The sequence below is a fragment of the Vipera ursinii genome, assembly GCF_947247035.1.
Source record: "Vipera ursinii genome assembly, chromosome: 11".
Classification (NCBI taxonomy): Eukaryota; Metazoa; Chordata; class Lepidosauria; order Squamata; family Viperidae; genus Vipera; species Vipera ursinii.
In genome coordinates, this window is record NC_139524.1 from 4,959,511 (window position 1) to 5,031,599 (window position 72,089).

The following is a 72,089-nucleotide window of genomic DNA, read 5'->3' on the forward strand; positions in this document are numbered from 1 at the left end:
CCTATATGAGCTAGAGAGTGATAGATTTTAGAGTTTACGGTTGTTAGCATATGGTTGTTTATGATTCTTTTTTTTTTTTTTGTTTTTTATACCTTGTACTTAGCTCTGGGAAGTCGGGGAGGGGAGGGGGGAGGGGTAAGGAGGGAGGGATAGGGGAGGGGTAGGGGGGTTTGTTAAAGATAAAATGTATGATAAAACTTTTCAATTAAAAAAAAAAGCAGCAAGGGCCAAAGATCTTGATGAGAACCTTAGCTCTACAGTTGTCCTTGTCAATTTAAGATGCATGTTCCAAGACAAGAGTGACAGGCAACTTATGTCACAAAACCACTATATGAAATACGCATGAGTCACCATCCAAGATTACCAGCTCATACAGTAACAGATAAGCTTTGCCTTTGTTCGGTGGTTGTCTAATTCTGGCATGGTGGCATTTGAAGAGTCCCCTGTGGAGTTTTACACTCGATAGTATTATCACTCTTAGCAAAAGTTGAGATGCAAACAGTAATAAGACAAAACGAGCCAATTGTCCAATTTGCTAAAAGCACATCAGTATATTCAGAGAGGTTTTCCCTGTTGCAATGTATGGCTGTGAAAGTTGGACCATAAGAAAGGCTGAGCGCCAAAGAATTGAGGCCTTTGAACTATGGTGCTGGAGAAGACTCCTGCGAGTCCCTTGGACTGCAAGGCGATCAAACCGGTCAGTCCTAGAGGAGATCAACCCTGACTGCTCTTTAGAAGGCCAGATCCTGAAGTTGAAACTCAAATACTTTGGCCACCTAATGAGAAGGAAGGACTCACTGGAGAAGAGCCTCATGCTGGGGAAGATCGAGGGCAATAGAAGAAGGGGACGACAGAGAATGAGGTGGCTGGATGGAGACCCTGAAGCAGTAGGCGTGAGCTTAAATGGACTCCAGAAGATGGTAGAGGACAGGAAGGCCTGGAGGAACGTTGTCCATGGGGCCGCGATGGGTCGGACATGACTTCGCAACTAACAACAAATATTTAGAGAATTATACAAGTAGTACTTACAATTCATTTAGTGACTGTTTGAAGTTACAACGGCACTGAAAAAAGTAACATGCAGCCAGTTTTCACACTTACAACTGTTCCCTGTCGTCACGTGATCAAAATTCAAACGCTTGGCAGCTGACTCACATTTATGACGGTTGCAGTGTCCTGGGGTCACGGGATCCCCTTTTCAGACTGCCTGACAAGCAAATGAGCCTTGGTGGAGCAGTGGGCTAATGCCTCCTTAAGTAACACCAGCTGCCTGCCATTAGTGCAGGTTCGAGTCCCACCAGGCTCAAGGTTGACTCAGCCTTCCATCCTCCCGAGGTAGGTAAAATGAGGACCCAGATTGTTGGGGGCAATTAAGCTGACTTTGTAATAATGCCGCTTGGGGTGTGTGTGAAAGCCCTAACAAGCAGGCATATACATAGAATGAAGGCTATTGCTAAGCACATTGGTTTGTGCTTAAATTGTAAGCCGCCCTGAGTCTTCGGAGAAGGGCGCGATATAAATGGGATAAAAAAAAAACTCAATGGGGAAAGCCGGATCCACTTAACATGTTACTAACTTAACAGCTGTTAAGTGAATCACTTAACAACTGTGGGAAGGAAAATCATAAAATGGGGCAAAATTCATAATTTGGATTTTAGGTAGTCCTCGACTTACAACAGTTTGTTTAATGACAGTTTAAAGTTACAATGGGCTCGGAAAAACCGACTTACGACCCGGACTCACACTTAAGACTCTTGTACCACCCTCATGATCGTGTGACTGCAATCTGGACGCGTTGGCAACTGGCTCAGTTTTATGACCATTTGCATCATACTGCTGTACTGAGCACAATTTGTTACCTTTGGGAGTTTTTTGGCAATTTCCAGAAAAAAAAAGAAAATAAACGTTGGGGAAGTTGGATTCCTTTAACCACATGGGTGATTTGCTTAATAACTGGTTGAAAAAACTGTAGTAAAATCAGGTCCAACTCGACCTATGGCTGCAATGACCTAAAATGGAATTCCAGTACCAACTGCGGTTATAAGTCAAGAATTACCTTTACACGGTCTTGTAGCTGAATCCAATCACTTACAGATTCAAGCCCACTCAATTACTTCCCAACGGATCCAAACTAAGAAGAAAGTAAGATTTGAAAGTTATATCCGGGACGGTTTTTGGCATTAAAAAGGAGAAAGAGACACATTCTTTTTCAATGTTTAATGCTCAACAGAAAAAAAAGTGCAACGTTAAACCATCACCAACATTACAACTCTGATTATTCCTGGGCAACATAGACTATCAAAATCCCAACTGACATTACTCACTAGTTTAAATATCTACTACAATCTTTATGATCACTTACTACGACCAACTTCAGCCTACAATTGTGCATAGCTCATATTGTCACTCCCATGTTTTCTTCTTCAGTTCACTTACACAACTACAACATCAAGCTTACTAGAATTAGAACCGATGGAGCAAGTTAATTACAAGCAACTCCACTTTACTGCTTTCAATTAACTTAAATCCTGGCATTTTTATTAGTTTCAGATTCTGCACTTTAATGAGAAGGCACATTTTCATAGGAAAACCTCTATTGAAGTTTTGCTTCCAAATTAGGTTTGCAGCATTATGAAGTGGAAGGTTCTTCCAACCTTTGGAAAAAAATAATTAAGGAAGCCTATATTTGAATTAAATAAAATATTTCCCTTTAAAATTCCACAGTTTTTGACTGCAAAAAAAAAGATTTAAATAAGATCGACCATTGCTGAGGTAATGGTAATATTTTTCGTGATCAAAGCACACTTTTCAATGAAACAGTTTTGCCCTACATGCATATTTAGATAAAGGTAATTAATAAACTTTCATCGCTTTTGCTCTTGTGGACAAAAACTCTAGCATCAACCCAAACCTGATTCAGTTGTTGATATACAATAACAAATAGTGAAATTAGCTTAAATTATAAGTGCAAATCCTTTCATTTGTGCCACAATGTAAGCATCGGTTGAAAAAGTCTACTGAAAGAATCTGTCAAATTAGCTCTGAAAAGACCCCTAAATTTAAATTTAAAATCTTGATGTTGCTGCCAACAGATAGCCAACAGATTGTCTAAGATAGCACCTAAAGTAAAAAAGAGAGAACAAAAAAAATGACCCCAAATGTGTACGTACTAAGCTATAAAGGTAAAGGTAAAGGTTCCCCCGCACACGCGTGCTAGTCGTTTCCGACTCTAGGGGCCGGTGCTCATCTCCGTTTCAAAGCCGAAGAGCCAGCGCTTGTCCGAGGACGTCTCCGTGGTCATGTGGCCGGCATGACTAGACGCCAAAGGCGCACGGAACGCTGTTACCTTCCCACTGTAGCGGTCCCTATTTTTCTACTTGCATTTTTACTTGCTTTCAAACTGCTAGGTTGGCAGAAGCTGGGACGAGTAACAGGTGCTCACTCTGTTACGCGGCACTCGGGATTCGACCCGCCAAACTGCCGACCTTCTGATCGACAAGCTCAGCGTCCTAACCCACTGAGCCACCACATCCCTACTAAGCTATATAAATATTCAAAAATAATTACTATGACTTGCAGAAATTGTGTCTGTCATATCATGAAGGCAAGACCGTGGCTGATAAGCTGTGTGATCAATTTCTCAAACTGGCAACTTTAAGATGGATGGGCTTCAATCCCAGAATCCCCCAGCCAGCCATGTATAGAGTATTGTGCTCTGCTTGGCTGGTTGGGGAATTCTGGAAGTTGAAGTCCACCCATCTTAATAGCAATAGCAATAGCACTTAGACTGATATACCGCTTCACAGTGCTTTACAACCCTCTCTAAGCGGTTTACAGATTCAGCATATTCCCCCCAACAATCTAGGTCCTCATTTTACCGACCACGGAAGAATGGAAGGCTGAGTCAACCTTGAGCCGGTCAGGATCGAACTGCTGGCTGTGGGCAGAGTCAGCTTGCAATGCTGCATTCTAACCACTGCACCACCATGGCAAAAGAATAGAAATAATAGAAATAGAAATAGGCCTTAGACTTATATACTGCTTCATAATGCTTCACAGCCCTAAGTGGTTTAGAGTCAACATATTCCCCCCCCCCCAACAATCTGTGTCCTCATTTTACTGACCTCGGAAGGATGAAAGGCTGTGTCAACTTTGCGCCGGTCAGGATCAAACTGCTGGCAGTGGGCATTCAGCCTGCAATGCTGCATTCTCACCACTGTGCCACCCAGCTCAGTAAAGTTGCCAGGGTTGATAAACACTGAGCTACAGTAGAGAGACAACATTGGGTGTCTCTACTCTTCCTCCTCAAGATTCTTTTACTTTAAACCCAAGTTGAATTATATCTAAAGTAGAGCACAAGTATTAATACAGGTAGCCTTCGATTTAAGCAGTTCATTTGGTGACTGTTTAAATTTATGACGGCACTGAAACACTTAAAAACTGTGGCAAGGAAGGTCGTAAAATGAGACAAAATTCACTTAACAAATGTCTCACTTAGCAATAGAACTTTTGGGCTCAAGTGAGATCGTAAATTGACGACTACCTGTATATAGTAACTTTATTTTGTCTATGCTGTGGTATTATCTGCAGCAAGATTATTTTGATCCTCAGCTTGTGGGTTTCCCAAAGGCACTGGGTTGGTCGCTATTAAAATAAATATCATGGGTGATGGACAGTTCTAAATTTAGATTCAAAGCTGTAGTGGTGTTGGCTTTTCTCCACACTGAACAAATTGTAAGTCGCATAACTGAAATGAATTCCAAGTCCTACATAGCTTATGCTAGGAACGTATCTGGGTATCATCTGCATCTGATTACCTTTGATATATGGGGAAAATTGCTGTTAGAAAATAAAAGGTAAAGATTCCCCCGCATGTGTGCTAGTCGTTTCCGACTCTAGGGGCCGGTGCTCATCTCCGTTTCATAGCCGAAGAGCCAGCGCTTGTCCGAGGACGTCTCCGTGGTCATGTGGCCGGCATGACTAGACGCCAAAGGCGCACAGAACGCTGTTACCTTCCCACCGTAGTGGTCCCTATTTTTCTATTTGCATTTTTACGTGCTTTCGAACTGCTAGGTTGGCAGAAGCTGGGATGAGTAACAGGCGCTAATGCAGTTTCTCTCTTCATATTTATTAGCCAGCATCAAAGACTGCTACTTTAATGAAAGCAAATTAATTTACTTTACTTGAACAATATCCAAACCTCCAGCACCTTTATTTTAAAAAAGGAGCTTAGGATCCTTGGATCCAATACTTAGCAGTCCATGTTCAAGGTGATTTGCACTCTTCTTTGTGACCCAGCCAATACCAAAGAAATGAAGCCGTGCAAGGATTGTGCTCCGTGTAGATCATTTGAAACAGAATAGGGACTTGCTCTGGCAGCTTTAATTAAAGCACAACAGGTTAATTGAGCAACTGAAGATTTTCCCATGCTCCTTAACTCATCAAATATGGAAATGCATAAACGTGAGAATCTAAATCCTTACAAACTGGCATTATTAGTAAAATATCCTCATTGCATCCTTCACTTTGCAACAAGAGTGTAGAGTGTGAGAATGTGTGTTTGTCTCTATGTGTGTGTTTGTGTGTGCGAGTGTGTGTTTGTGTGTGTGTGAGAGAGAGGAGGGGGAGAGGGAGAGCACAAACAGCAATGAACGTAAAAGGCCAATGATCTGACATGATATAAAACGAGTCTCTTTTGTTCCTGTTTGGTCACTTACTTTTGAAAAAGGTAGCTGAGTAAGAGTTTAGAATGAGATTTATCTGGGAAATCAGGGACACGTGTTTGCTAACAGAGTACACAGCTTAGACATGTTGTCTATAAACTGCAATCATTACAAGCCTGTCTTTATTCCTTAGATTGTTAATACAGGCAGTCCTTGACTTAGCAACCATTCGTTCAATGACAGTTTTGGAATTACAGCAGCACTGAAAAAACGGGATTTAACACTTAGGACGGTTGTATGACCCTGTGATCTCGGGATCACAATTTGCGCTCTTCCCAGCCAGCTTCCAACAAGCAAAATCAATGGAAGAAGCTAGATTCACTTAATATCAAACCACAGTGGAAACGGTTGTAAAAATGTTGTCCATAATGCTTCACTTAACCACCACTCCACTTAATGGAGAATTTTCTAGTCCTAATTGTGGTTGTAAGCCAAGGATGATCTGTATGTTTATTCTGGGCAATCCAGGTGAGTTAGTATGATATTGATTGAAATGATCAGGCTTTTGTCATATTTTTTTTTTAAAAAAATGGCTACGCTTCTTAAATTGGGCAAAAATGGTATTTTCCTACATTCACTGAAATCCTTTTTCAAATAGAAACAAGGAAACTCCCAAAAGAAATCTCTTTGAGAGTCCACAGCATCCGTAAAATGAAATCTAACATAATTTAAGCAAAGAATACTGCTAAAATATTATTGTATCAGAAAATTTACGTTCCAAGTCCTCAGTTCCTTGTTAAGGGCAAAAGGAAGAGAAATCCCAAGGCTTAAAACTCAACGATGCAGCAATGAAGCTTCTAGGCTTTAAAAAAAATCTTGGAAATTTTACTGTTTAAAACCAGGGTCCCTCCTCCTCCTCCTCCTCCCCCCCCTCGTTTTCATTCAAGTAGAGGAGAGCAATTTTCTTTTCATCCGAAACCACTGATCGTTGGTCAACTATTCTTTGCAGTTGCACCGTTTGATCAAACATGGACTCCTCTAACTTCTGTTCACCTTCTGGGTCTTTCCAAGCCTCTTCCATGCTGCCTTCAAGCTGGCCGTTGCCTGCCTCTTTCCTACTTGATGCAACTATGGTAGCTTGTGGTTCTCTCCCAGCCATTTTGCTTATGTCCATGTGGAAGGTAAACGATGCTTCTTTCTGTCCTAGTTTGACTTGTCCAACAGATCTACTGTTTTCTGATGGGCCATCTGTGGGGGGAAACTCCATACCGCTGAAGGCTTGAGCATCCAGGCCATGGAGCCCTTGCCCAATCTGAATGTGATGTGTTGATCTGTTGGTCTCTGCAGGACTTATTTTTCCCCAGGTGTCTTCTTTGGAAGAAAGAGCTCCTGGAGATTGCAAAACAAAATCTTGGGACATGATGTCATGGCTCTGGACTTCTTTCTGCCCTAATTTAACATGATGTACTGACCCTTCAGAAGAGAACATCTGCCCCAATTCACTAACCTTCTGGTGCTGTTCAGAAATGGGCTCTGTAAAAACAACTTGTTCACTTACAAATTCCTTCGGACTTAATTTAATATGTCTGATTGTAGTGTTAACATCCAGCACCTTCTCCTCACCAAGCTTGACTGAAGCATCATCTGATGTCTTGGTGAAGGAACCTTGATAAATGTTTTGGTCAGATGTTGGTGTGTCCTTCTGTCCTAATGTAATCTTTTTTACTGTTTCTTCAGACAGATCATAGTCTCCAGTGGGAAAAGGCACTCCGTATATTTTTCGTTCAATATGTATTTCTTTGGGATCTATTTGAATGTGTCTGATCGATGTGCTGATTGCTGTGGGATCTTCCATCTTGGAAAAGATATCCCTGCTATTATCTGATGTCAAGTCTGAAGCTGATCCCTCAAAAGTGACCTCTTCAACAATTTGTTTTGAATCCAATGTGATATGCTTGGAGGAGCTAATATCGCTTGAAACCTGGGTCTGAGTAGAATTTTCAGGATAACTCACTTCTTCAGATGTATAAATAGGACTTCTGTAAATTATTGTTTCTCTGGTTTCCATTGTTTCAGGACTCAGCTTCACTGACTTCATGAATTGACCTGCATCTGCTGGTACTCCTGTTGTAAAGTCCGTTGTTCCAAACTCTAATGTTTCAGAAATAGGACCTTCATAAAAAACATGTTCAGTCTTGCGAATTTCAGTTGGACCAATTACAACATGCCTGATGCGTCTGTTGATATCAAATGACTCCTTAGAAGGATAGGCGTCTTCTCTCTTACTGGTATCTTCTGTGGTCCAAAGTGTGGAGGAAACATCTGCTTGATGTTTTTCATCCTGCCAGGTTTCTGGTTCTTGTATGTATCGATCAAAGCCACCTTCCTTTGGTGACTGTTTGGGAAATTTTATCTGCTTGGTCACAGCTTCATCAAGCAATTCTGTACTCAACTGATCAGAGTCTATTGTCTGGGATAAATTAACTTCGGCAACAATAGTAAATAAACCCTCTTTTTCGGGATGCTCTACTTTTTTAATATCTACTTCCAAGGTACTAGAATCAGCTTTGTCCTCTTTTGTGAGTTCACCGAGTTCTTGTTTTACGAGTTCTGGAAGAGTTGCTTCCAATTTTCCTAGTGCCTCTTTCAACTGATATTTAGGGTCCTTTGCCTGTTGAGAAAATACCTCCTTTATTGACTCCTGAAATTCATGTGGGATTTTAATCTCTTTCTTAATAACTACAGATTCAGTATGGGCCACCTCTTCTTTTGGGGATTCTGCCTTTGAAATAAAGGGCCCGACATCTGCGCCAATTACTTGATAAATCAATTCTGGTGAAGCCATGCTTTCCTTTATGTTGGTTTGAGACCCTTCCAGAAATTCATCTTGCCAAGCATATTTGACAATTGATTCTTCTTCAAAATGGATTTGGCCATAGGTGGAACTTTCTCCTTCCACATATCCAAATGGGTATTCATCTGGAGTGGAAACAAAATACTTTTCTTCATCCACTACCTCATCCCCCTCAGATACTTCTTCCACATGAGGCACAATCTCATCAGTTGGTTTTTCCTTAAGGTCTCCAGTGACACTTGTGGTCGCTTTCTTTTTATCACTATAATAGGGATGTTCTCTCAAATTGAGTGATGCATCTTCTGCTTCTTCTACTTCGAATGGTGTTGAAAACTCCACCTTTTCATCAACTATAGTTGCAGGCTCTTCAATTATTTTAACTTTAATAGTCCTCTTGGCCTTGTCTTCCATTCCTTTCATCCCAGCATTAATTATACCTTCTATGACATTTTCATCTAAACTTCCTTTAGCATCATCCAATACTTTTTTAATATCTTTCTCTAAGAAACTTCCCAATTCAGACTTAGACATGTCAAGTCCATCTCTTTGAACTGTGGACTCTATGCTGATCTTGGTTTTCACTTTTCCATCTTCAGAAATGTCTTTCTTTTCAAAGGAAGTTATTTTAGCTTCAGGAGGAAGTCCTTCCTCTGAAGACTTTTGTACAAAACCTTTAAGGATGTCAGAAACAATGTTCTCTGCCATACTCTCAGTGAGCGAAGTATCTATTTTAGAATTCTCTTCTTTGCTTACATTACCTTGAGTCATTTCATTGCCGAGTTTAAATTCAGTTCCACTTTTTGATTTTTCTGGAGAAGTTTTGAGGTCTTGTAGTGTGTTGTGATTCTTCTTTAGGATTTTGCCATCAGTATGTCCTGAATGAACAGGGATTTCAAGAGGTTCTTGGCTTCTGGAGGAGATGCTCACAATTTTCTCCCTTCCAAATGTTGCTGTGATTTCTGGATTCTTTCTTTCTTCTGCCTCCACCTGTTCCTCCCATCTTCTAGAAGGCCTCTTATCTTTCATTAATTTCTCTTCTGTTGCCTTATCTTTAAAGATACCGTGTTCCACTGTATCCTCTTTGTTAGCCAGACTTTCCTCAATTTCAACTTTCTTTTGAACCTTTTTTTCTAACCCATTCAATTTCTCGCCATTCTTCGCGGCAGAACCTGTTGCTTCTTGGGTCACCTTCTCCTTCTGCTCAACTCCTTCTACCAAAAGGTCTTTTTCCTCTTTTCCTGGTTTGCCCTCTTGGATTAGTTTATTGATCTGACCCAAAATCCCTTCCCTCGTCTCATACTGACTTCCTTTAGAAGAAGAGGTTGAGCTGGGAGACAGAGGCGAAGAGACAAACACTGTTGCCCTGATGCCTTCAGAACTCATTGGCCTCTTCATTTGCTTCTGAAGGATGGTAGACTCTTTTAAAGCAGACGCCATACTTCCCATTTCGGGGGTCTTCCTTTCGGGCGCCGGTGGTCTTGGCTGACCGTCTCCTTCTCTGCTCATCCGATAAGGCGACATAAAGCTTTGCCTTTCTCTCTGTCCTATCAGGCTTCTTTCGTGAGTCACGTACCTTTTGTCGGCAGTCGAAGGGTGCTGTCCCAACCCGAAGAGTTCCTTTGGTAGCCCTTTTTTCTCAGGGAAAACGGTTTGCTTTGCAGCACTTCCTGTCCTGGATGAAGAAACCACCGAACGGCTAATATTTGTTTGTGGGAATTTATATCTTAGGTCAACATTTGGAATTGTGGGAAGAGCTCTCTTCCCTTTGTCCTGTTGATAAGAGGAGTATCGGTTGCTGTATTCGTAACGCAGTTTTCGGTCATCTGCCAGGAGAGAAATGAAAATGGCTGTTAATACCATGTAATCAATTCATTAATTTTCACAATTAATATTTATTTATATTTATTAAGTTCATAAAAGGTAAAAGGTAACGGTTCCCCTGCACATGCATGCTAGTCATTTCCGACTCTAGGGGCCGGTGCTCATCTCCGTTTCAAAGCCGAAGAGCCAGCGCTTGTCCGAGGACGTCTCCGTGGTCATGTGGCCGGCATGACTAGACGCCAAAGGCGCACAGAACGCTGTTACCTTCCCACCATAGTGGTCCCTATTTTTCTACTTGCATTTTTACGTGCTTTCGAACTGCTAGGTTGGCAGAAGCTGGGATGAGTAACAGGCGCTCACTCTGCTACGCGGCACTCGGGATTCGACCCGCCAAACTGCCGACCTTCTGATCGACAAGCTCAGCGTCCTAACCCACTGAGCCACTGTGTCCCTTCTATTAACTTCATATCCCACTTTTATTATTTTTACGAATAACTCAAGGCAGCAAACATATCCAACACCTCTTCCTCCTCCTATTTTCCCCACAACAGCCCTGTGAGGTGAGTTGGGCAGAGAGAGAGTTACTGGCTCAAATTCCACAGCTGGCTAAAGCGGAACTAGAATTCTCAGTCTCCTGGTGATTGGCCCAAATCACCCAACCAACTTTCATGGCTAAGGCGGAACTAGATTTCTCAGTCTCCTGTGAGTAGCTGAAAGTCACTCAGCTAGCTTTCATGGCTAAGGCAGAAGTAGGACTCACAGTCTCCTGGTGACTGACCCAAATAATCCAGGCAGTTTTCATGTCTCAAGAGGAACTAGAACTCACAGTCTTCTGATAATTGGTCTAAAGCCACTCAGCTGACTTTCCTAGCTAAGGCAGGAGTTGAACTCTCAGTCTCCAGCATTCTAGGCTGGTGCTCTAACCATTAGTCAACGCTGCAATAGACTTTTGACTTAACTCTTATCATAGTCCTAACCTATGAAAAATAAAACCAGTTTGCTACCAATTCTATTCATTTTTGCATTTCTTTGCAAAACAAGGGATGACAATTTGGACTATATGGTTTTATAACTGGTTCAGTTATTATATTCTTTATTATGATACATTGCCAGACTAAATGAGATTTGTCCTGACAAACAAGCAAATTATTATTATTATTTTATTGATCAAATCTATATGCCGCCCACCTCACTCTGAAAAGCGACAAATGATATGTCTTTGCACAAAATGAAATGCAAACCCATGGGACATATTCAGTGTGTAATTATTACAAGAAATTTACAAGGAAGCCATAATATTCTTTTCTACAAAATAAAGTTCATGCATGTTTTTAATTTCTTTCAATCAGCTTTCAATCAGCACAACTATACTTGCGCTACATTTTATGTTGCCCAAATATAACAATAACTTTTATCAATTGCTACGATCTTTTCTTATTTTGCAGGATGGATCCTACAATTCTTAGTACAGTTAGTCCTTGGTTTATGGCCATAATTGGGATCAGAATTTCCATTAATAAGCAAGGTGGTTAAATAAGCTGGACTTGATTTTTTTTTTGCCACCGTGGTTAAGGAAATCACTGCAGTTGTTACGTGAACCACATGGTTGCTAAGAAAATCCAGCTTCCCCATTGACTTTGCATGTCTGGAGCAGCTGATTTTACAACCTGGGGCAAAACTCACTTAACCACTGTCTTGCTTAACAGCGGAAAAGTTGGGCTTAGTTGTGGCCGTAAGATGAGGACTACTTGTATACGGTGTATCTAATTATGCAGGTTCCATATAGTTTGGAGCAAAACAGGAATGGATGTTGATCCATCCCTTCTGCTTTTAAATGCATTTATACATTTTCATATTTCGTACCTTGGGGTAATTTTCTTCCATGTTCTTCATTCCACATGAGAATCCATTGACTACTCTCTCCTTCAAGCAAAGCTCTGCCGTACAGAAAAACAAAAGTGAATTAATACCAAATTAAAATGTGTATGTCCAGTGTAGTATTTCTCAATCAGAAATAGGAACATGACCCAAGCAACTATCCTGGCAGTGTCTATGAAGATTCTCAGCCATCCAGGTCATGGTTGTCCCAAAGGTGCTTTTTCAACTGGACTTTCTTGTTTTCCTTTGAAGATGTTTCGCTTCTCCTCCAAGAAGCTTCTTCAGCTCAGTTCCAAGAAGGCTCCACACCAATTTATTTATTTATTTATTTTTATTTTTATTCCATTTATATCCCGCCCTTCTCCAAAGACTCAGGGCGGCTTACAAGCTTAGCAGTAGCCTTCATTCTATGTATATGCCTGCTTGTTAGGGCTTTCACACACACACCCCAAGCGGCATTATTACAAAGTCAGCTTAATTGCCCCCAACAATCTGGGTCCTCATTTTACCTACCTGGGAAGGATGGAAGGCTGAGTCAACCTTGAGCCTGGTGGGATGCGAACCTGCACTAATTGCAGGCAGCTGGTGTTACTTAAGGAGGCATTAGCCCACTGCTCCACCAAGGCTCTTGCACCACTCAGGTGACCTTGAGGACACAGGTGAACCTCCAAGTGGCCTCAACCACTCTCAGAAAAGAAGGCAAATGACCAGCTGTCTGAAAGGAGTATAAATCCTCCCATTCCCCACCATCCAGTCAGAGCTGAAGAAGCTTCTTGGATGAGTAGCGAAACGTCTTCAAAGAAAACCAAGAAAGTCCAGTTGCCTCTTGAAAAAGCATCTTTGGGACATCCTGGCAGCATTTCTCAACCTTGACCATTTTAATTCTGGGAGCTGAAGTCCACCCATCTTAAAGTGCCTGAGTTTTGGTAGCACTGATCCAGTGCAACATCCACTTTCTTTAATTTTCGCAGTAATGTTTATGAAAGCAAGAATGCTGAGAGCTCATATTTCTCTTCATATTTCTACACTTTCTATCTAACATAAAAAATATTCATCTCTTTTCCCTTTGGGAAATTAATTTTTCTGCCTGTCCCATGGACAAAATCAGCCTTGATTAACTTTAACCAAGGTCTCTAAGTAACTTTGGCTAATCACATTTTTAAACTGATTTAAATCAAGAACATTCAAGTTAAATCTTTCACACTAGAGCCTTTGCAGATATTACATGTCTACCTACTGACTGAATTAACATGGCATGTAGCTGAAATTCAGTCTTCTATGTTCGATTTTTTTTAACAGAATTGAAAAGATAGGAGAATTTTGCATACCGGGAAAATATCATTGAAAAAAAAGATTGAATACTGAATGCAAATTAAGCTTCATGTCATTATTGCAAACGCAGGTAGTCTTTGACTTAAGACAATTATTGAGACCAGAATTTCCAATAATAAGAAGGTGGTTAAGTAAGTTTTGCCTCTTTTTACGACCATTTTTGCGTAAAGGAAATCGTCGTAAAGGACAAGAAATAATTGATGGAAACTAATCAAGGAGAGAAGCAACCGAGAACTTGGAAGAAATCTCCTGAGATCTAGAACAATTAACCAGTGGAACAACCTGCCTCCAGAAGTGGTGAATGCTCCAACACTGCAAGTTTTTAAGAAGAGACTCGACAGCCATTTGTCTGAAATGGTATAGGGTCTCCTGCCTGAGCAGGGGGTTGGACTAGAAGACCTCCAAGGTCCCTTCCAACTCTGTTATTCTATTCTATTCTATTCTATTCTATTCTATTCTCTGCAATTTTTAAGTGACTCACACAGCTGTTAAAAGAATCCAGCTTCCCCTATTGACTTACTGGAAACCAGCATGGAAGAATGCAAATGGTAATCACATGACCCTGGGACATTGCAATTGTCATAAATACATCCAAAGCTTCATCACTTGACTGTAGGGAATCATAAGTGTGAGCACTGGTCATAAGTCACTTTTTCAGTGCCGTTGGGACTTCAATCGGTTGCTAAACAAAGGAGGACTACGGTATAGGAATTGATACATGAATTCTATGGAAGGCTTCCTGTTGAATATACTGCATCTTCAAAATAGGTGTAAGAGATGACCAGGCTGAGCCGGAGGGAGGGGTCAAATGCATCATCAGTCATGAGTCCCTGCGTGCCCACAAGAGATCTAAGTCCTGCCCATCTTCAATGCCCTTCTTATCTCCCGCTCATTTCCCTTGACCATTAGTTGGTCAGATTCTTGTAGAGAGCTTAAGCTTGCAATAAATCTTTATACCCATTTGAACTGCCTGGACCTCCTGATTTCCCTGGCGCTTGGCAGTAGGATTGGAAAAAGTCATCGGATGTTTCCAGCAATAATCGGTAATATTAAATGAGAAATTTCAATAGATCTAATTCACCCTAAGGCAGCTGCCCGTATTGTTAGGATATCTTTTTTCAGTATCATTGCTAACTGACAATTGGCTCATACTCTAAAAACAGAATTTTTTAAAAAATGTATCCTTTGAATTTTTAAAATTATATTATGGATAGATATAAAAAGATGTTTAAGGTACAATAAATCAACCTGCCAAACTGACTGCTAGTAAAAAAATCTCTCCCGTAAGAAATACTAAAGTTAGAACTATAGCAATATGGACATTCTCCTGCAGCTGCTAGTAAATGCTGGGCTCATAAAGGCAACAAGTATAATGTTTTAAACTGTGTAATCTCTCAAAACAACATTTTCAGCTTCCCTGCCAAATGTTTTGAGCAGATAATGCAGGATGGCTATCTACGTGCGCTCTATAAGGAGTTCATTTGGAAGCGCTTGATAGCTAAGATTCCTGGAAAGCAATAAGAAATTTAAGTCAGTTGCCTTTAAAAACCCACCATATTGAAACACCGAGGAAGTCTTGTTCTATTCGTTCTGAGTTATAAAACAATAATGCAGCCAGGGAATTTCATAGCTTGGTAATCAGTGTAAACATTGCTACGTGAATTGAAATGTCCCATAAGTAAAATACAGGGGAAGTAAATAAATGAATGGATATAATTCTGTGTTGAAGACTGGGATTAATTTTATTTGTCCTCTGCAAATATATATACGTGTATTATGGTGTACTTATTTTTTAAAGAGTTGTATCTTAACTTTTTAAAGAAATTATTTATTTAGAAGCATTGGGATCATGGAAAGTAGCTGTTTATTCTGTTTCAGTCAGTCTGCATCTGATATGAGAAGTGAGTCAAGGACTGTGACAAACTGTACTACCAGGCTTATAAAAATATTTGAAATGGTTTGCTTAGGAAGATGTAGAATGTGGAGCAGATGTGATCTCTGTTGCTCTAGAACCAGCGAATGAAAATTGCAGGGAAGCAGCATTGGATTAAACGTTAGGAGCAAATTCTCAGTATTAAAAAAAAGGCCAATAATGAAACAACGTCCTGAACAATAAATCTTAACTCTCTGGACATGATTCTGTATGTACAAAGTTACTTACAACAGAAGCTTGCAAACTTGACAGGACCAAGTAGGTTGATTTACTATAGACAAGACAGAAGTTGCATACGCACTGATCTACCAAAGTTAAAACACAGAAATGAATTTATATGATTGTTTCCTGCAGGGTTTAAATTCTAGGCCTTTTCCTCCTGGCTTTCTAGTTAAGACATAATTTCTGTTCTTTTCACAAGTTTGAGAAAATTACCCGTGTAGACATAACCTTGGGAAAAACTACCTATGTAATGTAGACGTAACCATTTTATCCGCCCTGGGAATCATTAAGTCTTGCCTTGGACCAGCTCATATTTGAGATGTGATGGATTTCTCTCTCACTGGAGAGAAATTTTACAGAATTTACAGAATAACTGAGTTGAAAGGTCTTCTACTCTAGTCCAACCCCCCCCCCACTCAGGCAGGAAACCCTATACCATTTCAGACAAATGGCTGTCCAGTCTCTTCTTAAAAACTTCCAGTGTTGGAGCATTCACCACTTCTGGAGGCAGGTGGTTCCACTGGTTAACTGTTCTGACTGTCAGGAAGTTTCTCCTTAGTTCTGGGTTGCTTCTCTCCTTGGTTAGTTTCCATTCGTTCCTTCTTGTCCTGCCTTCGGGAGCTTTGGAGAATAGGTTGAGCCCGCCTCTTGTTTCTTTGAACAAAAATTGGGCAGATATCCGTGCCAAGATACTTTATTTCTGTGAATTCAGCAGGGTTAACAAGTAAAATGAAAGTTTTAACAAAGTGATTCTGAAACTCCATTTCTCCTTATCTTTGTGCTTTTCTTCACAAACTACAAGTGGGAGCCCTTACGATATTTCCAAATAACCTACAAGGTTTGGAATAAGCTCATTTAAGAGTCTGTGTTTCTGTTTTTTTCATTCACATCTTGATATTATTTTTTCCCATCTGGGAGGATAAAGAGAAAACTTACATTTTTTTTTCTTTCTCCTTGGTGGAGCAGTGGGCTGATGCCTCCTTAAGTAACACCAGCTGCCTGCAATTAGTGCAGGTTCGCATCCCACCAGGCTCAAGGTTGACTCAGCCTTCCATCCTTCCCAGGTAGGTAAAATGAGGACCCAGATTGTTGGGGGCAATAAGCTGACTTTGTAATAATGCCGCTTGGGGTGTGTGTGAAAGCCCTAATAAGCAGGCATATACATAGAATGAAGGCTACTGCTAAGCTTGTAAGCCGCCCTGAGTCTTCGGAGAAGGGCGGGATATAAATGGAATTAAAATAAATAAATAAATAAAACTGCAGCATATTCCCATTTCTCCGTGTAAGAAGAATTACCCTCCAGAAAAATAAATCTGAAGGTCTTCTCTAACCCCTCCCTAACTGAAGTCCCTGAAAACCTTCACTTGTGAAGACAGAAAGTAGGAATGCAGGAAGTTTTAACTAATGACTGTTGGCTACTGATAATACAACAGTTTGCACGGTTTCCAGAGCAACACAGAAGTCACTAAAAATAAATCCCAAGCTGAGCATTCCCTGTATCTGGCAAAAGAGAGCCAAGCATACATATCTTTAAAAACGAGATGTCACAGTATGACTGCTAGGAACAAGCCATGCATTAACATGAAATAGTGTAAATAAAAACCATTTGACACACACAGAAAGGACAAAGGGAACAGCAAGGGCTGATTGCTTCCGATCTGTCTTTGGTCCAATTTATGAAATGAACGGTTTTGAGGTTCGTAATCTTGGAGAAAAGCACACAGGAAATCAGCAACGGCTTGAGATGGCTTGATTCTGAACCGTAATCTAATTTTGTGGGTTGTATAAGACAGAGCCCAAGGAACAGCAACAAGATGATAATGAGTCTGGAGGCAAAACCGTAAGATACAACAGTCGTGGGAACTAGGCATGTGTAGCTTAATGAAGAGAAGGGCTAGGGTTGACTTGATAGCAATCTTCCAATATTTGAGGGCCTGTCATAAAGAAGAGGGGGACAATTTATTCTCCAAAAAATCGGAAGGCAAGACAAGAAGTTAACGGACAGAAGCTTATCAAAGAGAGATTCAACCTAAAACTAAGGAAATTTTTTTCTGATAGTGAGAACAATTAATCAGTGGAACAGAAGTCGCCTCCAGAAATTGTGGGTGCTCCATCACTGGAGGTTTTCAAGAAGAGACTGGACAGCCATTTGTCCAGAAAGCTCAAGCAGGGGATTGGATTAGAAGACCTCCAAGGTCCCTTCCAATCCTATTATTCTATGTTCTAAGTGCCAAATTAATCAAAAGCCCTGTAAAGAGACCATTCGTTGAGAATGACCCTCTTCTACACAATAACACAAATCATCAGCAGGATGAATACCTCAAAGAAAAGTTGAAGAACTTGATCTCAGCACATGTGGTCCTCAACTTACAGCCTTTGGTTTAATGACCACTGGAAGGTACAGGGGCACTGAAAAAGTGGCTTAGGACCATTTTTCACACTTAGCGACCGATGCACCATCCCCATGGTCACATGATCCAAATTCAGATGCTTGGCCACTGGCATGTATCTATGACGGTTTGTGTGTCTTGGGGCCATGGGATCCCCTTTTCCAACCTTCTGATGAGCAAAGTCAACGGGGAAGCTAAATCCACTTAACAACCATGTTACTAGCTTAACAACTGCAGCGGTTCGCTCAACAGCTGTGGCAAGAAATGGGGCAAAACTCACTTAACAAATGTCTCGCTTAGCAACAAAATTTGGGGCTCAATTGTAGTGTCTTGAAGTGTCCTTTAGCCTCTTGTTCTTTTTTTCTTCACCAATGAGGTTTGGCTGTTTAGTTCAACTCATTTTGGAATAGAATAGAATAGAATAGAATAGAATAGAATAGAATAGAATAGAATAGAATAGAATAGAATAGAATAGAATAGAATAGAATAGAATAGAATAGAATAAATATTGGAGGAATAGAATAGAATAGAATAGAATAGAATAGAATAGAATAGAATAGAATAGAATAGAATAGAATAGAATAGAATAGAATAGAATAGAATAGAATAGAATAGAATATTGGAGGAATAGAATAGAATAGAATAGAATAGAATAGAATAGAATAGAATAGAATAGAATAGAATAGAATAGAATAGAATAGAATAGAATAGAATAGAATAGAATAGAATATTGGAGGAATGGAATGGAATGGAATGGGATAGGATAGAATAGAATAGAATAGAATAGAATAGAATAGAATAGAATAGAATAGAATAGAATAGAATAGAATAGAGAATAGAATAGAATAGAATAGAATAGAATAGAATAGAATAGAATAGAATAGAATAGAATAGAATAGAATAGAATAGAATAGAATAGAATAGAATAGAATCTGGAAGGGACCTTGGAGGTCTTGTAGTCCAGCCCCTTGCTCAAGCAGGAGAACATAGACCAGCTCTGATAAGTGACTATCTAGCCTCATCTTAAAAATCTCCAGTGATGGAAAGCCCACGATTTCTGGAGGCCAGTTGTTCCCCTGGTTAATTGTCATCACTGTCAGGAAGTTTCTCCTTAATTCCAGGTTGTTTCTCTCTTTGTCTCAACTGCCTCTTATGTGCTTTGAAAATGAGTTTTACCACTACTGACAGGCAAAAAGGGAAGAAGAACTAAATTCTAAGATCCACTTGTTTTGTTCCCTGTGATGCAATCTGTAATGCTGAAATTTATCCTTCTGGAAAAGTGAAAGTAATCCAGAGCTGCATTCAGGTTCTTTCAGAAGGATTAATTGTATTATGAAGTCACTGGGAAACACCCAGTAGAGGAATTCATTCAATTCAAAGTTATGATTCGAACAAGAAGAAGCATTAGAACTCTTACCCAAAGGAAACATGGAAACATTTTATTGGCTGCTTCAAAGGGAGCAGAGATTCTTTTACGGTGCCTTTTTTATACTTGAATGTTTGCAGAAATTATGCTAGATGTAGCACATAGCAAAAGTAAATCTGGCATCTTAACATGATAAAGTAGGTTTCAGAATTTTTTTTCTTTCATTAGTCATGCTAAAAAATAACCCCTTCAGTTGGGTCAAATTTGATTGGCAAATCAACTTTAACTAGAAATATCATAATGTCAAAATATCATATAATATAAAATATCAAAATATCATACATGGGGCTGGCCTTGAAAAGTATCCAGACGTTTCAACAGGTTCAAAATGCAGCAGCCTGCATGGTTTTGTGCAGGCCCAGATGCGCAGCGCACATGGGTCATCTCTCCTGTAGGGAGCTGCATTGGCTGCAAATTTGCACCCGGGTCCAATTCAAGATGCTGGTTGTCACCTTCCAAGCCCTACATGGCCTGAGATGAGGTTATTTGAAGGACCATCTTTTCCTGGTCACATCTATCTGACCCACCAGAGTGGGGAGGCAGGAAAAGTTATGGGTCCCGCCCCATCTAGCGCAGGGGTCTTCACACTTGGCCGATTTAAGACTTGTGGACTTCAATTCCCAGAATTCCTCAGCCAGCCATGCTGAGGAACCATGAAGCCATGCTTTGGCTAATGGTTCTGGGGACCCCAGAAAGGGACGGAGCCCATCAAAGGGCTCATTTGATTATTCAGTGGGTGGAGCTGGGTTTATTGCTTTTTATTTGGTTTTATATTGAGTTTTTATCTTTGTAAGCCCCCCAGAGTTACTGAGTTGGGTGACCGCAGACATTTTCTTACATAAATAAACCCTGAATTAATGTACAGACAGCATGAAATTCTGTTTTCCAGACTTTGATCACCAAATGATATGTAGCACAACTAAAGTTTCGAGATAACTGAGGCTTTGGGAGGGCCTAACTTGGGTCTATATGTTCTCCAGAAAAGACCAAACCAACCCTTTCAACATCTTTACCACCATTAATATATCTAAAGATACACATGGCCAAATACTTCTCAATCTTCACCCCTGACCGAAACTAAATTTCCCCATCCAAATTACCACAGTCCCAGAATTACTTAGATTAGCATTCGTATTGTCGCCTGCACCTCAGGAGTCTTTTTCTAAATTGCTTTCCAGCTTATTCTTAATGATAAGACATTTCGTTACTCATCAAGGGTTTTTATCTTCCCTTCAAATTCTGCAGAAATTTCATTCCAGCAGGAATCTCAAAAACGTTTTCTGGAATTTGGCCTAGCCCTAGTGCAGGGGTAGGCAACCTCGGCTCTTTTATGACTCATGGACTTCAACTCCCAGAATTCCTGAGCCAGCTGCTCAGGAATTCTGGGAGTTGAAGTCCATGAGTCATAAAAGAGCCGAGGTTGCCTACCCCTGCCCTACTGTAATATGAGGATAAGGCTTCTCTTGTGTCTTCCTGCAGGATAAAATATATATTTTACCTGTAAGTTGCAATTTCAAGGCTGAGGGCGGCTTTCACTTGCAGGAGTTCATGGTAATCCTTCAGGAATTCTGCAATGGACAAGGTTAAGTAGTTCTTCTCATCTTCAAGGGCTTCAATTATCATCTAGACCAAAACACAGAAATAATCACGATGGTTGGCTGGTTCAGGTAGTCCTCAGGTTACAACCACAATTGAGCCCCAAATTTATGTTGCTAAATGAAACATTTGTTAAGTGAGTTCTGCCCCCATTTTACGACCTATAGTTAAGTGGATCATTGCAGTTGTTAATTTAGTATCACGCTTCTTAAGCGAATCTAGCTTCCTCATTGACTTTGCTTGTCAGAAGGCGGCAAAAGGGGATCATGTGACTCCGAGACACTGCGACCGTCGTAAGTACGAGCCAGTCGGCAAGCGTCTGAATTTTGATCACGTGACCAAGGGGATGCTGCAACAGACGTCAGTGCGATAAACGGTCATCAGTCATTGGTTTCGTTGCCATTGTAACTTCGAACGGTCACCAAACAAATGATTGTAAATCGAGATACGTTCACGGGATCAAAAGCCCACCTTTACCCGGGCTTGGCTTGCAGGGGGGGGGGCTTTCCACACTGGAGCTTTAAGCTGCTTGACCCCTGTGCATAAGCTACCTGGAAACAATTCTTTATAAAGATTTGCAGATTTCAATACTTCCTTCCACCATGATAGCCAGCTAGTCAGTTGTTTGATCACAAACTGTAATCAGTTGATCCCACCAGGTTCTTTACATCAGGGCTTTTCAACCTTTTCACCCATTGTACCACTTTTAGGATATGGCAACATCCGAGGACCACCAGTTGCCTAGCAAGGTGTCAAAAACTGGATGACCAAAAAAAAAAAGGAAAAAAGTGATGAAGCACAGGTAGTCCTCGACTTACAACAGTTCGCTTAGTGACTGTTTGAAGTTACAATGGCCTTGAAAAAAGTGCCCCCCAAGCCACAGCAGAGCAAGACACCTGCCTGCCCGCCCGGCGGCGCTCTTTCTCCTGTCCGAGGTTTTCATTGTTGTGAGCATTTCTGTTGAGGATGGGCAGCGGGGGTGGGGCGGGAGATGTTTGGTTTTTATTCCCCCCCCCCTCTGCTGGGTGGTTGCAGCAGGTTTTGGTCACTTCCCATGACCCTGGGACACTGTGACCGTCATAAATATGAATCAGTTGCCAAGCATCTGAATGTTAATCACAAGACCCTGGAGATGCTGCAACATTCCAGCTAATTGGCGTTTCCTCTGGGCTCAGAAGCGCCAGGATCAGTGCCGAGCTCCAGCTGGAGCCTGACGCTGATCCTGGTGCTTCCGCTGAACCCTGTCAGCACTGAAGAAGTGCCGATCCTGGCGCTTCTGCTGAGCCCTGACAGCCCTGCAGCTCCAGCCGTCTCTCGCTCAGGCTTGTGTGGTGCTGCCACTGGTTTAGCTCATTCCCCTCCCCCGCTACTTTTCTAGGATGGTCGCGTACCACCTGCCAGGTGCCAATGTACCACAGGTGGTACCCATACCACTGGTTGAAAAGCCCTGCTTTACATCTCCCACCCATTCCCCAAAAGTGAATATCATCTATCTATCTATCTATCTATCTATCTATCTATCTATCTATCTATCTATCTATCTATCCATTCCTCCCTCCCTCCCTCCCTCCCTCCCTCCCTCTTTCTCTAACAGCTGCCTCTTAAGTGCCACAGATAATACCGGATGCTGAATAGAATTCTGTCAATTTCCTAATCCTTTTCAATTTAAACCATTTGATTCCACCACCCCATGTTTGTTCAGCTAGTCCTGGGGTGGGCCAGGCCGACTCAGGAATTCTGGGAGTTGAAGTCCACAGCGTGGAAAGAGGGCTTAGATACACACCCCTGAGCTAGTCAGTTTCCCTGGCATGATTCGGTTACTGGTGTTGGTGTTTTTTTAATTCCACATTATTTCAACTTGGAAGAATGCTCAAACAGGGTGGGTGGGTGGGTGGGTGGTGGGTGGGAGGAGGAGCAGATTACTAAATTACGGAAGCCCTGGCAAAATCCTGCCGTCGGGCTGGCTCCCTCCTCTGCAGGGCTCTACCTGGCGGATGGCTGGTGAAGTGAAAAGCCAAGTCAGGGAAGGAAAAGTCATCGTGTTGCCTGCAACAACTGGCACGCTCGTAAATCAACACCGTTCAGTAGTGACTTGGAAAGTCACCACAGAGGGCAGGGCAGGAAGCGGCAGGAGGGCTGGCTAACATCTTGCCAACCTTTTGCTGACAAGAGAAGGGCACCTAGTGCTTTAACTCAAGAGTAGGGCAAGTGTTTTGGCTCCATTACGACTGTTGAAAAGGCTGGGACAGCTCAGCCAGGCAAATACCGAGGGGACAGATAATGCAAGTCTTAAAATATCTCCCGGCAGTGAGAGAAAGACAGACAGGATTGCAACCATCTGCAACCTGCCAGGGCACCTACAGAAAAGGCATTCCGACAATCCAAACCAATATAATTCTGCCTCTTCCCATCGCAGCTGGGTTCTCAGACTCGGCCGTTCCTTTTGCTCATTGTCCTTGTTTAGCAAGCGCCTCATTGAGTGACCATTCCTAGTTCTGACAGCGATGAAAAGGTGGCTTTACGACTAATCTTTGTATTTTGCAACCTTTGCAGACTTGGAAAGTTGAAGTCAGATGGTAAGCACAGTTGCGGTTTCACTTAGTGACTGCTTCTCTTAAATGACCGAGTTCCCAGTACCAAAACTGCGGTCGCTAAATGACGATGATCTGTGTTAGTACTTAGAAATGGGAGTGAAAGTATTGTTCGCTTTTTAAAGTTCTTTAAGTTCATTTACGTTCGAGAACTCATTAAGTTCATAGTTTCTTAGAATATACAGTAATAGGGTTGGAAGGGACCTTGGAGGTCCTCTAGTCCAGGGGTGTCAAACTGCCAGCCCGCAGGCCAGACGTGTCACGACAAAACCGCGCCCACCCCATTGCCGGCAATGGGGAAAAAGCTGCGATACGTTGCGCGACGTCACGAGTTTGACATGTCTGCTCTAGTCCAACTCTAGACCTGTAACATTTCAGACCGATGGCTGTCCAGTCTCTTCTTAAGAACCTCCAATGATGGAGCACCCACAACTTCTGAAGGCAGAAGTTGTTCCCCTGTTTCCTCAGGAAATCTTTCTCCTTAGTTCTAGCTTTCATCTCTCTTTAATCCACCTGTTACTTTTTGTCCTGCCTTCAGGTGCTTTGGAGAATAGGCAGTTATCACGTCCCTCCTTCTCTTCATTAAACTCAACATACCCAATTCCTGCAAATTGTTCTTCCTATGTTTTAGCCTCCAGTCCCCTAATCATCTTCGTTGCTCTTCTCTGCACTCTTTCCAGAATCTGAACACCTTTTTTTTAATCAGTTTTGCGACCAAAACTGGATGCAATATTCCAAGTGTGGTCTTACCAAGGCCTTATAAAGGGGTACTAACGCTTTTCGTGCTCTTGATGCTATCCCTCTTTTGATGCAGCCTAGGACTGCATTGGCTTTTTAGGCAGCTGCAGCACACTGCTTGGCTTCATTCTTCATTAATGGGAACAAACTGTTTTCCACTGGAAATTGAGATAAAGAGCTGCATTAATTAACTTTCACCTAAGCCTTATTAAAAACGGCAGCCACAGGAGAGAAAAGGCCCTAATCGCTATAGTAAGAATATCATAAAGGTTGTTTTGCAGCAGTTTCATCCTTCCTTAAAAGGTGAAGAAAAAGTTCAGAGCAAGTTGCCTCCTATTACAAAATCATAGAGGCCATTCAAGGTGACTGATGGCCTGGAATTCAAAATAAAGCAAAGATGTTCTTATTGTAATTCATTTCCAAACTGTGCTGCCAAAAAAGCATGAGGATGGCCATTAGCTTAATGGTAGTAAAACAGGAGAGCCAAATTTCAGCAGATGAATTTATGGCTTTTCAGCAGAATCCAGAGGCATACTGTATAACCCTGAATGCCAAAGGTTTGGGAACGGCAAGAAAGATCCCTCTTACTTTTCTGCTCTCCTCCTCTGGGGGTTTGTCAGAGGCACTTAGTGGCACAGCAAAATGTAAATAAATGGAACTTTGATGCACCTCATGAGACTTTCCATACGCACAATTGTGTTATCTCAAATGCAACAAGAGATCAAAATGTATTCAACTGATTGCAACTGAGGACATGCAGACGTCAGGATCAGTGACCCTTCCAGCTACCACATATAGACCCTGTTGGATATAGTGGTGAAGGTGAAAGCTGGTTGGATGACTTTGGGCTAATCACCAGGAGATGGAGAGTTCTAGTCCTACCATAAGCATGAAAGCCAGCTGGGTGACTTTGGGCCAATCACTAGGAGATGGAAAGTTCTAGTCCCGCCTCAGGCATGAAAGCCGGTTGGATGATTTGGGGCCAATTACCAGGAGATGGTGAGTTCTAGTCCTACCATAGGCATGAAAGCCGGCTGGGTGACTTTGGGACAATCACCAGGAGATGGAGAGTTCTAGTCCTACCATAAGCATGAAAGCCAGCTGGGTGACTTTGGGCCAATCACCAGGAGATGGTGAGTTCTAGTCCCACCTCAGGCATGAAAACCGGGTGGGTGATTTGGGGCCCATCACCAGGCGATGGTGAATTCTAGTCCCACCTCAGGCATGAAAGCAAGCTGGGTGACTTTGGGCCAATCACCAGGAGATGGAAAGTTCTAGTCCTGCCTCAGGCATGAAAGCCGGTTGGATGATTTGGGGCCAATCACCAGGTGATGGTGAATTCCAGTACTACCTTAGGCATGAAAGCCAGTTGGGTGATTTGGGGCCAATCACCAGGCGATGGTGAATTCTAGTCCTACCATAGGCATGAAAGCTGGCTGGGTGGCTTTGGGCCAATCCCTCTCTCTCAGCCTAGGGTGCTTGTGGAAAAATAGAACTTGTCCCCTTGAGTTGGACAAAATAAAGCTGAGGTACAAATCTTTAAGAGAGCAGCTAGCAAAGAGTAATAAATATTGCAGGATCCAAGCTGGGTCAAGAGCAGAGGTCTCGTCTTCCAAGCTTTTGGACTGGTACAGAAGCCCATCTTCAAGTAACTTCTCTCTAGCCTAGCCCACCCAGGTTGGATCCTGCAATATTATCCTGGGACACATAGATTCGCCTTCATTCGTGTAATAAATATGCTGCTTATCCAGGCCACCCCAGAGATATATTTATTACACTTTCCCAGCTGCTTTTTCACTCAATGGCAGAGGTGTCATGACACCTGTCTCTTCACACCGAGTCCAACAGGCTTTCTGTGTAAAAAAAAAAAAATAGCTGGTTGCCATTCCATCTGAGCATTTTATAGTCTTTCACTGGAGCCAAAATCTCTGCAGAATAATCATGGCAAGCTGCCCTTGGTGAAATTCAAACCTGGCCAAGCTATTTTCAACAGGGGAGGGTAGAAAGAGTGATATGTCTTAATTTCTCTCTTCCAGAGAGAACATTTTGTCCTGGGCGTGGACAGGGGAAGCCAAAATGTGAGCCATCCAATCATTTTGGTTTGTTTCGTGGGGATAAAATGGAATAACTTTCCAGGCTGAATTTAATTCCTTACCCAAAAAGTGAATCCTCATTGCAGTTTACATTTTAAGGGCTGACAAGAACATGTTTTAAAATCTGTCCAGAAACTTTCACCTACAGGGGTAGGCAACCTTGGCTCTTTTATGACTCGTGGACTTCAACTCCCAGAATTCCTGAGCCAGCATGGCTCTGCTTGGAAACCTCTCCCTTTCCCCTCAGCATGGCTGGCTCAGGAATTCTGGGAGTTGAAGTCCACGAGTCATAAAAGAGCCAAGGTTGCCTACCCCTGGTCAAGCGGTAGGGGGTCAAGGGGCAGCATGGGCCTGGGTCTCTTGGGGGTGGAGTGTTTAATGGATGGACAACTGGCAGAAAAGATCTTACTGGTGAAACTGTGTTGGCCTTCTTCCCATTTCAGCAAACCTATACTGAGTACAGATAGAACCATTTGTTTAGCGACCGTTCGGAGTTACAACAGCACTGACAAAATTGAATCACGGTAAGTTTTCACATTTACGGTCACTGCACCCTCCCCATAGTCACATGACCAGTTGGCAACTGACTCATGTTTATGACAGTTGCTGTGTCTCGGGGTCATGTGATCCCCTTTGGTGACTTTCTGACCGGGAAATTCAATGGGGAAGCTGGATTCACTTAAGAACCGTGTTGCTAACTTAACGACTGCAACGATTCACTTAACAAATCTGGCAAGAAAGGTTGGAAAATGGAGCCAAACTCACTTAACAACTGTCTCACTTAGCAACAGAAACGTTGGGCTCAATTGTAGCCATAAGTCGAGGACTGCCTGTACTGACAAAGGCCACACCTATGAGGAAGCACGTCAAAGCATAAACTCTCTCTTGCTTTATTGAGGGCCTTGGTTAAACTATTGGTGGGGAAAACGGCTTTGAGGGCAAATTACTCCATCTGCCGGTTCTCTTGAGCTGAAATGTGGGAATAATATTGACCTGTCTGGTCAGGTGATTGTAAATGTTCCTGGGATTATATATATGCGATGGCACGAAAGCATAAGAGGAAAACTAAATTAATCAGTGGAATTGTTTGCCTCCAGAAGTTGTGAACCTTCAGCCACTGGAGGTTTTCAAGGATAGATTGGACAGCTGTTTGTCTGGAATGGTGTTGGGTCCCCTGCCTTAAGCAGAGGGCTGGACTAGAAGACCTCCGAGATCCCTTCCCAGTATGTTATTCTCTTATTCTGCCTAGTACCGCTAGTTCAGATCGCTTTGGGTCTGGCAAAGGAAAGCAAAACGGGCAAGTCCGCAAAAGGAAGGCGAGTCATCTTTTCCTACCGATGTTTTTAAAAAAGAAAAACTTGGAACAGGCCAAGGGACTTTTTCGGACGACCCAACCAGCTTCAGCCCCCGCATCTGGGCACGCCCGGCCTCCCTCGCTGGCCCTGCCCGACGGCCTCACCTGGTACTCGGCCAGCTCAGCGCCGTGGCGCTCCTGCTGCGCCAGCCGCTCCTCTTCCAGCCGCTGGCCCAGCGCGCAAAGCTCCCGGCAGCGTCGCCACAGCTCCTCGAGCCGGCGGTGGCTCTCCTGGCTCTGGGCGCGCAGCTTGCGCAGCTCCTGGTGGCCGAGGCGGCCCTCCAGCTCCTGCAACGCCCGCAGCTCGGCCTCGTAGCGCTCCAGGCTCTGCGCGCAGCTCCAGCGCAGCTCCAGCGCGTAGTCGGCTTCCAGCCGCCGCCCATCCAGGCGCCCAGCCCGGAGGACGCGCGGGCCAGGCAGCAGCGCGGCCGGGCGCTGCTTGCGCGCTTCCCGCAGCCGCTCGCGTTCGCCCAGCAGCTGCTCCAGCAGCGCTTCCAGGGCGGCGCAGTCGGCCCGCAATCCCGCCAGCCGCTGCTGCTGCCGGGCCAGCTCGGGCTCCAGGCGGCGGCGGCGGCGCAGCTCCCCGGCTTGCGCGCTCAGCCTCTCCAAGCGCTCCCGCTCTTGGCGCAGCGCTTCCCGCTCCAAGTCGGCTTCGCCTTTAGCCCGGCTCAGCTCGGCCACCACCCGGCGCAGCTCGGCCACCTCCTGCTCCGTCTCCTGCCAGCGGCAGGCGCGCCCTTCCCGGCCGCGCAAGGCGACCAGCTCCTGCGCCAAGAGCCGGTTCTCCTGCTCCAAGTCCCGCACCCGCCGCACGTAGAGCTCCAGGCGGGCGTTGAGCTCCCGCAGCTCGCTCTGCTCGTCCCATTCGTCCCGCTGCATGGCCGCCGGTCGACTTCCCTTCTCCCAGCCCGGTCCGAGGGTCTCCTCCGAGGCGCACCGACGGCTCTTGCTTGGCACCCCGGCAGCTGCTCGGGCGTTTTGGAAACGGGACGGGACGGAGGGTGGGGAGAGAGACGGGCAGAGGCGGCGGCCAAGCAGCGGCCTCTGCTGGCGGTTTTCGCTCCTGGGGAGGCCTCTAAGCGGGACCCACCCAAAGTCTCCTTCCTTCCAGAATTTGGCGTGGGCGGGGGGGGGGGAGAGAAGAGACTGGACAGTCACTTGTCTGAAATGTGATAGGATCAGAATAGAGCTGGAAGGGACCTTGGAGGTCTTCTAGTCCAACCCCCTGCTCAGACAAGTGGCTCTCCAGTCTCTTCTTATTTATTTATTTATTATTTATTTATTAATTTTATTTGTATACCGCCCTTCTCCCGAAGGACTCAGGGCGGTGAACAGGGCAGTACATATTAAAAAAAACAAAATACAAAAATTAAAAAGATTAAACAAAATGCCCACAAATAAGTTAAAACACATTAAAAAGTAAGTTAAAACTATTACATTAATAAAACCCAACCCCATCTTAAAAGCCTCCAGTGATGAAGCACCCACCGCGGCTGAAGGCTGGCTGTTCCACTGGTTGATTGTCCTCACTGTCAGGAAGTTTCTCCTTAATTCCAGGTTGCTTCTCTCTCTGGTCAGTTTCCATCCTTTGCTTCTCGTCCTGCCTTCAGGTGCTTTGGAGAATAAGTTGAACCCCCTCTTCTTTGCGGCAGCCCCTCAAATACTGGAACACTGCTCTCATGCCCCCACCCCCGGTCCTTTTTTTCCCTCTAGACTAGCCAAACCCAGATCCTGCAGTCGACTCACCCTGGCCAACTTGCCACAGGACAACTGACCACAGGACAACTCAATGTGGGATCTTCTGCTTGAGGAGGGGGCTGGACTAGAAGACCTCCAAGGTCCCTTCCAGTTCTCTTCTGATTCTGATTCTATACTACCTTCTGTGCCCAGCTACAAAAAAAGAATGGCCAAAAATTTCTGAACCGAAAGGCAGGAAACCCACATTTGGACAAGACGTTGGATGGAGTTTCCCCTCCTTAATAGTTTCTTTGTGAATGTATTTCAGTATTATGTGTCCTATTAATTTTATCTGTATAACGTATGGGTAATCCTCAACAACCGTTCCTTTACTGACAGTTCAAAGTTACAGGCACTGGAAAAAGTGACAGAGTCAATAGAGAAACCAGATTCACTTAACAACCGTGTTCACTAACTTTACAACTGCTGTGATTCACTTAACAACTGTGGCAAGAAAGGTCATAAAATGGGACAAATTCACTTGACAACAGTGAGAACTTAGTAACACAAATCTTGGGCTCAGTTGTGGTCATAAGTCAAGGACTACATGTAAACCTGGCTGTGATATTTTTTTTCTTCATTTCCCTCCCCCCAATAATTTCATTAAAATTATATTACACAGATAAAAGAAACAGAAGTACATAATACAGAAATACATCAAAGAGGAAAAAGGTTAAATTAAAAAGTGCAGAAAAAAGGGGCAGAAAAAGAAGCTTCTTCCTTCATCCCCAGCAAGTATAATCAACATTAACAAATTATCACCACTTCATCCTTTAAAACAAACAAAAAAACACCTTCATTTGGCATCCAATTCCTTTTGTAAATCCATTATTCCCATCCTTTTCTTGTAGAATATATTTTTTAAAAAATCCATCTGTAAGTCAGTTTCGCTTTTATTCAATGTGGTTTGTTCCTATTCAATTCCATTACAGAATTAAATGATTGCAAAACTTCCTGGGCACTCCCAGTACACATTTATTTTGAAACTAACCATCTGATGCCCTCTGGCGTTCAATCTTCAAAGTCATTTTATCAGTCTCCAAGTATTAACAAGGGGATTTTTCCCAGGTGAAAGGGTCCTTTCCAATTAACTTCAAAGTCTTACATTAAGACCAGCTGAGCCAATATTCCATTTACAGTAATCAACTGTGATCACCCTTTTGCTATATATTCCAGGGGGGAAAAACTTACAAAGCTGGAAACTTGTAATTTTCTGTCTTAACAGACTAAAGAAGATCCCATTTAGTAAACCAGACTTATGGTTCTGAGGGCTTCCAATCTTTAACAAGTAGCTAAAAAAACCAACCAAACAGTGATTAAAAATATGAGTTCAGTCTTGAGTCTGTAAAAGACTACTTTAATAGTGTTGAGCTTGGTGATATCCTGCAACTCCCAACTGGTTGTAAGAAACCACAAAAACCTTAGTTTTTGCTATCTACTCACACAAAAAAGCTGCTGTCCAGAGTACATATGAGTAATCTTAAATTCTCTCCTAGATCCAGAGAAAAACTTCAGCAATCTGGATCCAGCATGCAGCTGATCCACACAGTTATACAGATAATCCACAACTTACAAGTATTTGTTTAGGGACTGTTTGAAATGACAATGGCACTTGAAAAAGTGATTTGCACTTAGGACTGTTGCAGCATCCCGGGGTCATGTGATTAAAATTTGGGTGCTTGGCAGCTGGCTTATGTTTATAACCGCTGCAGAATGTGATTGCTATGTATATGACCTTCCCAGCTGACTTGCAACAAGCAAACTCAATGGAGGAAGCCAGATTTACTTAATGACTCTGTGACTCACTTAACAACTGCGGTGATTCACTTAACAGAAAGCATCCATAATAATAAGGCCAGAGAGTTAAGTTGCCTTCTTCTGTTGTGATTAAAACCAACATTCAAGACAAAATAGGTACTGAGCATAAGTACCTATCAACAATCTAAGATATGCAGATGATACCACTCTAATGGCAGAAAGTGAAGAGGAACTGAAGAGTCTCTTGTTGCGAGTGAAGAAGGAGAGTGCAAAAGCTGGGCTGAAACTAAACATTGAGAAAACCAAGATCATGGCATCCGGCCCTCTCAATTTCTGGCAAATAGATGGGGAAGAAATGGAGGTAGTGACAGATTTTATTTTCCTGGGCTCCACGATCACCGCAGACGGGGACTGCAGCCAAGAAATTAAAAGACGCTTGCTCCTGGGGAGGAAAGCCATGGCAAATCTAGACAGCACGGTAAAAAGCAGAGACAGCACCCGGTCAACAAAAGTGCGTATAGTCAAGGCTATGGTCTTCCCAGTTGCAATGTATGGCTGTGAAAGTTGGACCATAAGAAAGGCTGAGTGCCAAAGAATGGAGGCCTTTGAACTCTGGTGCTGGAGAAGACTCCTGCGAGTCCCTCGGACTGCAAGGCGATCAAACCGGTCGGTCCTAGAGGAGATCAACCCTGACTGCTCTTTAGAAGGCCAGATCCTGAAGTTGAAACTCAAATCCTTTGGCCACCTGATGAGAAGGAAGGACTCACTGGAGAAGAGCCTAATGCTGGGAAAGGTTGAGGGCAAGAGAAGAAGGGGACGACAGAGAATGAGGTGGCTGGATGGAGTCACTGAAGCAGTAGGCGTGAGCTTAAATGGACTCCAGAGGATGGTAGAGGACAGGAAGGCCTGGAGGAACGTTGTCCATGGGGTCGCGATGGGTCAGACACGACTTTGCAACTAACAACAACATAAGCATAATATTTAGAGTGTCTATGGCTCAGTGGGTTAGGACGCTGAGCTTGTCGATCAGAAGGTCGGCAGTTTGGCGGGTCAAATCCCGAGTGCCGCGTAGCAGAGTGAGCGCCTGTTACTCGTCCCAGCTTCTGCCAACCTAGCAGTTCGAAAGCACATAAAAATGCAAGTAGAAAAATAGGGACCGCTACGGTGGGAAGGTAACAGCGTTCCGTGCGCCTTTGGCGTCTAGTCATGCCGGCCACATGACCACGGAGACGTCCTCGGACAAGCGCTGGCTCTTCGGCTTTGAAACGGAGATGAGCACCGGCCCCTAGAGTTGGAAACGACTAGCACGCATGTGCGGGGGAACCTTTACCTTTACCTATGATTCTAACGTGCTTGCAATTCCTGCCTCTGCCTCTAGATGGTGCATTTTATTCATTTTATTCAACAACAACAGACGATTGTTCTTATTACATAACAATCTGGAAGAATAAGTGACACAAGTCTGGGAGAAAAATAATAGTAAAGGATGAGCAAAAATGATTTCTGAATATCTTATATTTTGTAGCAATGGAAAATTTCACACTTAGATTTGTATTTTGAAAGGAGGTTGTATGCACCTATAGAATATATGCAGAGTGTGACCCACATAAAAAGTTGGTGGAACTTTGATTGCACTATCACAGCTGCAATGAAACTTGATTCCCCCCTATCTTGTAGACCTCCTTAGATCTATTAATCCATTAGACAGGATAAAAAGGATATAGAATCATAGGACTGGAAGGGACCTCAGAGGTCTTCTAATGCTCATGACAGGAGACTTTATACCATCCTGGTCAAATGGTTGTACACTCTATTTTTGGCAACCTCCAGTGATAGAGCACCCACAACTTCTGGAAGCAAATTATTCCATTGATAATTGTTCCTATTGTTAGGAAATTTCTCTTTATTTCTAGCTTGGATCTCCCTTTATCAATCTTCTATCAATTACATACATACGTGTGTGTGTGTGTGTGTGTGTATTGTGTATGTGTATATAGACCACGCATTGCTCCTGGAAGCAGCAGGAGGAACACTCCGGCCTGATGATGACGGATGGGATTTCGTCGAAACGTCGCCACAACTTTCTGAAGATGAAAGGAACGCGGGAAGAAACCCGAGACTCTAGATCTACATATATATATATATATATATATATATATATATATATATATATATATATATATATATATATATATATATATATATATAATTTTTATAAAATAACATTCTTTAGTATTCAGCAAACAGCATGTTGTCGGGATTCATGTGTTTAAAAAACAATCAGTAATAATTAGTTTCTATATTTTCATAATATGTTAACAACATATTTCTTACACCTTCACTTCACCCAATAGTCTTCTTCTTACTAATACATATTTAATGTTACATAATACATATCACATTCCTTTCTCTCTAACTCGTTTTTCTAGCCATTGATAGAAATTGTCCCATGTTCTAAAGTATAAAGAATCTTCTATCTCTTTTATCTTCAGTGTCAATCTGTCCATTTCCGCACAATCTAAGATTTTCTTAATTAATTCTTCCTCCATTGGTAGGTTTTCATTTTTCCAATATTGAGCAAATACTATTCTTGCTGCACTTAATACATGTAAAATTAAGTATATAGTTTCCTACTATTATACCTAACGAAAACAATTCTGGCTTAAATTAATTTCTCTTTACTTCTAGCTTGTATCTCTTTATCAATCTTCTATCAATTACTTCTTGCCATATCATAAAAGCATAACAATCATTTAAATAATCAGAAAAGCAAATACCTAACCTACTAAACTAATCAGCTTAGTATGTTAGATAATTAATTAGAGAATTATCTGCAAAGCTGTTATTCTCCTCAAATACTGCAGTATTCAAATGTTTAAATGTTAAATATTTAAAGGTACAATTGGCTAAATGCTGCAGTGGCAGCTGAGTGTTCCTTGAGATTTACTTTTTGCTCAGGGTTTGCAAAAAAACAAAAAGGACAATTTTCAGGATAAAACTATTGCAGCATTTAAAGAGGGAAGTTTTTAAGTCTCAGGGGCTGAAGATCCTACATAGGCAGCCTGTTAGGTAAACTTTAAAATATTCTTTCTTTGTAGAGTGCAGATTTAAACCATTTGGCGGTTTTGCCATGTGGAATGTTTCAGGCAAGTGTGTAAAATTTCACATTCCTGTATAGGGTTCACTACAGAAAGGGCATCCGGAGGCTATTAGTCTTTTATGTGAGCTTCTTAAGGTATTGTGAAAACTTTTATGGAGCTTTCAAGTTTGTTTTTTTCTCCATTCTCAGCACAGACTCCAAAATCTGGAGAACTGTAAAGATCAGGAATATTAATTTTCATCTGCAGAACCGCATGTGGAGAATGTCAGTGTTTGGTGGCAGGGTGGATTCAAATTTCAAGTTTGAAACTTGAAACAAAAGTTTGAAATTTGAAACAAAGTGAAGGACCAGGGGAGACATGATAGCAGTCTTCCAATATTTAAGGGGGGTCTCACAGACAGGAGGGGGTCAACCTATTTTCCAAAGCACCTGAAGGCCAGACAAGGAATAACGGATGGAAACGGATCAAGGAGAGATTCAACCTAGAAATAAGGAGAAATTTTCTGACAGTGAGAACAATCAACCAGTGGAACAGAAGTTGCCTTCAGAAGTTCTGGGAGCTTCATCACAGGAAGCTTTCAAGAAGAGACTGGACTGCCGTCTGCCAGAAATGGTGTAGAGTCTCTTGATTAGGTGGGGTTTGGACTAGATGACCTCCAAGGTCCCATCCAACTCTGTTTTTCTATTCTATTCTATTCTATTCTATTCTATTCTATTCTATTCTATTCTATTCTATTCTATTCTATTCTATTCTATTCTTCTATTCCATTCTTCTATTCTATTCTATTCTATTCTATTCTATTCTATTCTATTCTATTCTATTCTATTCTATTCTCTATTTTCAGAACTGTAGAGGTAGTTCTCAAGCAGGAGACTCTGTACAATTTGAAACTGATGGCTGTCCAGTCTCTTCTTAAAAGCCTCCAGAACGTCTGGAGGCAAGCCGTTCCACTGGTTGATTGTCCTCACTCCTCAGCATTAGGAAGTTTCTCCTTAATTCCAGGTTGTTTCTCTCCTTGATTAGTTTCCATCCATTATTTCATGTCCTGCCCTCTGGTGCCGAATCTTAATTCTGAATCTAAGTCTTAGATCTCAACTTTAGCAACTTTAAAATGGGTAGACTTCAATTTTCAGAATTCCCCAGCTGGAAGTTCTGGGAGTTGAAATCGATACATTCCTGAAATCTTAAGGTTGGTAAGGTTGAGAAATGCTGTCTTGGATCGTGCAGATTTTTTTTTATTTTTTTTTTTTTGCAGACAGCCCCTGGCAGATCTGTCAGGAATTCTAGAGACAGCATGTGTATCTCAATCACATCATTTTAATACAACCTGTTCCCACTTAAAAAAAAGAGAGAGAGAAGCCTTAATATACATATTTTAATCAGTGGTGCCATGTAGACCAGACTCTCTGGAACAAGTCCAGAGCCAAAAGCTTAAGGGTGCCCCAACTCCAGCCTCGTGCTTTTTAAAGAATGCAAAAGTCATCAACCCCAATGCTCTCCCCTTCTGTTCCTCCCCTCCTCCTCCTCCTCCTCCTCCTCCTCCCCTGCAAATTCTTTGGAGAAGGTAAAAAGTGAAATTAGAACAGCCTTGTTATGCAGCGTACCCAAAGGTAAAGAAAAAAAAAGTGAGAATGTTGTTGAGTGGTAATGGGAGAAGGAGGAGAGACAAGAAGAACCAGCAGGAGACCTTGGTGAAAGATGTGAGAATATCCAAGTGCCCGTATGTGGAATACTGGAGGACAACTAGCTGAGGATCGTGCCAACTCTGGTAGCACCACTACAGCATAGATCATAGAATAGGGTTGGCAGGGACCTTGGATGTCTTCAACATTCTACTCATTCCGGACAAATTGCTGTCCAGTCTCTTCTTGAAAACCTCCAGTGATGGAGCATCCACAACTTCTGGAAGCAAGCCGTTCCACTGGTTAATTGTTCTCACGGTCAAGAAAGTTCTCCTTGTTTTTAGGTTGGATCTCTCTTTGACAATCTTTGATACCCTTCCATCTCAGGTGCTTTGGAGCGTTAAGTCGACCCCCCTCTAGTTTGTGACAACCCCTCAAGTACTGGAAGAGTGCTATGGTATCACCCCTAGTCCTTCTCTACCTAGTTCCCTCAATCGTTCATCATGCTACTTTTCATATGTATTTAAATGCATTCCCTGGTATATTTAGACGGCCAACAATTGCATCACCATTCTAAGAAAAGGCACAAAACCTGTTTGATGGCTAAGCTGCAATCAGAAAATGAGCTCCAGGTGTCCAAGTGAAAACACTTAGGATTGTGGAAGGATCCATCTCCCTGGCCAACCTAAGGGATTTGCCAGGAGAAAGTCCTTAGGGAAAGAATTCCCTGAAGCTAAAATATTTAAATACCACTAGAGGGAAGTCTACCCTTGAATTATCTTAGGGCTTGAGGCAAAAAGTCACCCATGACTGAAATTCTTTCCCAAACCAACAGGCGCTTGTTTGCATTTTTTAATTTCAGTTGATTCCAAAGCCTGAGAACTTACATCTGTACTGGGAGAACTCCTTCTGAAAACAAACAAAGGAGGATAATTATTGCAAGGGCAAAGTGATTCAAACGGGCCCTCCTTTTCAAAAGATTGCAGGGGGGGGAGGCGGCTCTGCATAGAAAGAATGCCAAGAAATGGACAGGAGTTTTGACACCTTAAAAATGACTCTCTCTATAAGAATTTCATTTGAAAGCAGAGTAAACATGGGAAATTTTGTGTTGTATCTTTCCCCCTCCTTTTAATAAATACTGTACTACTAGAACTGTTTCGCTTGTCTGTGTGTAGCCTTTAAATGGACAAGACAGTGCATGGTAGGGCAATCCTTTTTCAACCAAGATTCCTCAAATGGGCTAACCTATAGAATGCCTCCAAATTTTTAAAAAATATTTATGACATATCATATCATATCATATCATATATCATATCATATATCATATCATATCATATCGCATTTTATGAGGCAGATGCATCTCTGGATATCTCCCTTAATTTTGATGAGCTTTTCCCAAAGAAGGCAGTGCATTAGAAGCTCTACTATTGATGAAGGCATTGGGGAATATGATAAAGAAATATTTCTGAAATGATAGCCCAATGGGTCACAGGTTATCTAGGAGTCTTGGTTTGGAGATTAGCTATTTTTAGATCAGAGGGGGGAAAAGAGAGAAGTCTGGCACACTTTCACCTTCCCCAAACAGAGGTGTTAAATTGTAAGTCCAAGAACTTTTGAAGACCATGCTGCTTGGAAATTCTGGAGCTGCAGCTGAAACACATCTGGACAATACCAGATTGATAAGGTTGGTCTATAGCAGGGATAGGCAACCTTGGCTCTTTTACGACTCATGGACTTCAACTCCCAGAATTCCTGAGCCAGCCATGCTGAGGGAAAAGGGAGAGGTTTCCAAACTGAGCCATGCTGGCTCAGGAATTCTGGGAGTTGAAGTCCACGAGTCATAAAAGAGCCAAGGTTGCCTGCCCCTGGTCTATAGCACGGGTATCAAACTCAATCGCGTCATGTGATGTATCATGACGTTTTTTGCCTTTGTGGCGCTGGGGTGGGTGTGGCCTGTGCATGACACACCCAGCCCGCAGTTTGACACCCCTGGTCTATAGGGAGCAGTTGCCATGGCAAATGCAATCCCATATTTTGTTTTTATCAATCTCATTTTAATTCCATGCTAGGGGACTTGTATTAATTGCTGCTGATGTTAACCTTCTTATTCGTGTACATCATATTTAGTCCTGGCCCTGAAATTGACTTGGAAAGGCTACTGTTTGTTAAGATGCAAAACCATCTTTATAATTTGAGGGGGAAAAACATTTATTTTTAAATTCAGGACAATTTGGGATAATTTAAGTCTGAGCTGTTCAAAGAGACTGATTCACAGACTGATTTGGGGTTGCTACTCAAAAAATGTCAATATCTTGAGTAAAAACCAATGTCACAGTTACTGGTATTTTCCTCCCCCAGTGGGAAGTTGGCTCAGGTTAATTAGGTTTGAATGTAGTATAGTAGTCACGTCTTCTAGAATACAAAATATAGAATAACCAAATCCAGTAAGAGTTGGAAGGTATCTTGGAGGTCTACTAGTCCAGCCCCCTGCTCAAGCAGGAGACTCTATACCATTTCAGACAAGTAGCTGTCCAGTCTCTTCTTAAAAGCCTCCAGTGATGGAGTGCCCACAACTTCTGGTGGCAACCTGTTCCACTGGTTGATTGTCTTCATTGTTAGGAAGATTTCCCTTAATTCCAGGTTGGATCTTCCATCTGTTACTTCTTGTCCTGCCCTCTGATGCTTTGGATAATAGGTCAACTCCCTCTTCTCTGAGACAGACCTTCAGATATTGGAAGACTATCGTGTTACCCTTGGCCCTTCTCTTTCTTAGACTTGAGATGGTCTCTCAACTTTTCGTCTAGCTTGGCCTCCAAACTCCTTATCATATTTGTTGCTCTTCTCTGACCACAATCCTATCCCATCAGAGAGAAAATTAGCCCAAAATTACAATCTCCAGGGAACCTAGGTAATAATAGATGCCTGGAGGTTTGCAGGCGGAAAATGGTTTTTAAGCAGTAATTAAAATGACCAAGAGAACAATATGACAATTGAAAGAAGGGAAAAGGACACCTCTGCAGAAACGCCTCTGCCTCAGAAAGCTGGGGCTTGCATCAACAGTCTTAGCAGTGACTTTAGACAGTGGACAGATTCCTCAAGAGAGGAAACCCTTCCAGGCTTCAAAAGAAATGACCAGCAGTTCAACCTCTGCTCAGAAAGGAATGGTTAATCCTGTCATTCAGTTCCTGCATTTCATCCTGGTTCAAATGTAGCAGGCACAGTCTGTACTAACTGAGGTTTGGAAAGATCCTTGTAAACAACCCCACCGAAGTCATTGTGATAAAACCGTCAGTTAAAATAATGCCTATCCGACTGCGGCTAGTCTAGGAACGGACTTGATTTGTGACCTAGCTGATGATAGATTAAAAACAGTTCCATGCACGGGAACTTTCTCTGCATCCAGGGCAAAGCTGGCTTGAGGATCACCCCCATTTTAACTTTTCGAAGGAAGCCTATCTCCATATAGAATACAATCGCATCGTATCTGAATCTCAGGTCTGCACTATCACCCAGAGATCTGAATGATAAAAAGAGACTGGACAGCCATTTGTCTGAAATGGTCTAGGGCAGGGGTAGGCAAGCTTGGCTTGTTTATGACTCGTGGACTTCAGCTCCCAGAATTCCTGAGCCAGCCACGCTGAGGGGAAAGGTAGAGGTTTCCAAGCTGAGCCATGCTGGCTCAGGAATTCTGGGAGTTGAAGTCCACAAGTGATAAACGACCCAAGGTGGCCTACCCCTGGTATAGGGTCTTCTGCTTGAGCAGGAAGATCTCCAAGGTCCCTTGCAACTCACTTAAAGGTAGTCCTCGACTTATAGCAGTTCATTTAGTGACCACTCAAAGTTACAACGGCATGAAAAAAGTGACCTATGACCATTTTTGACACTTACAACTGTTGCAGCATCCCCAGGGTCATGTGATCAAGATTCAGAGGCTTGGCAATTGACTCGTATTTATGACAGTTGCAATGTCCCAAGGTCATGTGAACTTCTGAAGGGCAAAGTCAATGGGGAAGCCAGATTCACTTAACAACCGTGTTACTAACTTGACAGCTGCAATGATTCGCTTAACCACTGTGGCAAGAAAGGTCAGAAAATGGAGCAAAATTCACTTAATGACTGTCTTGCTTAGCAACAGACATTTTGGGCTCAGTCATGGTCATATCTCGAGGATTACCTGTATTCTGTTCTGTCCTGAGCTGCTACTGATGTCCTCTCTTAAAAGACAGGCTGCACCCTTGATCGGAACGCTTCCCTGTGGAAGTATGTTTTTGTCTGAAAGCACAATTTATATTTGCAGCATTGAGTGTCATCTCATCCCGTCCCGGCACTCTTCATCCTCAATAGATATTTATGAGGGGACCTGCTTAGTTGTATCCACCCAACGGTCATTGTTCTCTGTTGGTTTTAGGTGGGGAATGTTCATTTTCCCCCAAACTGTTCCGTGCAAGTGATTTCCCCCCCCCCCCCCATCTAGCCAGGCATTCCCAACTCCATAAATCTTTGTTCTTTTTGCTGAATTACACCACAGGCTGACAAGTTACTCCAATATTATAAGCTACATGTTTTTGCACACTCCTGGAACGCACTGGGCTAACCAGTCAAAACAATTCTGAGGCCAGCTGGCCGTTTGCGCTGGACGGCAGCAACGGCCAAGAGATGCTTCCTTTGAAGTAGCACGCCCTTCTTTGCTCCCCGGGCTTCCTAAGACGTATGAATAAGTATCTCAGCAGCAGCAGCAACTGCTTTTCTCTCATCTCCCTTGCAGAGACAAATTTATAGCGCTTCCTTCTCCTCCCGCTCTGCAGCTCCTGAAAGTGTCTTTTGTCTTCAGCAGAAATCTGCACCAACCTGTTTGCTGATTGGTTTAGCAATAGCACTTAGACTTCAACACCGCTTCATAGTGCTTCAAAGCAGGGGTCCTGAACCCCAGTGTCCCAGGACTGGGCTGTGGCTCACTACTGGGTTGTGGCCCCAGTGGCCCACCGCTCGCCCAAGCTGAGCATCCTGTGTAAGCGCAAGGAGCTTCCGCTCATGCGCAAAGCTCCATTCGTGCAAGTGGAGGGCACACACACATGTCACTCGCATAAATGAAGCTATGTACATGTGTGTGTACCTGCCAATCACATGATTTTCCCCCCGCCACCAAACTGGAAAGTTTGGGGAACGCTGTTTTATAACATTCTCTGAGTGGTTTACAGAGTCAGCCTCCTGCCCTCAGCAATCTGGGTCCTGATTTTACCGACCTTGGAAGGATGGAAGGCTGAGTCAACCTTGAGCCGGTCAGGATCGAACTGCTGGCAGTCAGCAGAATTAGCCTGCAATACCTCATTCTAACCATTGCGTCAGCTTTTTAAACCTATCATCTTAGACAAGTGTGCATATTCTATTAAAAAAACAAGATAAAGAAGGAATGATAAACCCAATAATAATATAAATATTAACATGATAAGTAGAATGACTGTGGCAAAAGAAACCAAAGGTGGCACCAATTGCAATATGCAACTTGGGTCCAATCCCAAAACAAATGGAGCACCACTTGAACACCATCAGCATTGACGAAAATCACCATCAGTCAATTGCAAAAGGCAGCTTTGCTCGGAAACAACAACAAGACATCTAAGACCTTCAAACATCCAGATCTGCTTATCCCAGGTCCTCGATCGGTGGACAAAAATGCCAACTCCAGCCTGAACATCTGGCTGACTGTGTGGTGAACCAATAAAAATAATGTAGCGATAAAGATCAAATGAAAGAAGATTGGTCTAGGCCAGGGGTAGGCAACCTCAGCTCTTTTATGACTCATGGACTTCAACTCCCAGAATTCCTGAGTCAGCTGACTCAGGAATTCTGGGAGTTGAAGTCCATGAGTCATAAAAGAGCCGAGGTTGCCTACCCCTGGTCTAGGCTGACAATATAAAGCATATTTAGTGTTGTCAGGAGAGGTTCTGAAGCCCAAAATTTCAGAGGACAGTATTTTTCTCAACTATATACCTAGTACAAGGAATTTGACAACTAGATAACATAAATAGATTTGTCTCTGCCCTTGCAGCGGCTAGAGAACTGATACTGCAACATTGGAAAGATAACTGCATGGCTCCATTCACTTAATGGATGGAAGACCTGAATACACTTTCCACCTATGAGTAGATTGCCTATGCCTTTGTTGAGGACCATTAGTTTAGTGACTGTTCAAAGTTACAAGGGCACTGAAGAAAGTGACTTTATGACCATCCTTCACACTTATTCTCCAAAGCACTTGAAGGAAGGACAAGAAGTAGGGTGGAAGTTTATCAAAGGAAGATCCAACCTAGAACTAAGGAGAAATTTCCTGACAGTGAGAAAAATTAATCAGTGGAACGAGTTGCCTCCAGAGGTTGTGGGTGCTCCATCATTGGAGGCTTTTAAGAAGAGACCTGACAGCCATTTGTTCAGAGTGGCATTGGGCAGTGATGGCGAAACTTTTAGAGACCGAGTGCCCAAACTGCAACCCAAAACCCACTTATGTATTGTTGGGTGCCGGGTGGGCGGTGGCCCACTGTGTGGGCGTGGCTGCGGTGCTAACAGCAGACTGGATGGGACTAAAAAGTTCAATCAATCAATTCCAACTTTGCGAGATCTTTTTTTTCCCCCGTGAGAAGTTGAAATTGATTGATTGACTGAACTTTTTTTTTTTTTTGCACATGGCGGAGGCCTAAAGCGAAAAGGTTTTATAACACCCAGCTGAAGGCCTAGGACTGGGGCAACGACCCATGTGCCCACAGAGAAGGCTCTGCGTGCCACCTGTGGCACGCGTGACATAGGTTCGCCACCACGGGTACAGGGTCTCCCACTGGTACTAAACTAGAAGACCTCCAAGGTCCTTTGCAACCCTGTTATTCTATGTTCAGTGTTATTCTGTATTCTGAGCCACAGTGTGCAATATGGACGGCTTCACCTCCTTTGGAGGATCTCCCTAAAAAAGGAAAAATGTTCCTTGCCTGATTATGCAGATTTCTCTGAGGCTGAAGATAGGGAAAGTGTCTTGAGAATTCAAATCAGAAAACGATGGCAAAGCTTGCTGAAGAGTCCGAGGCCAGGATCATAGCAAGGGGGGTGGGGAAAGTATTAAATCTTTCCTCTGAGATAATTTACACAATAGCCTGTTCTAGGGTTAGCATCACATCGCACCTCCTATGACTCAATATTAGAACAGAATAATAATAGAGTTGGAAGGGAGCTTGGAGGCCTTCTAGTCCAACCCCCTGCTCAAGCAGGTGACCCTACCATTTCAGATAAATGGTTGTCCAGTCTCTTTTTGAAAGCCTCCAGAGATGTAGCACCCACGACCTCTGAATGTAAGCTATTGCACTGATTATTTGTTCTCACTGTCAGGAAGTTTCTCCTTAATTCCAGGTTGCTTCTCTCCTTCATTTTTTTCCATCTGTTGTTTCTTGTCCTGCCTTCAGGTGCTTTGGAAAAGAGGTTGACACCATCTTCTTTGTAGGAGCCCCCCCACAATAATATTGCAACACTGCTATCATGTCACCTCTGGTCCTCCTTTTCACTAGATTAGGCATACCCGATTCCTGGAAACATAAAACATTCCTTCGTATATTTTAGCCTCCAGCCTCCTAATCCTCTTTGTTGCTCTTTTCTGCACTCTTTCCAGACTCTCAATATCTTTTTTTTTATAATATAGCGAGCAGAACTGGAGTGCGGCCTTACGAAGGCTTTGTAAATCGGTACAAGAACGTCATGCGATTGTTGAGATTATAAATTGCTCCAAACTACGGTATATTAGATAAGAGATCCTCTCGTCCTCTTTGCTGCATCCAAATTGCGTGCCAGTTGGAAAGAGGTGGAAATTTAGGCTGAAGAAAGAAACTTTGGAGGTAACTGGTACAAAAACGCTGGATTGGGAATGGTGGAATTCAATGAGTTGAATAGGAGTTGGAGAAAGCTGATTTATCGCAGAGAAAAGAGTCGAAGGAAAAAGCCAAGTCGGTCACAACAGGAAGCTTTGCAAAGGGTATTTTTGGGAATCTACAAACCATAACTACCCTACTTTCTCTTCTTTCTCTTCCTCCTTCTTGTTTAGCAGCACACCAATTACGTCTCCTTGTGGCCAAATTACCAGGGTTTCATTATCATTAACATTCGGGAGGATGGTAAACAAGTTTGTTTATGCTCGAGCACTGCAAAAGAAAGAAGTCACACAGAAGAAGGGAAGCGGTAGTAGGTGGCCCAGATTTTTCATTTCGTTTTGTTTGTATCCTTCTCCCCCTCCGTTTCTGCCCCTGGGAGAACAGCTTTTATAAAAATCTGAACTCTCCAGTCTACTGTTCTGCAAGCCACCCTGGGTTAAGGAAAGGACTGGGTGTCCCATATTAAAAAGGACTGGGGTGAGGATGGTCAAAACAGTCCTGGGTGGTCACATTTTAGCGGAATAATTGGCTACCCTTTCCAATGTTTCTCTTTTTAACCCTTTCCTCCTCCTCCTCCTCCTTTAAAAAAAAAAAAGAAAGCATAGTTGACAGCATCCTGTGTTCTTTCCCAAGGGCGGGCAATTGGCAATGGACTCTGATACCCATTTTGAAGCCAGTGGCCAAAAGCACAAGTTTAGTACCAATTCAGCATCAGTGAAAGCAGAGAAGACCTGTACAGCTAGGCCAGGGGTAGGCAACCTCGGCTCTTTTATGACTCGTGGACTTCAACTCCCAGAATTCCTGAGTCAGCTATGCTGACTCAGGAATTCTGGGAGTTGGAGTCCACGAGTCATAAAAGAGCCGAGGTTGCCTACCCCGGAGCTAGGCCTTGACTTACAACCACTCATTTGGTGATTGTTTAATTGTTGCAACGGCAGTGAAAAAAGGGAACTCTTAGGACCCGTTTTCAGCTTTGCGACAGATGCAGCATCCCCACGGAACGCCTGGTAACTGACTCATATTTCATGCCATGTGGCCCAAAACAGGGATGATGGCCCCTCCCTAAATTCTGAAGGTAGGTGGAAGATTAAGGAAGCCTTCCACCAGAGGCCTGGGTGCTGTGCGTGGGTGTGGGAGCCTGACAGAATTCTGATCTCACCTGCGCCACAGTTTCTTCACCATCCTCTGCGCTCCCGGGCAAGACCTCCCACTTTGCAGGCCCTCTTCTCTCCTCAGTCACAGATAATAGGAGGAATCTATTATAGAGATAAGATGAGCTTTACTGTCGGTTTTTTTTTTACTGTGGGCACACTGGCACACATTAAAAATGAAATTCTGTTGCCTGCTCCCAAAAGTGTACACATACATGACCCACGTATAAGCATGCTATGTACAACATATGTATATACCTACACACCCTTGCATATCAATACATATAAATATTAATCAACGGTCCATCTTGAATACATAGCGGAAAGAGGAAGCTTGAGAGTTCACAAGGTTGATTCTGTATGGAACAAAACTGTGACTGAATCGGGATGTTCTGCTTCGGATACCACAGAGCCCCCTCCTCCCAGAAGGCAACAAGGAAAACACGTTGTGAAGAGGATGTGTAGCGTCCCAGACAATCCTGCGGATATATGTTACGTTCTAAGCTAACAAGCAGGCTTCTTTAATACAATATTCTTCAAATTAGTTCTTCTTCTTCTTCTTCTTCTTCTTCTTCTTCTTCTTCTTCTTCTTCTTCTTCTTCTTCTTCTTCTTCTTCTTCTCCTCCTCCTCCTCCTCCTCCTGCTGTTCACACATTGCAATAAGCCATGATTTCATTAATTTACAGTATAAAGCACACTTAGTTCTGTTCCCTGAAGGAGTCACCATCCATGGCTGACTACCACAAATGGATTCATTCATTTATATGTTACCAATCAAATTTGATTGTGGCTTCATATTTGATGACCGAGCTTCTACTTTGCACTAAGATGTAATCTGATTATTGAATAACACATTGTTGGGTTTCATTTACACCAAACACACATCACGGTCCACTCATCTTAACGTTGCCAAGGTTGAGAAACATTGCACTCAAGTCTGGAAGTTGAGTCTCTTTTGGTTCAAAATGTTTTATTGCTGCAGACTGAAGACGCTAATTGGATAAGGAACGAAACATTGCAAAAACAAACAAAAAAGAAGAGCCCAATTGCCACAATTCAACTTAAAGAAACTCGATCTGGAGCACCCTTCATCAACACTGCACTACAGTCTTCTCCTAGATTCCAAGGATCAGAACTTTAAGAGAACCTTAAAACCTCTCTCAGTCCTGCCAAAGCATCATCAGTTGATCGGCACTTTTAGATGACCTTTATGCAGCAAAGAAAGAAATTAAAACTTGTGAGATGGCCTCACGAGGTCAATGGATCGTTAAGGTGCTTCCAAGTGAAAGGCAGAACACAGAGATGCAATCATATGAAGCTTTATTCAACGATAGATTAGAGAGAAAGAATTACTTGGCATGGAGGCATCCATGCCTGCGTGAGAGAGAGAACAAAAGAACAGAGAGCAAGCAAGCATAGCATAACTAGAACTAGAAGTAGACTAGAACAAAGAGCAGCCCCTTGAGCAGAGGTATTTATGGGGGGGTCTCAGCCCCTCCCTAACCATAAAACTCTCTCGCCAATGGGGATGCAGGGGTCTGGGACCCCTGATCCATCAGTGGAAGCAAAGAAGCCTCTTTGCTTCCATCTGATGACCTTTTTGGGTAACTGCCATGGCTGGCACAAAACATCTAACAAAACTGGCCTCTGATGCCTACTAGTTCCAAAATCTTAGGGACTCTTGAATATCATTGGACTGATTTAGCTGACTGAGCTAAATTTGATTAACGGCATCTGTCTTTGATACCAATTTGACAGTATAAACTTAATAAAGCCTTCGTATGTCAAATCAGGTGAGCCATTTAAAAACACCTCCCCTCCCAAAGATACAACAGATGTTGTGTAATCCTCTGAAAAGGGTATCCGTTACACGTTCATCATCCTAATTTGACTTTTCCTAGCATCAGGATTGTCTACCATTGAACATCCAACACCATGTGTTCATTTTCAACTTGATAGGAATAAATAAATGAGCAAGCTTATAGTTGTATTTATTAAATTTCAATTAAATTTCAGTGTACAGATAGCCCTCAGCTCATGACCCCAGCTGAGCCCATAATTTCTGTTGCTAAGCGAAACCTTTGTTCAGTGAGTTTCCGACCATTTTACGGGCTTTCTTGCCACGGTTGTTAATGGAATCACTGCAGTTGTTAAGTTAATAACACGGTTGTTAAGCGAATCTGCTTTCCCCATTGACTTTGCTTGTCAGAAGGTTGCAAAAAGGGACCACATGACCTTGGGACACCGCAACCATCATAAATGCATGCCAGTTGCCAAGCATCAGGATTTTTCTCATGTGACCACAGGGATTCTGCAGCGGTTGTAAGTGTGAAAAGAGGTCATAAGTTACTTTTTTCAGAGCTGTTGTAACTTTGAACTGTCACTAAAGGAACTTTGTAAACCGAGGACAACCTGTAGATTAAATCTACTTTTCGTCCTAAGCTCGTCTACTTTTGGTGTCAGGTCAGTCTATTAGCACAAATGAAAAGGGTCATAGAGGATAACGCCCAATGGGCATCTTTTCTATGATGCTTTTGGGATTTCTGTAGCAGAGAATCCTGTGTCCTTGCTTCTGCCTTGGTTTGTGATGGTGTTATTGCCATTTAATATTAGCATAAGGAGGGTTACCAGATATCTGAACAGGCAAAGGAGGACATGGATAATTGGAAGAGCCAAAGAGGGGAGGAAAGGAGGACACACTGTTTAGCTTTCTTGGTACATGTAACAAAAATCCCAGTGGAAAACTGCAAAAAATAATGTACTTGGGCTTATAGGTCTGTGGAATTACTTTTTCCAGCATAAGAAAGACTGTTTTTTTTAATCACTGTGTTTTCCAACAGATCTTTATTTTTAAGAACATAAGCTAGAGATAAAATAGATAAAATAGAAATGCTTTTCCAAACTTCACCCTAGACCAGGGCTAGGCAACCCCAGCTCTTTTATGACTCATGGACTTCAACTCCCAGAATTCCTGAGTCAGCATAGCTGACTCAGGAATTCTGGGAGTTGAAGTCCATGAGTCATAAAAGAGCCGAGGTTGCCTACCCCTGCCCTAGACATATGTAAGTCACACAATCTACAGATTACCACAGTCTGAAGCAGCTGGATTGAAGTCAGTGGATGGAATCAGGAAATACATTAAAACATGCAAATCTAGGCTACTGAGTCTGTCGATGGACGAGGGAAAGACAAAAGCAATTTACAAGGTTAAAATGCACAAAAATGTCAATGATTACCATTGTGAAAATAGTTCAGTTTTTTTAAAAAAGACACGCAAAAAGCCAGACAACGTTTGATTTTAAGGCTATGCTCGCCAGACGAAAGACTTCTGGTAACCCTAAGCATGGTGCAGGGCTTTTTTTCTCATAGAACGCTCAGAACGGAGTTCCGGCACCTTTTTTGGATGGAACCCTGTACGGTAGGCAAGGCGGGTTGTATGACGTGTGTGAGCTCCGGCACCTTTTTCTTTTACAAAAAAAGTACTGAGCATGGGTAATAGGAGATTGATATTGATGGCGCAAATAAATTATATCACAAGCAAGTACATAAGAGGTGGAACTTCCTTTGTGAAGTCATAGTGCACTTTTTTTCCATTGTGGCTTATCCCAAGTCCCTAGAAAGTCCAACGTCCCAAGAAAGAGTTCAGAGAACAAGGATAAGCATTTGATGAACAATTGCAGGAACTGGGTTTATCTAGTCCAGGGGTCTTCAAACTTGGCCCTTTGATGACTTGTGGACTCCAACTCCCAGAATTGCTCAGCCAGGCATGTTGGCTGAGGAATTCTGGGAGTTGAAGTCCACAAGTCATAAAAAGGCCAGGTTTGAAGACCCCTAGTCTAGCCTATCAAAGAGAAGGACTAGGGTGACATGATAGCAGGGTTCCAATTTCTAAGGGGTTCCAATATCACAAAGAAGAGGGGGCCAACCTATTCTTCAAAGCACCTGAAGGCAGGACAAGAAGCAATGGATGGGAATTAATCAAGGAGAGATCCAACCTAGAAGTAAGGAGAAATTTCCAGTCAGTGAGAGCAATAGCTTACCTCCTGAGGTTGTGGGTGCTCCATCACTGGAGATATTTAAAAAAGATTAGACAGCCATTCATCCAGAGTGGAAAAGGGGCTCCTGCTTGAGCAAGGATTGGACTAGAGGACCTCCAAGACCCCTTCTAAACCTACAATTCTATGTTCTGTGTTCTAAGTTGTTGGAGACTTTGTATTCTGAAGACAAGATGACGTCACACTAGGTTCATATAGCAAAAAGCCATAATTCAGTTTCTTTGGCTTTAGTTTAGCATAGAAGAGCGACAAGAATGATTAGGGGGCTAGCAGCTAAAACATAGGAAGAACGGTAACAGGACCTGGGTTTGTCAAGTCCAGGGGTCTTCAAACTTGGCCCTTTTATGACTTGTGGACTTCAGCTCCCAGAATTCCTCGGCCAGGCACGCCGGCCGAGGAATTCTGAGAGTTGAAGTCCACAAGTCATAAAAGGGCCAAGTTTGAAGACCCCTGGTCTAGTCCAATGAAAAGAAGGATTAGGGAATAGCAGTGTTCCAATATTTGAGAGGCTCCTACAAAGACAAGAGGATCAAACTATTTTCCAAAGCACCAAAATGCAAGACAAGAAACAATGGATGGAAACTAATCAAAGAGGAAAAACAACCTAGCACTAAGGAGAAAGTGCCTAATGGGGAGAGCAATCCACCAATGGAAGAGCTTGCCTTCAGAAGTTGTGGGTACTTCATCACTGGAGGCTTTAAGAAGAGACTGGACAACCATTTATGACATAGGGCAGGTGTCTTCAAACTTGGCCCTTTTATGACTTGTGGACTTCACTGCAAATGGTACTGATGTTTGTGGATAAGTATTCATCTGTTTTCAGTCCCGGAGTCACAACAGCGGCCACAAAGAACAAAGGAAGACTTTGTTGATGTTGTTAGTGTTGTTGGAAAAATAATATTTTTCCTTTTTCCTCTGGTGGAGAAAGTATTGACATAATGGAATTTCATGGCAGCTTCGTTGGGTTCATCCCTTTTAAATCTAAGAGATCTGGAATGGGGTAGGGGTTGAGTGCGGTCAGATGGAAGTTTGCAATGTCTACTCCAGGGGTCTTCAAACTTGTCCCTTTTATGACTTGTGGACTTCAACTCCCAGAATTCCCCAGCCAACGTGCCTGGTTGAGGAATTCTGGAAGTTGAAGTCCACAAGTCATAAAAGGGCCACGTTTGGAGACCCCTGACATAGGGTCTCCTGCCTGAGCAGGGGATTGGACTAAGAGACCGCCAAGATGCCTTCCAACTCTATTATTCTATGTTCTAAGTTTTATTTTTCTCTCATTGTACAAGAGCAAGGAACAAACCCAGGCATCTCTGTGCCCCGGAACAGTTAATCATGGCTTAGTGCAGGGGTAGGCAACCTTGGCTCTTTTATGACTCGTGGACTTCAACTCCCAGAATTCCTGAGCCAGCCATGGCTCAGCTTGGAAACCTCTCCCTTTTCCCTCAGCGTGACTGGCTCAGGAATTCTGGGAGTTAAAGTCTACAAGTCATAAAGCGGCCTAGGCCTAGGCCAGGGGTAGGCAACCTTGGCTCTTTTATGACTCGTGGACTTCAAATCCCAGAATTCTTGGGAGGTTGCCTACCCTTGGCTTAGTGCTAAATGCAAGCTCACATTTCAGGTTACAAATTTCACTCGTTTTACAATTTATACTTTCAAATGTTAACTTTTGTCTAAGAAATTGAATGGGTGGTTGTTGTTGTTTTTGCGTTCAGCATAATGCTGAAATAAAATCTTCATGTTCTGTTCTTTTTATTGAAGCCTACGGCACCACCCACACCCACACCCACACCCAACCCACATACAAACTCTGCAAACAAACTTTTGAAAAATATGTTCAGATTTCTCTCCTGCTCCATTTTTAAACGTTGGTTTTGGTTCTCAAAATGAATTTGTTTTTAATGGGGCAATGCTATAAGTCATAAATATGAACAAGACCTACAGAGATCTTTAACACATTGAAATTATATTAATATTGTTGCTAACACTTTTCCTTAATGAAAACTGTTACGATGGAAGCATGGGGAGCATTGCTGGGCGTGGTAGATTTTTTTCCTATGTGTGCTTGCAGGTCACAATCTTTAGCACGAAGACATACTGTAGAAGCCTAAATATAATTCCAGAAAGATAAAAATGAGGAAAACAAGCACACATTTGTGGCTAGATTTTCAGTTCAAAGATTATGAGAGTTATGCATTGCTATTAGATCAGGGGTCTTCAAACTTGGCCCTTTTATGACTTGTGGACTTCAACTCCCAGAATTCCTCAGCCAGCGTATGCATACGCTGGCTGAGGAATTCTGGGAGTTGAAGTCCACAAGTCATAAAAGGGCCAAGTTTGAAGACCCCTGTATTAGACCAATGTTTTTCACACTTGGCAACTGCTGATTGGGGAATTCTGGGTGTTGGTCCATCCATCTTACAGTTACCAACTTTGAAAAACACAGCTGTGAACCATAGAAAGTAGAATGTCTGTTTCTTCTTTCAGTTTGTTTAAAAACCATCAAAAATGGATTGCATAATTTGAAGGATCTCTCAGGTCACGTGCCAAGTATTTCAGGGACCTGTAAGAGTCTTCTGCACTTCTGTAATAAACCGTAATGATGTTGATTTATTTTTGGTGTTGCATTGTGCCTGAATGTTGAAAAAAAGTAGTTTATTTATTTATTTATTTATTTATTAGTTTTTATAAACCGCCCTTCTCCCGAGGGACTCGGGGCGGTGTACAGAGGAAGGGAAGGTATACAGACCGAACAATAAAATAATAAGAAACACTAATGCACACAAACTGGGACCCCAATTAACGCTATCATGCCAGGCCAGCCTGCTGGAACAAAAAAGTTTTTAAGTCGCGACGGAAGGTACGGAGGTCAGGGGCCATCCGGATTTCGGTAGGTAAGGTGTTCCAGAGGGCTGGCGCACCCACTGAGAATGCCCTCCCCCTGGGGGCCACCAGCCGACATTCCTTGAGCGGTGGCACCCTGAGGAGGCCCTCTCTGTGGGAGCGCACAGGACGGTGGGGTGCTGACATCGGCAGAAGGTGCTCCCGTAGGTAGTCCGGACCCATGCCATGTAGGGCTTTGAATGTCATTGTTAGCACCTTGAACTTCACACGGAAGGCAACCGGAAGCCAGTGCAGCGCACGGAGGAGAGGTGTGATATGGGAGTATCGGGAGGCTCCCAAGAGTGTCCGTGCCGCCGCACTTTGCACCAGTTGAAGCTTCCGAGTGGATCTCAAGGGCAGCCCCATGTAGAGAGCGTTACAATAGTCTAGGCGAGATGTCACAAGGGCATGGGTGACTGTACGTAAGGAATCCAGGTCTAGATAAGGCCGTAGTTGGCGAACTAGTCGAACCCGGGAGAAGGCCCCCTTGGTCACAGCTCCAATGTGGTCTTCCAGGGAGAGCTGCGAGTCTAGGAGGACACCCAGGTTGCGGGCCCTATCAGCCGGGGGAAGTAACTTGTCCCCAATGTTAAGCAGTGGGACGTTCTGACTCTCCTGGCTTGCCGGTACGTACAGCCATTCAGTCTTGTCCGGGTTCAGTTGAAGCCTGTTTCTCCCCATCCATTCCCGGACCGCTTTCAGGCAGCGGGACATCACGTCTAGGGCATCACTGATATTGTTAGGAGTTGAGATAAAAAGCTGGGTGTCATCAGCATACTGATGGTACCCTACTCCAAAACTGCGAATGATCTCACCCAGCGGTTTCATGTAGATGTTGAACAGGAGAGGCGAGAGGACCGACCCCTGAGGGACTCCGCAAGCGAGAGGCCTCGGGGTCGACCTCTGTCCCCCTGTCAGCACCGACTGCGAGCGACCCTGGAGAAAGGAGGAGAACCAACGTAGAACCGTGCCTCCCACTCCCAGTCCCCTGAGGCGTCGCAGCAAGATACCATGGTCGATGGTATCGAAAGCCGCCGAGAGGTCTAATAAGACTAGGACAGAGGAATGGCCCCTGTCCCGGGCTCTCCAGAGATCATTCATCAGAGCGACCAATGCCGTCTCCGTGCTGTAGCCCGGCCTGAAACCCGATTGGTACGGGTCTAGATAAACCGCTTCATCCAGGATCTGAGGAAGTTGGTGCGCCACCACGCTCTCAACAACCTTCGCAAGGAAGCGAAGATTGGAGACTGGACGAAAGTTATTCAAAGAGGATGGGTCCAAGGTGGGCTTCTTGAGGAGAGGTCTCACCACCGCCTCCTTCAAGGCGGTGGGGAAGTGACCCTCACTCAGAGAAGCAGAGATGACCGCTAGGAACCAGCCTCGTGTCGCCTCTCGAGCTGTATAGGCCAGCCAGGAAGGGCACGGGTCCAGTAAGCATGTGGAGGAGCTCAACCTTCTCATAATCCTGTCCACTTCCTTAGGAGTTACAGGATCAAATTCTTCCCAGATGACGTCGACAAGACTGTCCATGTCTTGTTCTTCCATCTCAGCCCAGTTGGAGTCCAGACCAGTTCGAATCCGAGCGATTTTATCCAGCAGATATTGACCAAATTCCTCGGCTCGACCCTGCAAGGGTTCCTCCCTCACCTCTTGGTTTAATAGGGAGCGAGTCACCCTGAACAAGGCAGCCGGGCGATTATCTGCGGACGCGATGAGGGTGGAAAAGTAGTTGGATTTTGCCACCCTTATCGCAGCGAGATAAGACCTGGTGAGGATTCTTAGTCGCAATCGGTCGGATTCGGATCGACTGGACCTCCAACGGCTCTCTAGGCCCCGTCTCCGACGCTTCATCTCCCGGAGCTCCTCGGTGAACCATGGGGCTCGCTGGGATCTGCGCCGGGTCAGAGGCCGCAAGGGTACAACTCGGTCCAGAGCCTCCGTGGCTGCCTTTTCCCAGGCATCCACTAAGGCTTCTGCCGAGCTGTGAGCAGGGGGTGCATGCGAGTCCCTAAGCGCTGCCTGGAACTTATCAGGGTCCATTAGGCGCCTAGGGCGGTACCATCTGACTGGCACCGTGCACCCACGGTGGGGGGTGGCAAGGGGGAAGTCTAGCCGCAGGAGGTGGTGATCGGTCCATGACAGGGGCGTAATAGTTGTGGCACCCCCACCGACATCATCACGCCACCGTCCAGACAAGAACACCAAGTCTGGGTTGTGGCCTCTCTCATGAGTCGGCCCAGAAATTATTTGCAGCAGGTCCATGGCCGTCATGGAAGCCATGAACTCCCGAGCCAGTTCGGACGATCCTCCCAGGGACGGTAGATTAAAGTCGCCCAAGACCATGAGTCTTGGGAATTCAACCACCAACCCTGAGAGGACATCGAGTAGCTCGGGTAGGGCCGCCGCTGCACGATTAGGTGGTAGGTACGCCAGCAGCAGACCCAACTGCGCCCCTGGGCCGAATCTCAGTAGGAGAGACTCACACCCGACCATCTGAGGGACGGTGGTCTCTCGCGGGCTAAGGGATTCCCTGATGATAACTGCCACTCCCCCGCCCCTCCCATGAGCCCGGGGCTGGTGCAGTACCTGGAAACCTGGCGGGCAGAGGTCTACCAGAGGAACACCCCCCTCTGGGCCCAGCCAGGTTTCCGTGATGCAGGCCAGGTCCGCATGCTCACTCTCCACTAGGTCACGAATGAGGTGAGCTTTGTTAGCTGCGGACCTTGCATTCAGGTAGACCAGCCTTAGCATGGGAGGGTGCGCACCTTTGCTCCCGGGTCCTCCGGGGGAGAACAGAGGGTCGGAGCGTCTCACCGCCTGTACAGAGCGGAGATGACACTCCCGGTGACGATACGGCCCTCTGTCTGTGCACCTTCTGCCATTCCCCACCATCCTAGGGATGGGACGTTTGTCAGTACGCCACTGGGTGTTATCGGCGACTGGTCCTCGTTGTACGCCGTCGCGAACGGCCGTGGGCCTGGCATGCGTTATGGTGGCTGGAAGGCGTGCCTTTCCCGCACAACCATAGTCTCCTCCCTCCCCCCTCCCTAACCCCACAAAAAACTTAACTAAGAACTTAATCAGGGGCCTCTTGTTGGGCTTATGCTGGAGGCCCCTGACCCTGCCTGGCCATCTCTCAGAGGCCCAGTGGTTGGGTCCGTCATCAAGATTGGATGTGATGCAGGCGGGTCGCACCCAGGAGAGTGGGGAACCCCTGAGGGCGTGCAGTGCTATGCTAGAGTATTGAACGAGCATAGTCACAGGTGGATCCGGGAAGGCTGTCCCCCGGATGGTGAATTTGCAGGAGGGTCGAGTCGGGTAGGTGCGTATCTGGATCGTCGCCCTGCCACTGCCACTTGGCCGGGCGAACCCCCAGAAGCAGGCCACTCCTCATCCTCTCACGATGGGTTGTGACTCTGCTTCCGGAGGTGGTCCAGAACGTACTCTGGGTGAGGCATACCCCATAGAGCTCTCACCTCTATGGGGTAGCAGGTGTAAGGCCCAGCCACTCTGCCACTGTGGCTAGCACCCAGGCCCGTTATGTCCTGTGGGGGAGAGAATGGGCAAAGATGGGTGAGAGTGGGCAGAAGGCAGGATGGAGGGATCCATTAATTGGCGTCAGCTCCGGTGGTTCAGCCGCCCCAAACAGTTCTCTCCCTGATCCTCTGGGCGTTGCTCCCGGCCTATTGATTGAGGACCGTCCAGAGCGTGGTCTCCCAGAGGTACGGGAGTCCCTGGTGTCATGCCCCTGGTGTTGCTGTCTCCGATCAAGGTGTCTCGAGGAGGTGGCTCGGGCCGTCGCCTCCATTGTCCAGCGTCTCCTTTGGTGTGAATCTTTCGGAGGCAGCGCCGTCCAGGGGCAGCCCACGGTGGTCGAGACGCCGCACCGCTGTTACTAGCGTCTCTGTCAGGGCCTCTGTCAAGGCCCCTCGGAGGACGGTCGACCAGGGCCCAGAGTAGCTGCCTCACCGCCCATGTCTTCGTTGCTGCCGCTACCGTTGTAAAGCTGGTCTGCGGCGTCTCCTTGAGGATTGTTGCAACGGCCGTAGCGGTACAGGGGGCGGGTCGAAGATGCCGCGCCGTCAGTGCTACCGCCGCTGTCAAGGCCCATGGGTGGCGAACGACTAGGCCTGGAGAAGCAGTCCCGGCCGCGGTCGTCCTCGCTGCCGCCTCTTCCACCGCCCAGCTGATCCGTGGCGCCTCCTCTGATCCTCGGAGACGCCGCCGCTGCCCGTTGCTGCTGCTGTTGGTTTCGTTGCCGGCGCCTCCGCCGCACAGCTGATCTGCGGAGACGCCACCCTTGCCCGGTGATCGGCATCGGAGGAGACCGCAGACCAGGGCTCGCTGGGCTCTCACCGCCGAAGATGCCGCTGCCACCCGGGAGCCGGCCAGGGGCAGAGCAGAGCCTTCGGCCCCTCCTGTATGGCTGCGAGGGCTGCCGTGGTCCAGGGCTGTCGTGGTCCAGGGGCGGGCCTCTCGACGCCGATGCCGTCGCCTCCGCCACCCAGCTGGTCCAGTTGGTCCGCGGCGTCTCCGTCGATAGTCCGGAGACGGCGCCGTCCCCGGGAGCCGGTCAGGGGGCCGGGGCAGAGCAGAGCCTCCGGCCCCTCCTGGATGGCTGCGACGGCTGTCGTGGTCCAGGGGCGGGTCTCTCACCTCCAGCTCCGCCGATGCCTCCGCCTCTGCCACCCAGCTGGTCCAGCTGGTCCGCGGCGTCTCCGCTGATAACCTGGAGACGCCGCCGTCACCCGGGAGCCGGTCAGGGGGCCGGGGCAGAGCAGAGCCTCCGGCCCCTCCTGGATGGCTGCGACGGCTGTCATGGTCCAGGTCCAGGGGCGGGTCTCTCACCTCCGGCGCCGCCGATGCCTCCGCCTCCGTCACCCAGCTGGTCCAGCTGGTCCGCGGCGTCTCCGCTGATAACCTGGAGACGCCGCCGTCACCCGGGAGCCGGTGGGGGGGCCGGGGCAGAGCAGAGCCTCCGGCCCCTCCTGGATGGCCAGGGGGGGCCTGGAGACGCCCCGCCGCCACCGCCATCGCCGTTGCCAGGCTCCCTGGATCAGCGACCAGCCTGGGGGCTTGAAAATCGCCGCCGCAGCCGCTGCCGTCCTTTCCGCCGGGGCCTCCGCCGCACAGCTGATCGGCGGAGGCGCAGCCCTTGCTCGGCAGTTGACAAGCGGCAGAGGCAGGGCGGAGGGTGCTGGCTCCGTTTATAACGGTCGCCAGCGACCCAGGCGGCGGGGCAGGGATGTCCTGGCACCCCTGCAGTTGTTTCGGGAGGCAGCGGGCGGCATAGTTACCCAGCTCATTTGCCCGAAATTCTTGCCCCACCCCAGGGGTCCATCGACGTCCCTGGGGGGCTCCTGGGGGGACGCCTTGATGTTGGGGGCTACGGAGCTCTCCCCAGCGCGTCCGCCATCTTCGGAGCCGGCAAAAAAAAAAAAAAAAAAAAAAAAAAAAAAAAAAAAAAAAAAAAAAACAAAAAGATCCTTCTCTGAATTCTTCTTTGACATCTGATTTGATCCAGTGGGGCCAAATTTGGCCCAGGTCAGCATGAAAGGGCTGACTTACCATTCAATATACTATACCCTACATTGCAGCAAAAGGAGGTTTTGTACTCTGATTTCCAATTGTTGCAATCTAGCATAGCAATCATCACAATGTGTTTTACACAAAAATGTATATTCCTTTTAGAATTGCGACCTTAGAAGATTCTAACTTGCAGATCAATGCCACCTGCTCTTAGCTTTTTCTCAACCTCAGCAACTTCAAGATGGGTCAACAGCATGGAGAATTCTGGGGGTTGATGTCCATCCATCTTGAAGTTGAGAAGCATGGCTCTAATGGAAGAAGCTGGGTCAAAAGATAAGATCCCTCTAAGCAAGTAAAAGTACCAGAAAGATGCTGTCAGGACCCACCTCAATCCACATCTTAGGAAATAAGAACTCTTGGATGCAAGTTTAGTCCAAAAGGAAAATGTTTACTAGGATGGAATCGATTGTGGCAATACAAGACGGAATCTAACAAAGTTACATTTCAATCCTATATAAAGCATTCCCATTTCAGCCCCCCTCCCCTCATCCATTTGGTCACGCTCTCATCATTTACTTATGTGTCAGGCCCTTCCGTGGGAAAGGGAAACTCTCCTTGTTTTTATTGTTATTGCTTCTTCCTTTTCAGTTGTAAATGAAGATGCGATCCAGATCTGTCTCTCCCCCTCCCTCCCCCAGATCAAACGTTTCCCTGTTGTTTGAAGATTGCTTATTTCAATCTAAGTAACCATCCTCTCCACCCCCCCTCGGAGAGATGGCAGAATCCCCAGAATAAGCACATTGTTCTACCTATACATTTATGAAATGTGATATAAATGGATTCTGACAGATGCCCTGTTTTTAATAGGGCAGCCCTAATTTAAGAGCCAACTGCCAACCTAGCAGTTCGAAAGCACGTAAAAATGCAAGTAGAAAAATAGGGACCACTCCGGTGGGAAGGGAACAGCGTTCTGTGCGCCTTTGGCGTCTAGTCATGCTGGCCACATGACCACGGAGACGTCCTCGGACAAGCGCTGGCTCTTCGGCTTTGAAACGGAGATGAGCACCGGCCCCTAGAGTCGGAAACGACTAGCACGCATGTGCGGGGGAACCTTTACCTTTACCTATTAGTATTAGTATAGTATTAGTACTAGTATAAGGGACGCGGTGGCTCAGTGGGTTAGGATGCTGAGCTTGTCGATCAGAAGGTCGGCAGTTTAGCGGGTCAAATCCCAAGTGCCGCGTAGCAGAGTGAGCGCCTGTTATTCGTCCCAGCTTCTGCCAACCTAGCAGTTCAAAAGCATGTAAAAATGCAAGTAGTAAAATAGGGACCACTCCAGTGGGAAGGGAACAGCGTTCCGTGCGCCTTTGGCGTCTAGTCATGCCGGCCACATGACCACGGAGACGTCCTCGGACAAGCGCTGGCTCTTCGGCTTTGAAACGGAGATGAGCACCGGCCCCTAGAGTCGGAAGCGACTAGCACGCATGTGCGGGGGAACCTTTACCTTTACCTTTTTAATTTAAGAGCATTTATTTATTCTATTTTATTTATTAAATTTATTTATTCTATTTATTTATTCTATTTTATTTATTACATTTATATGCTGCCCACCTTGCTACCAAGCGACTCTGGGTGGCTTTAAAAGTTTTAAAAGTTTTCTAAAATAGCAAATGCTAACTAGTCCTTGACTTACAACAGTTCATTTAGTGACCGTTTGAAGTTACAACAGCACTGAAAAAAGTGACCATTTTTCAGACGGATGACCGTTGCAGCATCCCAGGGTCATGTGATTTACATTCAGATCCTTGACGACAGACTCCCATTTATGACGGTTGCAATATCCCAGAGACATGTCATCCCTTTTTGCAGCCTTCTGACAAGCAAAGTCAATGGGGAAACCAGATTCCTGTTACAACCGTGTTACCAATTTGACGACTGCAGTGATTTACTTAACAAATGCGGCAAGAAAAGTCATAAAATGGGGCTGCCCTTGAGGTCCACCCGGAGACTCCAACTTGTGCAGAATGCAGCCGCGCGAGTTGTCTTGGGAGTTTCCCGATACTCCCATGTTACACCTTTGCTCCGCGAGCTGCATTGGCTACCGGTTGCTCTCCGGGTGAGGTTCAAGGTGTTAGTTATGACTTACAAAGCCCTTCATGGCATGGGTGCGGATTACCTACGGCAACACCTGCGGCCGGCGTCAACTTCCCTCCGTCCAGTGCGCTCCCACAGAGAGGGCCTCCTCAGGGTGCCACCGATCAAAGAATGCCGATTGGTGATCCCCAGTGGGAGAGCGTTCTCTGTGGGCACGCCAGACCTTTGGAACCGCTTACCGGTCGAGCTCCGGATGGCCCCCGACCTTCGCTCCTTCCGGCGCGATCTCAAAACCTTCTTTTTCGAACAAGCTGGCCTGGTCTGACGGGATGGGGTTGGGTTTTTAAAACTAGTTTTAACTTTAATATGTATTGATTTTATGGGCATGATGTTTAATGGCTTTTTAATTTTTGTATTCGATTTTTATTGTGTATTGCCCTGTTCACCGCCCTGAGTCCTTCGGGAGAAGGGCGGTATAGAAATCAAATTATTAAATTAAATTAAATTAAATTAAAACTCACTTCATAAATTTCTCACTTCACAACATAAATGTTGGGCTCGATTGTGGTCGTTAAGTCAAGGACTACCTGTAATGGAATCACCAAGGACCCACTGTCTTCTTTCTTTCTCGATGAATAAAGTTAACTTTATTCATCACTTTCATTTAACCTTGAAACGTCCACGAACCCCTGCAAATGGTACTGATGTTTGTGGACAAGTATTCATCTGTTTTCAGTCCCGGGGTCACAACAGCGACCACAAAGAACAAAGGAAGCCTTTGTTGTTGTTGTTAGTGTTGTTGGAAAAATAATATTTTTTTTCTTTTTCCTCTGGTGGAGAAAGTGTTGACATAATGGAATTTCACGGCAGCTTCGTTGGGTTTATCCCTTTTAAATCTAAGAGATCTGGAATGAGGGGTTGAGCGCGGTCAGATGGAAGTTTGCAATGTCTACTCCAGGGGTCTTCAAACTTGTCCCTTTTATGACTTGTGGACCAACTCCCAGAATTCTGGAAGTTGAAGTCCACAAGCCATAAAAGGGCCAAGTTTGAAGACCCCCGGGTCTACTCTTTGATCTGGAAACCCAAGCTCAGGTGCTGAAAGCTTGTTCTTGAGTAAGAAGGTCAATAAGGTATCATCCAGAGAGACCTCTACCCAACTTCTCTTACTCATCCAAACAATCAGTGTCTCTAGAATCCCCTTTATGACAACAGGCTCAAGCTGCTGTTCCTTCAAGGTACCTCTGGCAAGTTTTTGATTGCCCACCTGGGCAGGAAGACTAGGTATGGGTGGCAATCAGCATAACAGAGTTGGAAGGGAGCTTGGAGGTCTTCTAGTCAATCTCCTGCTCAAGAAGGAGACCCTAGACCATTCCGGACAAGAGGCTGTCAGTCTCTTCTTAAAAGCCTCCAGTGATGAAGCTCCCACAACTTTTGAAGCCAAGCAGTTCCACCAGTTAGTTGTTCTCACTGTTAGGAAATTTCTCTTTAGTTCTAGGTTGCTTCTCTCCTTCATTAGTTTCTGTCCATTGCTTCCATCCAACAGAGACCCCATCATCTCTTTTGGGTGATGACTTAAGTAAGGCTACAGGAGGAGAGAACCAACTGGAGCAGGATTGTGGCATTGCAGATTCCCCGTCTGGTCTATAGGACGTAGAATTTATACTCAGAACTCTGGATTTTACACTAGAGAACAGAATAGCAAACCAAGCAGTTAATGTTTGATATCAGTACCTGCTGTAACTAGCTGAAAAACTAAGGGATCGTTTTTGGAATCGCTTTCTCTACTTTTAGGGTTCTCAATTTTCATTGAACAGAAGTGGTGATTCCCATAATAACCATAGCAAAAAATGGTGGTAAAATGGGGCATACCTCGGTAAGTATTGACTGCATCGATTAGCAATAGAAGTTCTGGTCCAATTGTGGCCATAATGTGAGGACTACCATAGAATGGGGCAATACACAGACAGAATAACAGAGTTGGAAGGTACCTTGGAGGTCTTCTAGTCCAGGGGTCCCCAAACACTGGTCTGGGCTGCGGCATGCCACCAACCAGTCTGCAGAAACAAGCAAAGCCCCATCCGTGGGATGCAGGCAACATAGAAAATCACATCCCCTCTGGTCCATGGAAAAACTTTTCTCCACAGAACCGGTCCCTGCTGCCCAAAAGGTTGGGGACCTCCAATCCCCTTCTCAAGCAGGAAACCCTATACTTTTTTCAGAAAAGTGGTCACCCAATGTCTTCTTAAAAACCTTCGTTGATGAAGCACCCACAACTTCTGAAGGCAAGCAGTTCCACTGATTAATTGTTCTCCCTGATCAGAAATTTCTCCTTATTTTTAAGTTGTTTCTCTCCTTGATTAGTTTTCATCCATTGCTTCTCCTCCTGCCTTCTGGCGCTTTGGAGGACAGGTTGACCCCCCTCTTCTTTTTTTAATTTTATTTATTTTAATCCCATTTATATCCCGCCTTTCTCCGAAGACTCAGGGTGGCTTATAATCTAAAGCACAAATCAATGTGCTTAGCAGTAGCCTTCATTCTATGTATATGCCTGCTTATTAGGGCTTTCACACACACCCCAAGCGGCATTATTACAAAGTCAGCTTAATTGCCCCCCACAATCTGGGTCCTCATTTTACCTACCTCGGAAGGATGGAAGGCTGAGTCAACCTTGAGCCTGGTGGGACTCGAACCTGCACTAATTGCAGGCAGCTGGTGTTACTTAAGGAGGCATTAGCCCACTGCTCCACCAAGGCTCTTTGTGGCAACCCCTGAGAGGCCTTCCTCTTTCCTAGGTTAAGTTAGTATTTCCTCACTGGTGGCTATCTATTTTCTTTCAGGCTATCTTCATAACCCTTTATAGTTACCAAGATTTTTTGGAAGGAAAAAAATACTCATCTTATGGGACCTTTTGGGAACTCCAGATCTGCTCCCACCAGATTCTTCAACAATTATCTTCAAATTATGACACATTCAGGAAATTTCTGACAAGTGTTTTATGATACAAGGCGTAGGACTACCCTATAGGATAATACCATACAGTGGTACCTCAGTACTCATTGTTAATTGGTTCTGGGAGGCACGTGGAATACCAAAAATGATGAGTATCAAAACAATTTTTCCCCATAAGGAATAATATAATGGGTCACAAGACAGCCCACACTGACAAGTTCTAGTTTGTGTGTCAAGTAACAAACAAACAATGAGTATCAGGACAAAATGTTCATGTCAAAATGCCCTGAATACGAAATTCGATGAGTTTCAGAGAAGTTGAGTACCAAGGCGCCACAATATTCAGAAGTTTTCTGATTTCATGAAAAGCACAGATTTGGATGGGAGGGCTTAGAAACACGACAAGAACTCTGTGAAGAGAAAGAAGACACAATACACTGACTAAACCAAATACTTATTTTATCCAGATTGCTTCCCAATGATTCTTCCATTCATCCAACGATCATCTTCTAATTCTAATCATATTCTGTGTTTGTTGCATAGATCTTAGCAGCAGTGTTCTCACAAGGGGTTCTTTGAATAGTAACACAATCCCAAGTCAACCTTGTGAGGTAATCCAGATAAGAAGCATAGCCAGAAGTACAAGCTCCCAATTTATTATAAGGTTAAAAAGGTAAAGGTAAAGGTTCCCCCGCACATGCGTGCTAGTCGTTTCTGACTCTAGGGGCCGGTGCTCATCTCCGTTTGAAAGCCGAAGAGCCAGCGCTTGTCCGAGGACGTCTCCGTGGTCATGTGGCCGGAATGACTAGATGCCAAAGGCACACGGAACGCTGTTACCTTCCCACCGTAGTGGTCCCTATTTTTCTACTTGCATTTTTACGTGCTTTCGAACTGCTAGGTTGGCAGAAGCTGGGACGAGTAACAGGCGCTCACGCTGCTACGTGGCACTCAGGATTCGACCCGCCAAACTGCCGACCTTCTGATCGACAAGCTTAGCGTTCTAACCCACTAAGCCACCGCATCCCTTCTGTCTGTTGATGTAACCCTTATAAGGTTACATCAACAGAATTACAAGGTTGGAAGGGACAGTATAACAGAATAACAGAATTGAAAGAAAGCTTGGAGGTCTTCTATCTAGTCCAATCCCTTGCTCAAGCAGGAACTCTATACCATCCCAGATAAATGATTGTCCAATCTCTTCTTAAAAACTCCAGTGCTGGAGGACCCACTCTGGAGGCAAATTGTTCCACTGATTAATTGTTCTAAGTGTCAGGAAATTTCTCCTTAGTTCTAGGTTGCTTCTCTCCTTGATTAGTTTCCATCCATTGCTTCTTGTCCTGCCTTCAGGTGCTTCGGAGAATAGGTTGCCCCTCCCCCCTCCTTCTTTGTGGCAACCCCTCAAATATTGGAAGACTGCTATCATGTCACCACTAGTCCTTCTTTTCCTTAAACTAGACATATCCAATTCCTGCAACCGTTTTTCATATGATTTAGCCTCCAGTCCTTGGAGGTCTTTCAAATCTGAAAGTACATCGCCCCCACCCTCTCAGCTTTGCAGCCCAAGAAGCTAGGGACAGTTCTTTCTCAGCTCTTTGCCCACCCCCATTACTTCTGAGGGCTGCCTCTTAGCTGACCATTGTCTAATCCAGGGGTAGGCAACCCTGACTCTTTTAGGACTCGTGGACTTCAACTCCCAGAATTCCTGAGCCAGCCATGCTGAGGGAAAGGGAGTTGAAGTCCACAAGTCATGAAGAGCTATGCTGGCTGAGGAATTCTGGGAGCTGAAGTCCACAAGTCACGAAGAGCTGTGCTGGCTCAGGAATTCTGGGAGCTGAAGTCCACGAGTCATAAAAGAGCCAAGGTTGCCTACCCCTGGTCTAATCTAATCTGCAGATCTTCCTCCTGTCTCCCAAGATCATTGTCACCTACCATTACATATATGGACAATTTAGATCTCCTTTCTTATTGTTGCATTCCAAGGTTTTTAGCCATAAAGTCTTTGGCATAAACCAATATATATATACGCCGCCTTTTTATTTGTCAACAGGACTGCCTTTATTAGCACGGAGTGGTGGGTCAGCAGTTCAGATGTTGGGTTTGTCAGCTGGAAAGCCGGCAGCCCGGGTTCGAGACCCGAGCACCACATGCTGGGGTGAGTTCCCATCCTCGCCCCAGCTCCTGCCAACCTAACAGTTCAAAAGCATATAAATGCAAGTAGATAAATAAGTACCACTTTGGTGGGAAGTTAACTGCACTCCGTGATGCCGTGCTGGCCACATGGCCCAGGAAATGTCTTCGGACAGCAGTGGCTCAATGGCCTTGACACAGAGATGAGCACGGCCCCCTAAAGTCGATAGCAACCAAGCAGGGTAAAATCCACAGGGACTCTTCCAATAGCTTTATTAGTCCTCTGAAGAATCTCTTGTGTGAATTTACTGACTGCAAAGGACTTTTAAAATTAGGCGGAGAGCTGTGTATAGCACCAGAGGATTTCTAGTTGCAGACTTTTGATTTAGGATACCTCACTTTTTGGCGTGCTAAACCCAAGAACCTTCAACTCATTTACAACCCTGGGTGTTGCAAGCTGAGATATAGAAAATGAAAAATGCTTTTTAAAATTGGGCTTTTCTAAAAAAAAAAAACACGGAAGACCTGCAATGCTTTTCTTTCCCAGTCCCCTTGATGATGAAGCCAGAGGCACCTTGATCGTTTCTCATTATTTCCGAGGCTAAGATTGTTCAGCTGAATTTTCTCACTGTATCTCCTGAATGTGGACCTGGGTGGCTGAATTGAGCATGACATAATCGCCGATCATGTAGACTCCAATTATCCTTCTTCAGTTGCCCCACAATGGAGTTGACTGGAGCATTATTAAAAGGTCTTTTCATCAGCCAGAATGCGGTGAAGGAAGCCATGCCCAGTTCCTCTTCTGGATTAGTTAAGTGTCATTTAGGAGAAGCCTGGGAGAGGATGATTGGGTGCGTGGTTTGACAGCCTCTCTCTGCAGCATTGCTTGCTGTGTCCTGGCCACCCACTGTGTCAATACTTCATAGGACTTTCATTCACACAAGGATTAGCATGGGAGACTCTTGGTATATTATATTATACATACATTAATGGCCACATTAGCATGGAAGACAGTCCCAGGATCATAATGAGCAGGATCTCTGATGGCTTGGCCTCCCTTTTTCACCATTGCATCATCGAGCAAGCAGTTTTTAAAAGACTTTAATCTAGTTCAGCTGGCTTTTTTTTACGGGCCTCAGGATGGCTTCAGCAACCAGAACGGGAAGAGTGGATGGTGAAGACAATGGATCTGGCTGAGAGGGCAAAATGGAAAGCTTTGATTGGAGAAAAGATATTGATAATTTTTATGCTGGTTGGAAACTTCGTTTGGACTTTCTGAGTGAAAGAGCAAAAAATGAAATTGCAATATATGAGTTTAAGGATTAGGGGGGAAAAATAGCAGATAACGGGGAAAAAAATGAAACTTTTGTTATAATCTTATAGACCTTAGAGCAGGGGTAGGCAACCTTGGCTCTTTTATGACTCGTGGACTTCAACTCCCAGAATTCCTGAGCCAGCATGGGGGAACTACGGCCCCCTCATGACTTGTGGACTTCAACTCCCAGAATTCCTGAGCCAGCCTGGCTCAGCTTGGAAACCTCTCCCTTTCCCCTCAGCATGGCTGGCTCAGGAATTTTGGGAGTTGAAGTCCACAAGTCATAAAGCGGCCTAGGCCTAGGCCAGGGGTAGGCAACCGCGGCTCTTTTATGACTCATGGACTTCAACTCCCAGAATTCCTGAGTCAGAATGCCTGACTCAGGAATTCTGGGAGTTGAAGTCCATGAGTCATAAAAGAGCCCAGGTTGCCTACCCCTGCCTTAGAGTAATAGGTCTATTTGAATTTATACTTACAACTGTTGTAAAAAGAAAATACAGAAGAACAGAAGAACAGAGTTGGAAGGGACCTTGGAGGTCTTCTAGTTCAACCCCCTGGCTGTCCGGTCTCTTCTTGAAAGCGTCCAGTGATGGAGTTGATTGTTCTCATGGTCAAAAAAAATTCTCTTCACTTCTAGGTTGGATCTCTTTTTTTTTGAAAGAGATTAGGGTGAAAGTCAGAAATCAGGGGTGTTAGGGTGAAAGTCAGAAATCAGAACTCATTTCTTTTTCTTTACTTATTTTTCTGTGCTTTTTACTTCTTTTCTTTCTTTCTCTTTTTTCTTTCTCTCTCTGCTCTTTTCTCCTTCCTTCCTTCCTTCTTGCCTTCCTTAATTCCCTTCCCTCCTTCCTTTTCCCACCTTAATTACTTTTTGTTAGATTTTATGTTTCCAGTTTTTTTAAAAAATAAATCTAATAAAGTTATCATAAAAAAGCCACAACATTTTAGCAACCACTGCTCTGTCCTCTTCCAAACAGTTAACGTGTGGCCTTAAATTTTAGGGGGAAAAAAGTCATAGAATTAAGCATGTATTTCTTTCTTTACCTCTCTACAGGGTGGGGGAAGGTGAAGAGCTTCCAAATTTAGTACTTCTTTGTGGCTGGCTGTTGTGTTTCTTAGAAGTTCAAAGGTTTATACTGTTAGGTGCTTCCTGCTCCCCAAGGCCTGTTGCTTAAGTTTAATTTCTCAAAGAACGAGAACATTGGAGTGCTCGAGTGGTTTTGCCATTTTAGTTACAGAAGTCAAAAGTTTGGATAGATCTAAAGTGGTCCTTCTCCGTATCAGTCCACCATTAGACACTTTGCCCCACTCACCCACCCACCCACCTCATCTCCATCCTAAGAAAACTTTTCCCCCAAGGTCTTTCAGTTCATAGCTCGATTACCCTGTGACCCTGTTCAGAAAATATGGTTAATAAAGTTAGGAAACAGCAAAGTGAGAATTTGCTGACTCTCCTCCTGGGAAGTAGAATTGTGAGAAGAAAGCAATCGGCCCCCATTTTGTTCTGGCTGAGGGCCCACAGGAACGTGGACATGGCTAAGTATTAACAAGGAGCAAAGATGCGATATGCCAGGCAGGTAGCTTAGCAAGAATGCCGGCTCTGCCATCTTAGCATTGTCTGTACTCTCTTTAGCCAAAGTTTATCTGAATCTACACATTCCTTAGATTAGAACAACAGGAGATGGCTTCTATTTCCAGTTGGTAGAACCTGGACTTGAAATCAGGGACTAAGTTGGCTTTTGAGTCTTCTTCATCTTCTTAGCGTGTGTCTCTCTTGGTTGTGGGTCTGTGGGTTTGCACTGTGTCTGCACTGTTCGCAAGCCATCAATGCTAATATGACAAGAAGGTTGTTTTTCAGTTGGCTTGTCACAAAGCCTGGCATTGTTCGGGGGCTGAGAAGGGGAAACCGCCCCAAGGAGGGTCACTAAATGAATTGTTGTAAGTCAAGGGCTACCTGCGCATCTATTTATACATCTGCATACTTAGTTTCCTATATGCCTACCAGACTGAACACACGAACCCTATACCCTTGTGCTGAAATCTCTTTTCCAGTTTTGTGACAGCAAGCTTCCTCCTTGAAAACAGCGTCTGTTTTTATATTTCACTGTCAGGATGCTTTAGAATTGCATTAGAATTTCTCCGGTTGCTAGTTGTGAGGTTACTTTGTGCACAGGTGCATGGGGAGAAACTTGAAGAAGGAGGCATACACTTAGCCCTTGGAAGGAAGAGTAGGTGACAAAGAAACTCAAGATAAATTCACCTCAATTTTCTTTCCTATAAAGGGGAATTCCGTCAGGCTTTCAAGATTCCTTTTATTATCCGATGAAACAAGAACCAGCATTCCATTAACCCTTGCAATGTTGGTTTCCTGACTTGGCTTACTTCAAAGAGCCAATACTTGATTACTGTGAGGTGGAAGGAAATGCTCATGTTGTCGGCTTTTCTCTTTTGCAGTACCTCTTTCCCTTGTTCTGCAATTCTCCTAAGGGCCAAGTTTCCTGGTTTGAAAACAACAACAGTGCCCAGCCAAGGGAAGGGCTTTTTCCTAATGCTGTCTGGAGCAGTGGTTAGAATCCAGTATTGCAGGCTGACTCTGCCCACTGCCAGGAGTTTGATCCTGACCGGCTCAAAGTTGACTTCCATCTTCCAAGGCTGGTAAAATGAGGACCCAGATTGTTGGGGGGCAAGATGCTGAATCTGTAAACTGCTTAGAGAGGCTTGTAAAATACTACGAAGTGGTCTATAGGTCTAAGGCAGCGGCTCCCAACCTTTTCTATATCCCTAGAACACTGCTGATATATTCTCGCACCCCTTACAAAAGTTCAAAATAAGGGCAACAAATTATGCACATACACTATAGTTTGGAAAACCCAAGTTTTCCCACCCCCTGGAATATCGTCTCACACCCCTGGTTGGGAACCCCTGGTCTAAGGGCTGTTTAGTGACCATTCAAAGTTACCACGGCACTGAAATAAGTGACTTATGACTATTTTTCACAGTTACGACCTTTGAAGCATCCCCAAATCATGTGACCAGAATTGAGGTGCTTGGCCACTGGTTCATGTTTGTGTCAGTTGCAGAGTCCCCCAAGGTCACGTGATCCCCTTTTGCGACCTTCTGACAAGCAAAGTCAATGGGGAAGCCGGATTCACTTAATAGCTGTGTTACTAACTTAACACCTGCAATGATTCACCCAACTGAGTCAAGAAAGGTTGTAAAATGGGGCAAATATCTCAGTTAAAAATAGAAATGTTGGGCTCAATTGTGGTCATAAGTCAAGGACTATCTGTATATAAGTAGTCTTCAACATGCAACCATTAGTTTAGTGATGTTCGAAGTTATAATGGCACTGAAAGAGTGACTTACAACCAGCCCTCCCACTTATGGCCATCACAGCATCCCCACAGTCACATTATCAAAATTCAAGCGCTTCGTATTTGTGACGGTTGCAGTGTCCCGGAGTCATGTGATCACCATTTACAAACTTCCCAAGCAACAAACTTCCAACAAACGGTGTCAGCGGAGGGAAGCTGAATTCCTAGGAACAGCCTGATTCGCTTAACAACTATGGCCAAAAAGATGCTTAAACCAGGCACTACCCACTTAAAAACCGTTTCGCTTAGCAACGGAAAGCTAATTAACTCTCTGGCTTGTAGCTGTATTTTCTTAGCATCCCCACAGTCACATTGTCAAAATTCAGATGCTTGGCAACTCATCTTTATGACGGTCGGAGTGTCCCGGGGTCATGTGATCCCCTTTTTTGACCTTCTGACTAGCAAAGTTAATGGGGAAGCGAGATTCGCTTAACAACCGTGTTACCAACTTAACAACTGCAGTGATTCACTTGACAACTGAGGCAAGAAAGGTCATAAAAATGGGGCATAATTCGCTTAAGAACTGTCTTGCTTAGCAAGGAGAAGCTAATTAACTGTGTAGCTTCTAGGTGTACCTTATGAGCAGGCAAATTCTTGCAAGTAAATTCTGGCGTTGTGTGACAAGCTTTCTTTAGAAGAGCAAGCTAGAAGTCTCCCTGTGAGAATATTTGGTTTTAGAAGAAGAGGTTTAAATGGCTTCGGTGCATCGAAGTGGCAAAATGATCTACTAGTATCTTTTTTTTAGTGTGTCCATTTTATTTCAGGATGACTTCCTTTGGTGCCATACTATTTTTCCTTGTTACTCAGAAATCCAACAGCACCATGTTATGCTTAGTCATTTCCTCGTCTATCATTGTGAAGATGTGCTAAATCAAATATTTGCTTATTTTGGCAAAATAGTTGGGGATAAACACATGTCTCCTCAGCTCGGTGTCTCCAATGCAGGGGAAGATCTGTCTGTCTGCATGATTTTCGTCCTGTATTAGCCCAAACAGGATGAGTATCCAAGCTGTATGTTCCAAGATGCTAGCTTCCTGTTTTCATTTTACTCCTTCTCTGTGTTATCGGAATATTTTTAATTTCTTATACGCTGAAAACCAGAGCCACTGCATGTTAAGAGTCGACAGAGTGAAGCATTGTCTTTGACCTACAAGCAGAACTGGGATCATTGTTGCAAAGCAAGGCAGGGAGTTCCAGCCAATTTCATAACCTTTTTTTTTAACCACGATTGTTAAGTGAATTATTGCAATTCAATGATCATGCTGTTGTTATATGAATCATGCAGTCCTTAAGCAAATCCAGCTTCCCACTTTGACTTTGCTTGACGGAAACTGGCTGGGGAGATTGCCGATAACAATCTTATGAACCCAGGATGGCGCAGCTATCATACATACAGTACATGCGGGATGCCAATTGCCAAAATTTTGGTCACATGACTGTAAGGATATTGTGATGGTCTTAAGTGTGAGGGCTAGTCGTAAGCCACTTTTTTCAGTAAATTTCAAGGGTCACTAAATGAATGGTAGTAAGTTGAGGACTACCTGCATTTTTTTCCATTCTTTTTGTTTTTTTTTAAAAAATAAGTTTATTTCTTTCTCTTCCATCTGACCTCAAGAACATTCACTCCCCTACCAGTGTCCACAGACCCAAAGCTTTCCCAGTCTTTCAGGGGCTGCCACAAAGATGAGGGGGATCGACCTATTCCCCAAAGCCCCTGAGGGCAGGACAAGAAGCAACGGATGGAAACTAGTCAAGGAGAGAAGCAACCTAGAACTAAGGAGAAACTTCCTGACAGTTAGAACAATTAACCAGTGGAACCACCTGCCTCCAGAAGCTGTGAATGCTCCAACACTGGAAGTTTTTAAGAAGAGACCGGACAGCCCTTTGTCTGAAATGGCATAGGGTTTCCTGCTCGAGCAGGGGGTTGGACTACATGACCTCCAAGGTCCCTTCCAGGTCTGTTCTGATTGATAGAAGTTCCTTCAAATCATGCATTACCTTCTTTTCTTTCTTTTTAATGCAGCAGTGAGGACAGCAGCTTAAATGCCTAAAGGTAGATGTCTTTTCTTTAGGTATATGAATTCCATGCTGGCTGGGGAATTCTGGGAGCTCACCTTAAGGTTGCCAAGGTTGAGAAACATTGAACTAGCTCAGGGCTAGATAATGCTGTTTTTCCATTCAGTATTAACCAACAGTGCTAGCTTTTCAAGATGTAGAACATAGCATAATTGGGTTGGAAGGACCTCCGAAGTCTTCCTAGTCCAGGGGTCTGCAACCTTGACAACTTTTAAGACTTGTGGGCTGAGGAATTCTGGGAGCTGAAGTCCACAAGTCTTAAAAGGTTGTTAAGGTTTGCAGACCCCTGTTCTAGTCCAAACCCCTGCTCATGGCAGCAGAAACGATACCATCCCAAGTCAAATGGTTGTGCTGTCTATTTTTGAAAAACTCCAGTGATGGAGCATCCACAACTTCGGATGTAATCTTCACGTTATTTCTGTCAGAAGCCAATGAGATGAGATTTTGGCATTCAAATTGTTAAGATGCTCGAAATTTGTAAACAGATGACACACTGCCACAACAAACTTGTTTATTTATCTTGTGC

The 72,089-nt window shown here is 44.4% G+C and overlaps 1 protein-coding gene across 2 annotated transcripts; it reads right to left on the minus strand.

Annotated features, from left to right (window-relative positions):
* Positions 1–5,360: 5,360 nt before the first annotated feature.
* Positions 5,361–28,865, minus strand: SYNM (synemin). Of its 2 annotated transcripts, XM_083371308.1 has the most exons (4): positions 27,997–28,865; positions 21,018–21,142; positions 12,202–12,275; positions 5,361–10,340 (listed from the first exon to the last, which is right to left on the minus strand). In XM_083371308.1, exons 1-4 carry the CDS (start codon positions 28,768–28,770, stop codon positions 6,556–6,558), a joined length of 4,758 nt encoding a protein of 1,585 aa, XP_083227434.1. In that variant the 5' UTR covers positions 28,771–28,865; the 3' UTR covers positions 5,361–6,555. The 2 variants fall into 2 exon arrangements, with proteins under 2 accessions (XP_083227434.1, XP_083227435.1); XM_083371309.1 differs by lacking the exons at positions 21,018–21,142; positions 27,997–28,865 and adding an exon at positions 16,640–16,954.
* Positions 28,866–72,089: the final 43,224 nt, after the last annotated feature.

Excerpts from the sequence above, each read along its gene's own strand:
- SYNM (XM_083371308.1), bottom strand. The coding sequence starts at position 28,770 with ATGCAGCGGGACGAATGGGACGAGCAGAGCGAGCTGCGGGAGCTCAAC. Across the intron at positions 12,276-21,017 it reads CTTGAAATTGCAACTTACAG|AGCTTTGCTTGAAGGAGAGA; the intron begins GTAAAATATATA and ends TCTGTACGGCAG. Across the intron at positions 10,341-12,201 it reads TGGAAGAAAATTACCCCAAG|ATGACCGAAAACTGCGTTAC; the intron begins GTACGAAATATG and ends CTCTCCTGGCAG.